This window comes from Vigna angularis, chromosome 8 (genome assembly GCF_016808095.1).
Source record: "Vigna angularis cultivar LongXiaoDou No.4 chromosome 8, ASM1680809v1, whole genome shotgun sequence".
NCBI lineage: Eukaryota > Viridiplantae > Streptophyta > Magnoliopsida > Fabales > Fabaceae > Vigna > Vigna angularis.
Window position 1 is genome coordinate 34,637,706 of NC_068977.1, and position 57,477 is coordinate 34,695,182.

General features: G+C 32.2%; 6 protein-coding genes across 20 annotated transcripts in view; all 6 read right to left on the reverse strand.

The window, feature by feature from the left end:
• Positions 1-12,702: 12,702 nt before the first annotated feature.
• LOC108346151 (fe-S cluster assembly factor HCF101, chloroplastic) lies at positions 12,703-19,361 on the reverse strand. Of its 5 annotated transcripts, none has more exons than XM_017585169.2 (15): positions 19,182-19,361; positions 18,971-19,102; positions 17,517-17,659; positions 17,383-17,433; positions 17,027-17,182; positions 16,502-16,645; positions 16,292-16,434; positions 16,027-16,096; positions 15,539-15,634; positions 15,231-15,320; positions 15,039-15,092; positions 14,650-14,773; positions 13,985-14,109; positions 13,438-13,560; positions 12,703-13,135 (listed from the first exon to the last, which is right to left on the reverse strand). In XM_017585169.2, exons 1-15 carry the CDS (start codon positions 19,252-19,254, stop codon positions 13,061-13,063), a joined length of 1,599 nt encoding a protein of 532 aa, XP_017440658.1. In that variant the 5' UTR covers positions 19,255-19,361; the 3' UTR covers positions 12,703-13,060. The 5 variants fall into 5 exon arrangements, with proteins under 5 accessions (XP_017440658.1, XP_017440659.1, XP_017440657.1 ...); XM_017585170.2 differs by having other exon boundaries at positions 16,532-16,645; positions 17,517-17,665; XM_017585168.2 differs by having other exon boundaries at positions 17,517-17,665.
• A 1,432-nt stretch (positions 19,362-20,793) lies between these two features.
• On the reverse strand, positions 20,794-23,194 carry LOC108345458 (FT-interacting protein 3). The gene is made up of 2 exons (XM_017584051.2): positions 21,270-23,194; positions 20,794-21,167 (listed from the first exon to the last, which is right to left on the reverse strand). The coding sequence occupies exons 1-2, from the start codon at positions 23,192-23,194 to the stop codon at positions 20,852-20,854; spliced, it is 2,241 nt and encodes a 746-aa protein (XP_017439540.1). The 3' UTR covers positions 20,794-20,851.
• A 2,309-nt stretch (positions 23,195-25,503) lies between these two features.
• Positions 25,504-34,383, reverse strand: LOC108345737 (VIN3-like protein 1). Of its 9 annotated transcripts, XM_052867228.1 has the most exons (8): positions 34,133-34,381; positions 33,641-33,718; positions 33,434-33,520; positions 33,115-33,183; positions 30,004-30,044; positions 27,915-28,542; positions 27,233-27,543; positions 25,504-27,099 (listed from the first exon to the last, which is right to left on the reverse strand). In XM_052867228.1, exons 6-8 carry the CDS (start codon positions 28,361-28,363, stop codon positions 25,913-25,915), a joined length of 1,947 nt encoding a protein of 648 aa, XP_052723188.1. In that variant the 5' UTR covers positions 28,364-28,542; positions 30,004-30,044; positions 33,115-33,183; positions 33,434-33,520; positions 33,641-33,718; positions 34,133-34,381; the 3' UTR covers positions 25,504-25,912. The 9 variants fall into 9 exon arrangements, with proteins under 9 accessions (XP_052723188.1, XP_052723187.1, XP_052723186.1 ...); XM_052867227.1 differs by lacking the exon at positions 30,004-30,044 and having other exon boundaries at positions 33,479-33,520; positions 33,641-33,698; positions 34,133-34,383; XM_052867226.1 differs by lacking the exon at positions 30,004-30,044 and having other exon boundaries at positions 33,479-33,520; positions 34,133-34,383.
• A 6,814-nt stretch (positions 34,384-41,197) lies between these two features.
• Positions 41,198-43,874, reverse strand: LOC108343905 (uncharacterized). Its single transcript, XM_017582345.2, has 2 exons — positions 43,299-43,874; positions 41,198-41,437 (listed from the first exon to the last, which is right to left on the reverse strand). Exon 1 carries the CDS (start codon positions 43,774-43,776, stop codon positions 43,303-43,305), a length of 474 nt encoding a protein of 157 aa, XP_017437834.1. The 5' UTR covers positions 43,777-43,874; the 3' UTR covers positions 41,198-41,437; positions 43,299-43,302.
• Positions 43,875-45,856: 1,982 nt separating this feature from the next.
• LOC108345402 (protein SODIUM POTASSIUM ROOT DEFECTIVE 2) lies at positions 45,857-47,375 on the reverse strand. Its single transcript, XM_017584003.2, has 3 exons — positions 47,034-47,375; positions 46,758-46,833; positions 45,857-46,332 (listed from the first exon to the last, which is right to left on the reverse strand). The coding sequence occupies exons 1-3, from the start codon at positions 47,226-47,228 to the stop codon at positions 46,196-46,198; spliced, it is 408 nt and encodes a 135-aa protein (XP_017439492.1). The 5' UTR covers positions 47,229-47,375; the 3' UTR covers positions 45,857-46,195.
• A 7,102-nt stretch (positions 47,376-54,477) lies between these two features.
• LOC108343935 (uncharacterized) overlaps positions 54,478-57,477 on the reverse strand; it is a 5,492-nt gene continuing 2,492 nt past the window's right edge. For all 3 annotated transcript variants that reach the window (XM_017582390.2, XM_052867231.1, XM_017582391.2), the window contains 11 exons: positions 57,275-57,348; positions 57,015-57,174; positions 56,890-56,914; positions 56,708-56,797; positions 56,412-56,583; positions 56,253-56,326; positions 55,936-56,005; positions 55,694-55,765; positions 55,482-55,615; positions 55,261-55,334; positions 54,478-54,982 (listed from right to left, as the gene is read on the reverse strand). In XM_017582390.2, the coding sequence (XP_017437879.1) occupies positions 54,927-54,982; positions 55,261-55,334; positions 55,482-55,615; positions 55,694-55,765; positions 55,936-56,005; positions 56,253-56,326; positions 56,412-56,583; positions 56,708-56,797; positions 56,890-56,914; positions 57,015-57,174; positions 57,275-57,348 (1,001 nt within the window). In that variant the 3' untranslated portion in view covers positions 54,478-54,926. The remainder of the gene's footprint in view (positions 54,983-55,260; positions 55,335-55,481; positions 55,616-55,693; positions 55,766-55,935; positions 56,006-56,252; positions 56,327-56,411; positions 56,584-56,707; positions 56,798-56,889; positions 56,915-57,014; positions 57,175-57,274; positions 57,349-57,477) is intronic.

A 57,477-nucleotide genomic window follows, 5' to 3' on the forward strand; every position in this document is an offset into this window, starting at 1 on the left:
ACCTTTTATTAAGCACTAATTATTTTTAATTACTTATTATAAAAAATATGGAAAAAATGATATCAAAGATTATTGTAATAAAAAAATATTTAGTATATAGTTATTAAAATGAAATTTTATAATGGATATAATATAATTTCCGTGTTTTGTATTTTATTTTTTTATTTTTTTCTTGAATAAATTTTCATGTGTAATTGACATGTCAAAATTTATACTAATATATAAGATAATTTTATTGTGAGTAAAATTTTGAATAACTCATGAACATTGAAGTGTGTCCTATTATTCAATGAACTTTGTCTTTGTGATGTGAAGATTACAAGATTGTGTATTTTGTGGAGTGGTGTTATGTAGTATCAAATTGGCTTAAACATGTAGCAATAATGATGTGACACAATAAAAATTATAAATTAGATTTTTAATTGTATGAAATAATTCATATAAGTTAGTCATACTAAAAGTGTCCTCCTCCCAATAAAAAAAAACTCTGTGAATATAAAATCTATATTAAATAAAATAAACAGGTTGAACAACATTATATATATATATATATATATATATATATATATATATATATATATATATATATATATATATTTATAAAACTTGTGAATTATAGACAAGAGATCTTTGAGGTATCTGTTTCTCTTAAATTCTAAAATAAAACCAAAGAGGATATGAAACAATATAACAATTACTTTTCTTGTGTCAAATATTGCTGCTGGCATCAAAATTTCTTCATCAATACATTTCCTATGGTTGAACATCAATTTCAATCACCCCAATCTGAATAAAAAAAATAGTGATACATGTAAGTAAATAAATAAATGACATAAAATTGTAGAGATTGCAAAATAAATAAGACAATAAAATATTAGACATGAAAAACTACATTTTCTTTTATAATGTGTTCTTAAAAAATATATTGGAGGTATGTATACTCGTTAATTGGAAAACAACTGAAATTAAGGTGAAATGTGAATTTAATTTAAATGCATTGATAATTAAAAAAAAATGTTATCAACTAGTCATAGAAATTATGTGTATTAATTCATGCGTTTATAATAAGTTAGGAAGTTATGAATTTATCTATGTTTACTTTTTAATTAATACTTATAATATATATTTTTCTGATAAAGAAAACTTATCAATGAAAGTAATATTAATTAATATAACTAAGCAAGGCAAATCCAATTAACTGTGTACCTAAGTATTAGTCAGCACTTAACTAAATGAGTTTTTTTTTCTTTTCATCAGAAAAAGAAAATCTAAAGAGTCACTATTTTATATTGACATGAGAAATAAGTTTTACAGAGGATATCTATCTTCTAATAAAGAATGTCAAGATTCTATTTTTTTTTTATATTTCTTATGCATTATAAATTATTCTTATAATTAAGATATCTCAAGTTTTCATAATGATGCTCAATTGATTTTCAGAAAATTTTAACTTTTATTTTGACCAGCTATAATAAAAGAAAGTAGATGAGAATTTGGTTTCCAAGAATTAAATTCTGACCCTAAAGTTTAAATAATAAGAAAATATTTTGAAAATTATTCTATTTATACAACTTTTTAATAATGTGTTTTAGAAAAAAAAATTAAAAATAGAAAAAGGGGTTGAACCCACATGCACTGTGATGGTGATTTTGGTGTGAGGAAAATCTGAAAATGGGTCCTCTTTTCATTAATTGGACGGTTCCTAATACTGCTACTTCAGATGTGACTGAATTCCTGTTTTAACTCTGTCACTCACATATAATTATAATAATAATAATAATAATAATAATAAGAAAATTTTCAATAAGATATATATTATAAAGTAAAATATAATTATATCCTAGAAATAACTTTTCTTCTAAAATTTGTTCAAAACTCTCTCATTAAAAAAAATAATAAAATTTTAAAATAATTTGATATGAGAAAATTCATAAAAAAGAAATTAAAATTTGATATCATAACTGTGGAGTGGAGATCACCCAAAAAATACTCTTCCTTCAATGCACACCATTCAATCAGATTCAGAGTCACGTGTGAAAGAGTATGACCCATAAATGCATGCTGCCCTAAAATAAAGTCTAATTTATGGGAAACAGGACCAAAATGTGTAGGGTAGTGACCCTTTTGAAAAACAAATGGTTAACTCATATATGATATTAATATTTTCAATGGATATGTAATTTTGATCTCAATATCATTTTAATTGTAAATATAATTTTTTGGTTTTCACAACTAAATAATTTTAATTATATGTTAATATATCATTTAATCATAACGTATATGTTAAAATAACATGTATGCAAATTAGTTAGTATATAAACATTAGTTATGTAAAAAATTTACGTATAATTCAATGACATATTTATTGTTTAAATTGGAAAACTTGGAGCTAGAACTACCATTCAAATATTATATTAACCACAATTACACATTCATACAACTATCCATTGTTAATGAATGTAGCTCAGTTATACTTGGTATAAAATTGAAGAAATTAGACGTGAAAAAATCTAAAAAGAAAATAGTTAGAAAAAGAATAACTAATAAAATAACTGAAATAAAAAAATTTAAATTAATTATAATTCCTTATTTTATAAGAGTAAGAGTATACTATCCTTTTATTTCCGTTATTGAAACTTTGATTGTTTCAATCAATTTATTTGATTTTTCTTCTTTAATAATTAATAAGGATAAGAATATGGATACTAACATACTTTCTTTAAAAATTATTAGAAGTTTTTCTTCTTCTAATATAAAATATGTGGATTGAAAGAATTTTATTTGGTTAAATATTATGCTACTAGTTAAAACTTTAGTTATTTAAAAATTGTTGTAGTTATTGATTTTGAAGTTTAAAAAAGGAGTGTAGTTTTATGTTTTATGTGTTCTACCTTTATCTCATTTGTTCTTTAATTGTTTTAATGTTTAGTGGATGAGAATGGATGAAGGGATTTTTTTTAAAATATGTAGTTTTCCTTTTTAAATTTTATTGTTTTCCCTTTCCAATCTTTTGTTAAAGTGATTAAAGTTATTTAATGATTTAAAAGGATATATAAGGTTGACTTAGTAAATTGAAAAGGAGCCTAGGAAGGGTACGAGAGATTATAGGTTCAATTTTCCTCATTAACAATTGATAACAACTATCATTGTCGAAAAATAAATATTCAAATTAAGGAATTTGTGCGTATGTTTGTGGGAATAAATTTAACAAACACATGAATAAGTTTTTTTATTTTTGTTTTTGCTATGAAACTAGGGTGATTTCAATGTTCATAAGCAGGGAAGAATGGTTTCATTTCCAGACGTTATTGATAATTTCAATTTGTTAATTAGGAGTTTTATATTCTAATTGTTTTTACTTTTGCTATTTTTCAAACTAAAAAAATTAGTATGTGCATGTCTGGTAATAAATCCAATAAACATATGAATAATATTGTCGTTTGATTTTTATTTTTTTTAAATATTTTAATATTAAAAATAGGGAAGGTTGGATGATTTCATTTAAGGACGTTATATGGTAATTTTTATATGTTAATTGACTTAACGTGAATATTATTGTAATAATGTTAGATTATTTTAAAAGAAAACGTTGGATTGCAACGTTCAAAACTTTAATTGCCAACAACGTTCAAATTCATTTTCTTAAGTGCTTCAACGGTAAAATATTTAATGGTTTTTATTTTCTTTTAATGATTTTATTCTCCCCTAGCTCTATAAATAGAGACATCTTCCTCCATTCCAAAACACACCAAAAAAGCAATCTTCTCTTATTTTCTTTTCCTCTTCTAAAATTATTCTGGATTATTTTATACTCTCCTTGCTAGTTCTGAGATCCTCAGAGATATTCTGGGAAGTTGTTGTTGTATCCTGGGGACTTGCGCAATATACCGCGAATAAGTACTTAAGGACAATGAATCTACACGCCTTAGGAAATATTGTTCGTGATTATGTCAGCTTTTATACAACAATCTTAAGGACTTATGGCTGACATCAACAACTCAATCCCGGAGGATCAAAACTTTGTTTTCAGAACTCAGACAGTATTTGCGAAACCCATAACTTCCGGAGGCTACCAAGGTGCTTGCAGCAACGATGACTTCTAATCGCATTTGTAAGGACCGCGGATGAGGACGAAGAAAATGAGGTACTTGAGTAAATTTTCGTATACTTTACCTACAAAGAGAAAAACACAACCAGATATTTTCTCGTTTACCAATCTTAAATATTTTAAAATTGTGGGGGTGTATGTAATTTTTACTTAATTACTCGAAAAAATAAATTTTGGCTTTTCACCTAATGATATTGATAGTATTCTAAATTTGAAAATGGTGATTGTGTCATTGTATGTCTCTATGTGGATGACATGTTAAATTTTGGTACACGGAATGAGATTGCCGCTAGAACTAAATTGTTTCTAGGATCAAACTTTGACATGAAAGACATGGGTGAAGCCAATGTGTTTTTAGGTATTAGAATCATAAGGAAGGGAGATAATATATTACTATCCTAAGAACAATAAATTGAGAAACTTCTTAAGAAGTTTAGGTTTTATGACCTCACCAGTGAGTACCCTTTATGATGCTAATTCTAAATTAATGAAAAATAAAGGAGAATCATAATTCTAAATTGAGAGCTTACTGCACTTGATGAGCTTTTTTAGACATGATATTGCTTATGCAGTAGGTAGACTGAGTAGGTACATTCAATGTCCAAATCAAGAACATTGGGATGCACATTTCAGGCTTATGAGATACTTAAGAGGTTCAATGGATTATGCCATTGAATATAGTGGATTTCTCGCTGTACTAGAAGGGTACAGTGATGTTAACTGGATCTCTGATTCAGATGTGACAAAATCTACCAGTGGTTATGTATTCACACTTGGGGGTGGTGCGATTACATGAAGATCAGCCAGACAAACAATTATTGTAAGATCAACAATGGAATCTGAGTTTATTGCTCTTGATATGGCTGGTAATGAGGCTGAGTGGTTGAAAAACTTCTTAGCGAACATTCCACTAGGAATGAAACCAACCCCATCAGTATCAGTCATTGTGATTGCCAATCGACCATAGCTAAAAAACAAGAATTATAATGGAAGAATAGAGACACAATTTGGTGAAGCAGCTGCTAAAGAACTATTTCCATTGACTATGTGAAGTCAGAACGGAATCTAGCATATCCTCTGACAAAACCCCTGGGAAGACAAATGATATTAGAAACATCGAGGGGAATGAGACTTAAGCCACTTGCAAACAAACAAGTGATGGTAACCCAACCTTTGTGATTGGAGATCCCATGAATAAGGTTCATATGGATAAAAACAAGTCACTTGTTAGTTCTGATAGCACTAAATTGATTTTAATCAATTATGTTCATTCCTATGGTGTGTGTGAAAGTGCTAGAGACTGCATTATTGAGAGGCTAAACTTTGTTATTAAAATTCTATGTGGTGAAAGAACTTTAGTTTAAACAAAGTTTTAATGATTTTCATATCCCTTATGGGTGGTGTATGATTTGTAGCATACATTTGATGAAATCACTTATATGAGTGTCGAGTGGGGTCGCTTGCATGAGATCTTGGCATGATCTCTAGAGCACTCATAAATACCGGGCACGTGCATGGCCTAGTAAGTGCAACACAGCGATAACAGCAAGGATTATGGGGGTGTATTGTGATTGATAAACCTCTAACACACGTCAAGTGTCTTTGGTTCATATAACTTGCTATACCAACTACATTGTGTGTTAAGTATCTCAATCTAAGACTGGTTCATATAGCTTGCTATACCAGCTCTGATGCATTACATCCTATGAGACCTAGAATAAAAGTTTCTTATCTTTTCTTTTAGTATTTGAACTATTTGAGTCAAAGACCTTTTATTTTAACTTTCTTTTGCAATAAGTGGGGGATTGTTGTAATAATGTTAGATTATTGCAAAAGAAAACGTTGGATTGCAACGTTCAAAACTTTAATTGCCAACAACATTCAAATTCATTTTCTTAAGTGCTCCAACGGTAAAATATTTAATGGTTTTTATTTTCTTTTAATGATTTTATTCTCCCGTAGCTCTATAAATAGAGAGCTCTTTCTCCATTCCAAAACACACCAAAAAAGCAATCTTCTCTTATTTTCCTTTCCTCTTTTCCTCTTCTAAAATTATTCTGGGTTATTTTATACTCTTTTTAGAGATCCTTGCTAGTTCTGAGATCCTTAGAGATTTTCTAGGAAGTTCCTGTTGTATCCTAGGGGACTTGCGCAATACACCGCGGATAAGTTCTTAAGGACAATGAATCTACACGCCTCAAGAAATATTGTTCATGATTATGTCAGCTTTTATACAACAAATATTGATGCTGCAACTAGAGATTGTCGTGATTTATCTACATGATATAATATTTTTAGAGGAAATCGAAGTGAATATATGTTAATAGTTTTTATCACATGAATATAGTATAAATAATAGGAGGTAAATTATTACATTCATTAATTATTGTATTTATTGTTTGTTGATGTACTTTACTGACTTAAACATAAAAGTGTTTTCTGGGCACAATCCCTATCTGGCTTGTACAGGACGATTACCCTTATGAAGGACGAATATCCTTGAAGTAGAAGACTTGAAGTGTTTGGAGTGTTTTTGGAGTCTTTACAGGATATACATTCAACTTTATAAAAACAATTGGCGCCCACCGTGGGACAAACTTATATTCTGTAAAGAGAAAAGTTTATGGTGTCTACGAGAAGTAAGATGACTCGAGCGAAAGAAGTAGGACCCTCTCGGCCGATATAGCGCTATCTTAGAAGTCTAGGCGAAAATGTAGTAAGAGTTTCCTGAGTTTAGGAAAATGAGGTTGAAGAGATATATATGCCTTGAGGTAGAAAAACACTAGGCTGAAGAGGAGGGTGGACGCTGAAAATAAGGAAAAGGAGAAAGAGACTCCTGAGAATGTTGTCTCAGTGCATAAAATCTTGTTGCATCAACGCACAGTCAATGAAAATGAGGAAAGAAACAATTATAAGACTTAGGGAGCAACTAACGCCTCCTTAGAGGCAAAACGAGCTTGTCGACACTACTTCATCAATAACATCACAAATACCCTACTCCTTAAGCAATGGAAAACTTGGCATAAATTCACAACCCTTCACCTTCACACCCCTTCTCCTTAACCATTAGATCTTTCCAAAATCCAAAGGTCAATAGGCGTGACTTTTCACTTTCTCAGCATCATGTCGTTTTTTGTCTTCCACGTCTAATCACATCTGAAATTTTATCATTACACTGTCGTTGTGCTTATCAAGGTTGGAGGTCTAGTATACCTCTTATATAGGACCCAAAGACTCAAATTTTCTTTACACTAGGCGAACAACTACATAGCGGCAACATGAAGACTTGACTATGGACATATTGAGCCTGGGGGCCTAGTGTGTCGTATATGTCCAAAGATATATCAACACTTGCCTAGACATCTTAAAAGCTCAAGGTGTACCACGAACTATAGTGATATGCCCAACTACATGTCAATCAGCGGATGCACTATGGGGACATGACCACTTATATATTGGCCAAGTAGATTCAACATATGAGAGAACTACTTTAGGTGACAATTAAAGCATGATTAAGCAAATGAATTAACAAAAGACTAATAAAGGTAATTAGTCACATGGCCAAATCCATCCTCGTAAAAAACTTATAAACATAATATAAATAGCATAAGAGGTAAATTTAAACGTTCATTAATTACTATATTATTATTCATTAACACATTTGGCCGCTTTGAGCCTCAAAGTGTATTTTGTATACATAATATTTATCTAGCTTGAAGAAGACGAGTACTCTCTAAAAAGAACAAATACTCCTGAAAGCTTAAAACATTTAAAATACTTTTAGAGTTTTTATCACCCATGGACATAACAAGGACAAATGTTGTCATTGTATAACAACATGATTGGACAAAGTCAAACATTATCTCTTTCGATTTCTCAGAAATCATCAAAATTGGAAACAAATGCTTCACCAACGGAGAACCTTTTCAACTTTGTTGCAGATGGTTTTCAATAAAAATTATTTCTTAACTCATTCTGCAAAAACCATAAAAGTTCTATGTTACAACCTCTATGGCTTTCTATTTTATTTTTGGTTTAATACATCATTTGGTCCCTACTTTTAGGGGTTTGGTTCAAAGTAACCCTAACTTTTAAAATAGTTCAGTAAGACCCCATATTTCGTTAAAAAATGTTTAATCCGGTCCTTTTCGCTCACACCATTAAAAACATAACGGTGCAAATGCCACTGTGGCATCTCATAAGCACATGGCACACATTAATAGGTGAACTTAAATGATTTTTTAATTTAAAAAAAAAAGTTCATGCCACGTCATCATCACCGTCTCCAGACAAACCCTAATTTCTCTCCAAGAAATCCTAGCCGCCGCACCATCCAGCGCCGTCACCGCCATCCTCGCCAGCAACCGTCCTCTTCAACGCATCACACGCCACCACCAAAGTTATGCGACGAGAACGCGAGAAACCCTAGGTCTCCACGGTTTGCTTGCAGGTGTGATTGTGGTTGCAGGTGGAGGCAAGCAGCGACGCGATTAGTGGTGGAGAAGAGTGGCGATTCGTGATCTGCAGCAGCTGGCGATTTGGCTGGTGGTTAGTGGTGGACGAATCTGTGGTGGAGATTGTACGACAGTGCTGCTGGCGCAACGACGATTTGGCTGGTGCGAGGGTGAAAATGGTGAAGATTGGTGATCGCGGCATAGCAAGGGATCGTGTTGGGTGGTGGCACGAGAACGAAGGTGAGATGCGAAGGTGATGGAGGTGCAACAGAAGGGAGAAGACGCTTTGGTGGTGACGCGTGATGTGTTGGAGAGGACGCCTGCCGACGAGGATGGCGGTGACGGTGCTGGATGGTGCGGCGACTAGGGTTTCTTGGAGAGAAATTAGGGTTTGCTGGAGATGGTGATGATGACGTGGCATTTGCACCGTTATGTTTTTAACGGCGTGAGCGGAAAGGACCAGATTGAACATTTTTTAACGAAATATGGGGTCTTACTGAACTTTTTTAAAAGATAGGATTATTTTGAACCAAACCCCTACAAGTAGAGAGCAAATGATGTATTAAACCTTTATTTTTCAATGGCAAGTGTATTTGTATGATGTTACATATTGTTTGGCTTGACGATGATGATGTCTTTGTCCTATTCATCGTATAATGATGGAGACTAAATTTTAAAGAACCAAAATAAAAATTTGTAAAAAATATAGTAAATAAATCGAGATAAAAACTTAAAAGGATAAGGCGAAAACAACAAAAATAAATTAAGTTGACTAAAAAGTCATGACAAAAAACGAATATAACTAGATGAATAATATGTCCATTAGATGTGATAAACAAAATATATAAACAACTACCATAATAAAAAAAATATCCAGTAGGAACAAAAATAAAACCAAAACACCGTATGGACACTGATGTTTTTAATACTTATTTAGTATACTATAGTCTATATACACCATCAGTTAAAATATATTAATACGATTAAAATAATATTAACAATAATATACAAAATAAATTATCCAAAAAAAATTATCAATAATATAACAAATATAGTTCAAATATTTTTTTATTAACAAAATCTCTTAAGCTTAATTAACAATTTTGTTATACATTTAGGTTTTTTATTCGTTTTGATATTTTTTTACTTAATTGAGTTCTTATTCGCTTGCTTTAATTTTGTTTGTAAGTTGATTTAAGGTTGTTTGTAACGTATCAAATGTTAATATTTGAGTCATCTTCTATTTTTTTTTTTAATTTCCCATGTTAAACTATGTTTTATGTTGAAAAGTTTCCTTCTTTATATTTACTGGAGTAAATTCTCACATTGGGTGGGAAATTTTGGATGAGAAATATTTAGAGCTTTGAATGAAAAAAGACACTCAAATCTAGGACCTTCCATTTTGGGCTTTTGATGCTAAACTTTCATTTAATAGGTGCTGAAATGTAGAGAGAGAGTTGAAGGAAGATAGTGAGAAGTGGAGAGAGAAAGGTGGAAAAAGAAAAAAACAACAAAAAAAAGTTAGGACTTATAAAAAAAAAATTAAAACATATCAAAAACCTAAATATAAATATTAAATTACTAAGTAAGCTTTTTGTTATAAGAAATGAAAACAATAAATGCAAACTATTAGACCTTATTAAAAATAAAAGAAAAATTAATGCATATGACTTTTTGGGTGGCCATTGAATAACTTAATATTTTGACCATATGTGAGAGCCCCTTTAAAACGCACTCTGGATTCGTTTTAGTGGAGTTCACGTGTCAAGAGGAGGGCTCGACACTCAGATGACGGACGCCAGGTGTCAAGCGAAGAGGATCCGAAAATCAGATAGTGGAAGGCAGGTGTCGGCAGATGAGCGGACGCTCGTTTTTTACGTTGGAAGGAAAACTTTGAGTTTTCATAAATCCACGCCATTCTCTGCATGCAACCTCTCTTCCAAACTCTGATACTTCATTTTCTCCTTCTTCTCACTACTTCTCCTTCATCTTCTCTCTAAGGAAGCTTCACCTTTTCTTCCTCCGATCATCACTCAGGCAACATTTCTACTCTGCCGGTGTCAAGAGCTTCAGTTTGAACCGATCGGTTTTGGGTTCTGAACTGGTAAGTTCTTCTTCTCCTTTAGTCGTTCGTTTTCTGGCACATGCAAACCAAGTTCTGGTTGCATGAGTTCATAATCTCGTTCTGAGCCCATTTCTGGCTTTTTGTTTGGTTTAGTTTCATAAAGAGTAAACCGTAAGATTCTGAGATTTCTGGTGGTGAGCTATTCTATATGAGCTGTGAGCATTCGGTCACATTAGAGGTAAGGGAAGCTTATTAATTTAATTTGTATGTTACTTGTATTGCATGAAAGTTCGTTGAATTGACTGAATTAATATGATATATGATGGTTGCTATGTTTGGATTGTATGAAGTATGGAAATTGACTATGATATGAATGTATGAAATTATGAAGATATATGTTGAGAAATGAGTTGAATATAAATGATTTCTAAGTATGAATTTCCCCTATGAAAGAGTACGTTCGTCACTGAACGGTCCTTGACCGTTCGGTTTTTCTAGTGAAATTGGTTGGAATTGGATTCTTTCATTTGGGAAGAATCCTAGTTGAGGACGAGCGTCTTCGTTTTGAAATACTGTGCATGAGCGTTCGGCCAAGCATAGTTGTTTCTTGGTATTCAGTTATAAAATTGAGTATATATATATATGTATTTGTATATTCTCGTTTGTTCTTAAACACTATTCCAAATCGTATATTATTATATTTATCAAGTCTTTTACTATAAGTTTAGTAGTGCTCGGTCTTACACCAAGCGCTCATTCTCTTTTCTTTTATGATCTATCTTGATGAAAATAGCGTTCGTCCAACTTTAATAGAGTTTTCTCTCTACCGTGCTCGGTCATTGACTGGCATTCGGTTTTCTTGATGGCTAAATTCAAATAAGCTAAGTATTTATAAGCGTTCGGTTTCTTCATGTGAATTCTTCTAAGTGTTATTTCTTGGATGTCTTGAAGAGTCTGGATCCATTGGTTTCGGCCTAGAGTATTAGCTCTTGGCATGGTCTTTTCAGTGTTCGGTTTGAGCTCACAAGGGTCAGTTCGTTTAATTGGCCCACTTTGTAATTAACGTTCGTTCCATTCGTTTCTTGCGATATCTATTGCACTCGGTTTCTTTCTCAACCTGATAGTAACCCTCCCGGCCTTAGTCTATTCTGGAACGGGAGACCTCTCGGTCACACTCCAAGTGTTCGGTTTAGTTAAAGGTTAAAGTTTAACGTTCGGTATTTGGTACCCTTAGTGATCTTTGAACGAATTGTTTAATTGAGATGATTATTAATGAAAGATGAAGAGAATATGATATGGATGAAATATTTTGGATTATGGACGAGCGTTCCGGGGAGGAATGACTCATGAATGTATATTGGAATTGGTAAAGTATGAATGTGGGCATGCTAAGTTGGCGGTTCATCAGGACTAACCTCGGGTGACAGCTGTTGAGGGTATCCCAGTTACTACATCACCCGGGTGCACGAACGTCGTAGCTACACAGATTTCATACAGTCCGGACAGTCAGTCTAGTATTAGGCTTTGTATGAACGAATGATGAATTTATCTTGTTTGGTTGATTGTGTGAAATATATGTTTATACATGAATTAAATTATATAAGCTTACCCTATTTCCTGTCTTGTCATGTATTCCCGTTCGTTTGTCCTTGTCATTGCGATGATCACCCTGTGGGTGGGAGCAGAAGGAGAAGAGTTGCTGGATGAGGCGCTGGAGGAAGATAACTTAGTAGAGGTAGAAGTTAAGACCGAGCAGTAGAACCGTTCGGTCAATAGTAGTTTTGATAGTAAGGTGATCGCTCGATCACCTTTTCCCTTTGCTTTTGGTATGACCGTTCGGTATAAGTATTTTGTAAACCGTTCGGTCAGGATTTACTCATGTAGTTCGGTTTTTAATTCTCAAGTTTTCTGTAAGGCCGTTCGGCCACGATCGTACGTTCTCTTTAATGTAAGACTGATCTGTAATATTATTAAATGTAATTATTCTATCATATAGTTTTAGACTGTATTTTTGGGATGTTACACCATCTATATAGAATTCTAGTTTCTTCATGGTACAAAAGTCTTTATCAGAATGCATGAAATTAAAAATATATCTCGTGAAGAAAAGTGTCATTTTGTCTTTGTGAAGAAAAGTTGAATTTTAGCATAATATATCTTGATATCTGCAAAATAAGACATCCTTAAAAGGTTTATGGTACAAGGCTAGCAGATGAAAATGGCATTCACCTCTGTTCACAGTTGAAAAAAGAATGCTTTATTCTTGAGGAGTGCTGTGAATTTCAATGCCAATCTATATCTCACAGAATGCTCTATCAAACTCTGTTAATATCACTATTTGCTGAAGGACTATTGATTGAGGCTATCATACATGTATAATGAATTTTTCCATTCCCAGTACCGTCAATGCAACTCAGATGATGTTTTTCTTCATCATGCTTGTACACTTGGTTCAAAAACATCATCAACCAGCCGCTCCATCATCTGTAATTGATCATAAGGAGCAATCTGCAACATGTGGCAGAAATGAAAGTTAACCATAGATTAAAAGTTGCTAGTACTCTCTATTTCTGGTTGCATTGCATATACTTATATGCTTCAGCTAAGATATTAGTACTCTTAGTAACTTACAATATATAATGATTGATGGATTTTGAAATATCAGTATAGCTGAGATGTGAAAGTTCATAATAATGCTTAACACGATCTTATTTGGATATAGTAAATATTCTTTATACTGTCAATGCATATACTATTTACTCAAATTTTCCTTTTTCCAGTGGATTATCATATCAGATGTATATATTTACCTGACTAAACCCATCAGGCCAAGTTATTGAAACTGCATAATTTCCCATTGGCCGAATTTCCACAGGTTCAATATCTTCAGGAACATCATTGTATTGCAGTTTCTGCTCTCCCGTCCATTCATCCTGTTTTAGATAAAATTAGCTCCTGATGAGACAGATACCTAAGTTGAATATGACATTTGAAAGATCCATGCAGGTATTAATTTAAATTATTTGATAAAATCAAACATGGATTACTAGTCAATATGCAATTTTTCTTCTTAGAAAGCAACAGCTTTTTTAAAGTATTGGGTATGGATTTTCTTTCACAACCAGAAACTTTGAATTCCTGGTTAACATGAATTTCAACTTCAATCCAATGTTTCCCTATACTTTCCATGGTCAGAAAAATAAATAGTCCTAATGTATTATTATACATGGTTATTCATATTCTATCATCCTCATGTATGTTGATCTAAGAACAATACAAGTTCAGAAATTTTAGTTTTAAACTACTTAACTTAAAAATATTTTGAAAATAAAATTTATCACTTAATTTTTCACATACCACACTTTGAGCAGAGCGATCATTTCGTCTCACTGTTGCAGGATGCAGAAAGAATTCTTCTTTTGAATCTGGTACCTTCACTTTGATTGCCTTGATTGATTTATCATAGGTGACAGCAGTCGAAACTGATATGAAGTAAAGTATTTTTCAATCAAAGAAAAAACATGGATGCTTAAAAAAACTGAATCTCTGTATTCAAATAAATAGAAATAACAATTTCTGAACATTATTTCCTTGTTACACTTTTACAGAGGTTATTTACATTACATAGACATATGCTTATAACTAATGTGTACTTCAAACTATATAGAACATGGTTTGTTTATAGATTTTTGCAAGTACCTTTTTCAATCACTGCCTATAATGTTGTTTAGTTGGCAAGCTTAATAAAGTAACTAGTTAATGCATAATTATAGGAAAAACTGCTTTCTGTTTCCCTAAGTAGCATCAAATACAACAGTGGGACAAAATATTATTAATAAATAACAATGTTTCACAAACCGAAAAGGGATTTAAGATCTCAATTACCCCAAATTGATCAGTGATTAACTAAAAATTTAATGTCAGTTACATACAGTTGAAAAATTAGCTTCAGTATCCTGTTATTATAATACATTTGGTAAAAGGCATTTCTTCTCAAACATCACCAAGAAGGAATAGATCACCTTGTTGGCGTATTTTTGCACACTGCTGAACAACACACACTCCTAGATTTTGGAATATCTTGGAAACTTCACTTTGAGGATCAGCCACCACTTCTGGTATTCCACTGTCTCCAGAGGCAGAGAGCTGTGACACTTATTCAAATAAACTTCACTTGTTCTCAAATCATAGTTTGCATTTAGCAATGCAGCAAGAACATTGAGCTTTTGAGACTAGTATTTACATAATATCCTTAAAGAACTAGACAGGCTCATTGCATACTGTGTAATTAACCGCTGTTTCAACTCCTATAAGTCTAAAATATGGAAGGTTAAGGATAACTTTTGCTGGTGGTACTACAAATTAGAGAAAAAGGTTTGAATTATAAAAGATAAAGTAAAATGAAACATACAGTTGGTCTAATAGGGAGATCAAATAGATGAGGTATTCCAAACTGCTGAACAACCTGCAAACATGATCAAACTATCAAACATGTGCGACAGACAGTACATAATTGTTTTATATTAAGTACCATAAGCTTGTCTACGTTTTTTCCTTGAAGAAGTAGCAGATAAAAGTTAAGAATCAAAAACATTATTCATGCCTGAGAACCTGAACCTCTGCCAAATGGGTAATATCGTTTTCCATCAGCATCAAAATGACACATGTTCTCCACAACAGCAACACAAGGCACCTTATGCATTAACAGAAAAAAATAGACGTAAGTATCAAACATAAACAACATCAAAGTAAGTATGACTCAAATTACGACTGGCAATTCACTTTCACAAACTTTTTCAAAAGAAGTATATATCAAACAGAGGGAAAGATAAAAAAAATGTAAAACAGTTCGAAACATGAAATTAAACAGTAAAATGGAATAGTTATGTCTTCATATCATAGAAGAACCACCTTAAGCTTTGAAAACATCCGAACTCCTTTTGCAACATCAATGAATGACAGCTTTTGAGGAGTGGTAACAATTACAGCGGCAGTTAATGGAACTATCTAAAGAAATATGAAACCAAATCAAATGAGACTAGGCAACTCAAAGATATACGCAAATTAATTAAAGGATATACACTATATAGGCTTCCAAAGCCCAATGCGACTGAGCATAGTCAGATTTCAGCACCAAGCAAGGAGATCAAGTAGCCAAAAACTACAAAAATAATTGGAAAGGACATATTTTAGGTAAAAAAACATGATTGAACTGAAAACATGTCAATCCAATTACTTTAAACTTCTCTAGGCTGAAATCTGATGCAGCTCAATGACATTTGGCTGTTGTGATTTCAGACATAAGACGGTTCCAGCCCCATGATGGAAGTCAATGTGTGATTTGAAACAAACCATAAAAAATTATGAAAGAGAACAATACTAGTCCACCAATTCAGAACCTGGCATAACGTGAGTTGAATATCTCCAGTTCCAGGAGGCATGTCTATAATAAGGTAATCCAGCTCACCCCTACATTGTATATAGAACAGGTATTACATACTTTTTGGACATGATTATAATAATAACATTGGACAAAATTGGGAAAAACAACAAAAGCCTTGTACACTAAATACAATGGAAAAACTAAAATACATGGTTTTGTAAGCCAATATAGCATGTAATATTTTCTCTATTCCCACTAACATTTTTTCTTTAAATGCTTACCACTCTGTAGTAGTAAGAAGCTGATTAATGACTCCCGAAACCATGGGGCCACGCATTATTGCACGTCCTTGTCCAGCAAATCCAAAAGAGACCAGCTTCACTCCCGAGTATTCAGTTGGAATAATGGTCTTCTTCTCTGGATTCTGCCGCAAGAATCATGTTTGCAGTACTCAATAAATATTTAAAACCAATTGGTTTATCAAATCTTACCATTAGTAACAATCGGTTTTCAGGAGAGACCATGGTTGGCAAGCTTGGACCATAAACATCAGCATCAAATATACCAACTCTAGCACCCATATCAGCCAATGTGTAAGCAAGGTTTACAGCTACAGTTGATTTTCCCACGCCCCCCTGCAAAGTTTGACATAAAAGGCTTCATAAATTCAAATTATGGAAAATGAACTGGCACACAATTCCATCTAGAAATTTTTTAGCTTCAACCAATTCTTGATTTTATAATGTAATCCTTTCAGTGTGGAAGAGCTGCATTTAGTTTTTGTTGCAATAAAAAATCAAGATACTTTTCAGGTGCTATATATGAAAAACTATCATTCACAATTAAAAGAAAATTTCTATTTAACTCATTTAGATACTGCAAAGTCTTTTTATCAGCAGGAATAAGGGGCAAACTGGATGAAAAACATATGGCAAGAAAGTAGTCCCAAATTACGGCAAATAATTCAGTATAACAGGACCGATATATGATGAAGGAAACCTCCCACAAAGATCAACCTTGCAACTGGACACAGCCACAATATTTGAAATTGTCTGTAGACCTGCTGGAAGTTGCTCAGCGTATATAGGTCTCGCTGGTTGTGCAGACATAGTAACTTGAACATTCTTGACCCAAGGGAGCATTGCCACCACTTCATTTGCCTTCTGCTCAAACTGTGTCATTCATATATATTCATTAGTCTCAATAACATAGTGATGGGGAGAATCAAGTATGAAACATTTCTTTCTCTAATGGAAGATGGATGAAATATTTCATTTTTTATCCCTGCTACGTACTGAGTTTACAAAAAGAAAGGTCCACCACTCTAACCTACATCAGATATAGCTCAAACAATGGCAAATGTGTCATTTACCATGTCCTTGATTGGACATGCTGGTGTAGTGAGCTCCAACCGAAACGATACCTGAGATTCAAAGGAAAAACTTTTGGTGAGAACATTATCATTTACAAGTGGTGCAGAAAGTATCAGGCCAGTGCTTTTAAGACCTCTCCGCATGCTTCATCAATCTGCAGATCTTTCACAAATCCACATGTAACAATATCCGTTCCAAAGTCTGGATCAATGATCTGAGACAAGGCTTTCAACACATCACCCTCAGCCGTTCCAGTTGATACTGAAGAATCACCAACTGCATCTATGAAAATCCACAAAATTAAAGCAAGAAGCAACAAGAAGTATTCCATTAATAAACCATTTACTTATTATCTGGTGACTGAAAAACATGAGGTGTAGTACTTTTTATGACAAGTTTTATGCATGGAAATCTTCAAACTTTTTCCAATATAAATCTGCCACCGTCATTTAACCAAATACGTGACTATTAGGCTGTGAAAAACTTCTTCCTTGTCAATTCTTTATAATCCTTTCACTGACTGCATGATCTCATGAAACGTCTTTTTATCATTTGATATACAACCGCACTGGTCTTAACCATCCTAGCATTCAAAATTCTAATGCAATTGTTGAATGTGAAAATAATCTGATTTAGTGCTCAACAAAAAATATTTCTTTGAAATTCGAGTCAAAACATTTTATGCATATCCCGGATTATAGCCATGATTTTTTGAATTTATCCAATTGAAAAATGTAAAGATTATTTACACACGCATAAAAAAAGTCTAATAAAACGTCAACCAATAAATCATGAATTCCTGGAAAGACAATTTGGAATGGCTTTTCATAAACACTTGACTTTTATTATTCATTCATTTTTTAGTGTATAAATTGTCTCACCAGCCAAATCTGCCATTGGAATGGACATATACATTAAACTTTCAACCTGATCCCCAACGACATAAGATTATCTGGTTGTAAATTCAGAAACAAAATTATAATCCACAACATGAGATACTAAAATTGGCATAGTTTAACTATTATGCCTAAAAATACCACCAGGGAGCAAACAATATATGAATACATTCTGTAGTCCCCACAGTAAAACAGTATACCTAAATCCCAAACTTCATCCTTTGACAAAATCCTATTTCAATTATCCACTATGTCAGCAAATTAGTTAGTTGATCTTGCTTTGTCAGCTTTCTCCAACCACTAATTAGTACAGGAAACAGCAGAAAAAGAAACCAGAACAATCTATAGCCATTTCACCCCTGTACAGAAGTGTGAAATTCTGCTCTTTCATTTATCATATTAATCCTGATAAGACTATACAACAAGTCAACCTACCTCTGGTGAGCTTAAGATTGATCAAGCATTGGGTTTGCACTACCCACCAAAACCAGAAACAGGGAAAGTGATTTTTTTTATTAAACAGTTCCATTATGCATACACTCTAAACCCACACCACACTGATATTCACAATGCCCACATCCCAGTTCACAAAACTTTGACTAAATTCCAAAACTTTAGCACACATTTGAGGCCAACGAGTAGAATGAAACATCTTCCATGTACAGAAAAGAAATCAAATTTAATAATTTACCTTCAACAGAAGCAGCTCTGGAGGTGAACCTTTTATGGGGGCTCCACAACAACCGCTGATCCTTTTGGGAGTGAAGAGAAAAATGAAGGGTGGAAAAAGGTGAAGAATTTACACTCACAGAAGGAAGCAAACCTGCAAGAAGAAAGAAAGTAAGAAAGAGAACTGTGATGAGCATAGCATGATGTGAAAAGGTTGTATGAGAGTGGCACACCCCATGTTAGCTGTGGAGGTTTTGAGGTTTGGATAGAAAGGTGAGGAGAAGATGGAGCTTGAAGAACTTGCATTGTGTGTTTGTGGGTGAGGTCAGTGACAGTTTGTTTCCAACCTCATGTTTCAGTTACTAGTTGCCACTACTATATCTTTTTTTTAATGATCATTTTGCAGATTACAATCTCAATGTTTCCTAGTAAAATTTGTTCGACCATTGCTTTATAGGGTATCTGGGCTAAACTCATGATTGGTCCGAATAACTTGTGGTTCATACAGTTTAAGATAAATAAAAGGATTTAAATTTAGAGCACCTGTTCCATTTTAATTCTCATGTGTGATAAAAAAAATTATTTTATAATAATTATTTTTGAAAGTCAAAATCATTTATAATCGAATGAGTGTAAACAAAATGATGTTGATAATGTATAAAAATAATAAAACATAGATTTTGGACTTTTTTTAGTTCATCTTCTAAAAGAATTTGATTGAAATACATTGATAATTTTTTTAATATTGTCATATAACCATGTATTATATCTTAAAGTTTATTGACTTTTGTAAAAATTACTTTGAATATCATACTCACTTCAAATTAATTAATAATGTAAAGATATTTATACTAACAATACATGTTGAACTCTGCATAAATTGTGGGTTAAAAGAGTTCTGGTGTGTTACTAGGTGAATCCAAGGATTAGTAATTTATATTTGTTCACAAAAACGATTTAAAGTTAATATTTTATCATTTTCTTTTATTTTAGATTATATAAGACTTTCTTTTTCTTGCCTTTAAAGATGATTTTTTTATTCAATGATTAATCAATACAAATGTGTTATATTTTTAGTAGATTTATTTTTCACATGACTTTTCTTTTTTATATTTTAAAGATTTTTTTTATACTTTTTCTAATCATACATTTCAACTCACTAACGTATTAAGTGTTTTATTATAAAAAACCTCACCTTACTCTTTAAATATTTTTTAATAAATTAAAATAATTATTTTATTTACCTTTTATTTAAATTTAATCGTTTTATTCAATTTGACTATTTTTTAAATTTAATCATTTTTTTAATTATAAAACTACCCATAAAATAAATAAAAATATTTACAATAGATGTATAAAAATTATTTATATTTAATTTATAATTATAATAATAATAATAATTTTATTTTTATTATCATAAAAAAAATTAACACATATTTATAATGTATAAAAAAATAAAGCATAGATTTTGGGCTATTTTTAGTTCATCTTCTAAAAGAATTTGATTGAAATACATCATTTTTTTAATATTGTCATATAACCACATATTATATCTTAGTTTATTGGCTTTTATAAAAATTCCGTTGAATAGCATACTTAATAAGGCTTCAAATTGATTAACAATAAAGATATTTATACTAACAATACATAAATGTAAAGTAAAAAATATAAAGATGATATTGAGTAAAAAGTAGATAGAAAAAATCATTAAATCATTAATAAAAAAATACTATTAAAAAAACACATATCTAAAGTGTGAAAGAAACTTAACAGAGGGCCAATTAAAAAAAATGATATTATTGGTCAAGTGTGACAGTTATAGTGAAAAAATAAACAAAACATAAGGTAGAGAAAAGTTGAGTTCTGAGAGTAAGAATGTTCCATCTTCATCTTCATCTCCAAGTCACAGCATGGCATCTGATTTTGCAGGCATTCTCCTGAGGAAGTTTTGTGGAACTGCAGGAATATCAAAGCTGCGAAACCTCGGAGGTCTCAACACATAAGTGAGCCAAATGAACATCAAAACGCGAAAAGGGACAAAATATGTCACAATAACAGCCACAAAGCAGAAAATAACGAACAAAACGGTTGCTCTTGGATCCCTCCAACTCAGTAGAGATTGAACCCTTTCTCCTTGAGTTGCCAAATCAGCCATCACTTCCACCACCCTCCCTGCAACTGCCCTTAACCGATCATACCTTTTCTTTAAGTTCTCACCACTTACTTTAGATGGAAAAGGGTCAAATTCTTCTTCTAGTTCTTCAACAGTGGCTGTGTCAGCCTGTGACAGACTCATATCCATGTGGGAAGGATACCTTGGCCTTGTTCTATAGCGCCAAATTCCAACCATAAGGAGGAAGGAAAATGCTGACGGCAAAATCATTTTAGGAAGGAAAATGATCAACAGAAACATCAAGTAACTAACCACTGTGGTCATTGAACTCTTCCAAGAATGTATATCATGAAACTGTTTACCAGCAAAAACAAGAACATTCAGAAGACCAGCAATTCTGTAGAACTGAGCTTTTCCCCTCCTCATGCTCCACACATTTGCTCCCATGTCTACCATGTACTCCACAACCTCTTTACTGAGTGGTGGTTCAGCCCTTCTGAACCTCAGTGTGGTGATCACAGCAGCTTGGTTCCTCAAACTATCCAACTGAAATCTAGACAAAGGGCTTGTATAATGCATTCTTGGGAGCAATGGTTGTGCATAAGTTTGCAAAACATTCAACATAGATGGACAAGAAAACCTCACAGCCAACTGAATTTCTCCCATCTTCTTTGCTCCTTGAGTTTGCAAGTTTATAAGTGGATAAGAGTGAGTGTAAATCTTGTCACTTTCAAGAGTGGACAAACGAATCCTTACCTTGCCAATTCTCTTATCAACTGCTTCTTCTGGTTTTTTTCCTCCAGCACTCTTTGCTACACTCAAGTTTCCATTATCAAACACAGCAATAGTGATTACAGTGCAAGGATCATAAACTTCCCATGTGTATTGCTCATTCCACTTTGGAGAAAGACTATCCACTACAGTTCTTGTCCTCACCCACTTTGGACCATACTTGGCTACACAAAAGGCATCAGTGCGGTTATCCTTTTTCATCGGAGAGAGCCCCACAGCATTCAGGATTCCCAATTCAAGAACTCCAATGCTTGGTTTGCATAAGCTCCTTGATGATGGCCTGAGATCACTGGTGTAGTGAGTGGCCTCATCAAGAACATGGTACCCTCCATCCAAAGAGATCCTCATGTTGAGTTTGCTTGAAAACTTGAGCTTCTCTTCACCCTTATTTTCCTTCTGCATGTGAAGGTTGTACCACACACTATCTGGTGGAGTGGCATCAGTTCTCTGCTGCACATTCTTCAAAGGAACAACACAACTTCCCACCCTTTCATGCTTGATATAACTCCCTTGCTCAATCGTCACTAACAAGCAATCATCAAAGGGTTCTTCCACAACAAACATCAAGTCCTCATTCCACATGGGGTTTGCATTACTCTTCCTAAAACGGCTCCTCAAAGCCAAGTTCCCCACAACACCTTGGATGAAAATATCAGAACTATTACCACTCTTAGCTTTGAGCAACAAATCCTGAGCTTGAATCACATTAACTCTAAGATACCAAAGCCTAGGAGAAATATATACCTTCGAACGAGTATGAGCAATGTTTTCACCACTAGTCTCTGCTGCATCTGAATGCCAAGCCTCAGGAAAAGCTTCATCTGCCTGAGTTCCCATCCAAACAGACAACATCAACTCTACTTCAATCTTCACCCCATTCTGATCCTCAAGCTTGTACCACTGTGGTGCCAAGGGGCTATCAGGAGGAACCCTCATGGGAACATCAGAAATTGTGAATGCAACACTTCCCAATAACTCATCAGGGTCTCCACATTTCTTGTTCCAAACCACAACTTCCAGAACAGGCACTTGAATCCTGTCCCTGGAAAAAGCAAAGACATGGTTCCATTCCGGAGTTGTGGTTTTCTCCAAGCATCTGGTTGTTCCTGTAAAGCTTCCAAGGTTCACTTTCACATAAGGGTTGCCAGGTTCACATGCACATAAACGTTTGGCCTTCACCACCCTAGCAAACAGAAACTGCATTTTCTCAACCAGGTCAAATGCAGTGGGGAGCCTGTCACCACTGATCACTCTTCCGGCATTGATGTTTGGAGTAGTCACCTTCAGAGAGAAATCCTCTTTCTGCTTCTTCTGTTGTTGGTTTTCATTTTGGTTTGCCATCATTTACTCTACAAAATGAAGACAGAATACAATTAAATCAACACAAACACTTACATAAAATGAACAAACACCACATAGAATCAAAGATGAAACTTACAATCACAAACTGTTGAACAATGAAGAACTCAAATAATATGTTCCTTCAATATTTCAAAAGAGAACAGCATGTGAGAACATATAAAGGAAAGTGAAGGTTTGCAGAAGAAGGCCAACATAAAAAAAAAGAAGCAGTTGTCAGTTATGAAACATGATACATAATTGTATGGTGATTTCGGTTTGCAACAGCTACATGAAATTGATTGAAATTTAAATTCAATTTGAAAATATGTAACTATATATTGTATTACTTATGATACTTTTTATGTAACTATATAATACAAATCAAAAACATTATCAGATTCAATTCACTGTCGCTCATTCTTATAACTGATAAATAGTTAAAAACTCACACAGAGGAATGAGAAAAGTTGCAAGAGAAACAAGAAAGAATAACCACCTTTAACCTCCTTCTTCACTTATTCCTTATAATAATTTAATTAAAATTAATAATAAGAGCAGTTACTAAATTTCATAGATAACGGCTGTTACACAATTTCACAGTAGAATGTTGTTCAAAGAGAATTTTCAATCTATATATTTCTTTTACCATGGTATTCCAGTCTATATGGACAATGAATATACATTTAATTTTATTAAATTATTATTATTATGTGAGAAGATATATATGTCATGGTTTAATTTGTATGTTTTGCTTGATTCTTTGTATAAATCGATTTCATTATTTTTTTAAGAATACTGGTGGTGGTAATGTATCAGTTTCTTATTTGAATTTTTAAAGACTATTCAATTCAAAACAATGAATGTTGTCTAATTATTCAGTAACATTTTAGTTTGAAAGGAAAATCATTTTCCCTGCTGCCTAGTCAAATATAATTGTTTTGTGCATATTAAATTATTTCTGTTTTTGTTGTTGTTTTCTTTATAAAACTGAATAGGGAAATCGTGTTTTCATGTCAAAACCAATTTAATCTAAAACACAAATTTTTAGATTTTATATTCTGAAATAATTTAAGTTCTTGGCAATAATAATAATTTCACAAAGTGCTAGTTTTTATTTAAAATAAAAGGTAAATACAATACTTAAATCAATTGTCAATTTTTAATAGTTTTAGGTTTGAAATATTAATCAAAAAATTAAGAAATTTAGTCTATCATATAAGTTAAACAAGGTTTGTTAATTATCATATAAGTTCCTCCACCAATCCTTGTGGATTATAGATCGAAATTCTAGTTTTAGATTATAATTCTTTAAGTAAACTTTATAATTTAACTGGAATTTGAAATGTATATGAATATGATATGACACTAGATGAAGAATAAATTATTAAAAAATCACTTAAAATTAATAGAATCATTAAATACTTTTAATTATCAAGATCTTTAAAATATTATAATCATTTCCACTTTTCAAAGCAACAAACACTCGTGTAATTGTAACATCTTTTTCAAGTCTTTTGTAAGACATGTCTTATAAAAACGTGATTCTATAGTTTGGCAGAGCATAAATTTTATTTTTAAAGTGAATTTCAAAAGAACAAACTTATTTATTAAATATTAAACTTGAGAACATCAAGGAAAGTTTTTCACAACAAAAAGATATAGTTTAAATTTGGAAAACTGTGTTTCTTGTTTGATTTAGTTTTAAGAAAATGACATTCTCAAAAATCAATCTTGATTAAATTTTCACAAAATCATTTTCATTTCATGGAAGGGGTTCAAAAATTCCTTACAAGACAATTACTGGCAAGCATTCTCTCAATGCAGTGTTTGAATCAAGTAACTAGCAAAACCATGAAATAAAATAAAATAAAAAATATTTAACAGTCAACCAAAATAGTGGACCATTGTAATAACATTAATGGGATCATAAATTTGAACAATTATTGTAGACAAATTTTAAATGTTAAAAAATGCATTTCATGGTGCATTTCAGAAAAATCAGTTGAAGGAAAACTAAGATTCATTTTCTTCAAAAAACAAATGATATTCTTTAAGCTTACTTCATTTTTATCCTCAAGTTTCAATCAAGAGAAGAAATTGCAACATTAGAAGCATTTCCTTAATTTTAACACTGTCAAGCAGGATACAACTAGAATGTTATCTACTGTGTCAACAGCTTAGTTTAATTGACTATTCATGGTGGCTTCAGACCTACAACACGCTACGATAATAACTAAGAAAGAGAGTGCATGAGCACTTGGGTTACATAATACAGACCCACATGAAGATGATCATGGAAACACCAAAGATAAGATAACAAAAGAATGACGGGATGAATAAATCAGCCATCACAGTGTTGTTTGTCAAATGAAGTAATGAGAAGAGAGTTCAACACTAATAATGATCAACTGTGACTAAATTCAAATTGATAAATAATTGCAGTAATAAATAATTGCAGTAATTTAGTAAATAGCAAATAGCCTTTCAACTTCCTGAGACTTGATGTCCAAAGATCCTTCTTCACTTCAAGGATGAATCAGTTACTGTCTGCGCAAATCATCAATGCAAATCCTTTTAGCAGGACAAAAGCTTGTCCCAATAAAATGAATTACGGTGAGTAATAAAAAATGCATGTACAAGGCAGAAACAATCAGGGTGATTTGAAATGGTGATAGTCTTGAAGCATTTAGGGATCTCGTGTAACAGGATTCCAAAGGCTTAATTTGATGTCACGGTCTTGTTGCAGAACCCATTTCTTGGCCTCTTGTTGGATATAATATCAGAAAATGAGTCAACTAGCTGCCCTGCCAAACTACTAGGATCATCAATCAGAGTTTGAATGAAAGTATTTACCACCCTTCGTTCTTGCTCTGTCGACCTCAAACTAAACCATGTCAGCAATTTCAACCTAAATTCCTGCTTGATATGACCCTGGCATTCTAGCCAGCGAATTACTTTCACACAATACTCAAAGTTTTCATCCAAAGAGAATGGACCATCAGAAGGGCGTAAAGGAGAGCCATTTATCAAAGTGCTGTCACAATCATGTGTCTCTTCATTTGTGCTAGCTTTCCTTTTCCTACTTGCGTCTCCACGTGAGTCAACAGCAGGAACTTCTCCGGTTTGTCCATGGTTCCATGTTTGTGAACCACCACTACCATGTGATCTTGCTAAATTTTTGTCTAAATCATGAGAAGCAGCATCATCATCAGCCTCAACAGCCTGCTGCAAGGTACAACCGTTATCTTCATCCCTGGAAGACTCAAACGGAGGTGTCAGCTCTTCGTTTAAATCAGGCACTGAAACTACATTTAGATCGAGGTCACGTGAAACTGAAGGCAACTGCTCTTGTGGTTTGCTAGGCTTGATAGTTTCACTCTGCCCACAGCAGTTTCTCTTGTCAGCACAGCAAAACCCCTCAAAGCTACCTTGTTCTTGAGCCCAAGTAAGATGCAAGATTTTCCCAAGGTCTCGAACCTTAAATCCAGAGTCAGCTGATGTGGGATTGGGCTCCAATTTGGAACCAGAAGAATTGCACTCAGCTTGAAGGTTCTTTTTTTGATTCACGGCCACTGATGAAGATGAATTCTTTTCCAATATCTCAACGCTCTTGGTGAAACACTTGGTCTCAGAGTGACCCAGGTCACCTGTATCAGTAAAAGATACAATCCGAAATGTATATTCCGTGCAAGGTTGGAGGTTGGATAACAAAATCCTTCTCTGAGATTTGGGAAAAACACAAACAGGATCTTTAGTGTGTGATTCCTCCCTGCTCTTGTAATACCATAGCTTGTATCCCTTAACGTCCCCAGAAGATGCATTTGACATTTCAATTAAAATTATTTTGACTGAGGAAGACGTCACCTCTTCAAACACAACCTTGCAGGCAGCAGGAAGTGAACCCTCTGCAAGATGAAGAACTTCATCATACACCATGTATAAATCAAATTGATAAGCAAACAAAAAGAATATATATATATATATATATATATATATATATATATATATATATATATATATATAAATTATAGTTCCAACCTCTGGATTCTGGATTTACATTGGGAACAGTGGCCAACCACTCGTCAGCTTTCTCAATAGCAAGAGAGCAGAGTTTTTGGACATCACTAGCAATAGGGAGTCTGCTGACAATCCCACGTGCCATTTTGGCAGAAACCCCATTAACTGGACCAACTTCAGTTTCCAGTTTAGCCTTTGCTTCTTTTACCATTTCATGCAATTCTTTAAATCTTGAAGTACCATCCAAAAGCCTGTAGCTCAAATATATCCTGAAACATAGTACATCTACTCGTCGAGCATCTTTTGCTATGCTTAGCTGCTTCTTCCAACATCTGCCAGTATTTAACATGAGTCACCAATTTCACCAACGTAGGCTAAAAGTTTAGTCACAAACGCAAGTAGAAAATAGTTTAAATGTTTTATACACTACAATATTCTATTTCACAACCAAATTAGAAAGCGTATTTGATAACATCAACTGTAGTAGTTAAAGTTTGCGTCATTGTTGCAAGTATGTCTGTGTGAATGATGGACAAAGAGACACAAGAAACATGGAATATATAGTTATAAAACAATACAGGCTGATGCATGTTTGATATTTCACAGCATAAATAAGAAATTTGAAAAGATTAATCAAAGCTTCATTTAATATTGATAAAAAGAACTGAGTAAAATACAAATGAAAGTAAAGAAGATTACTCACCCAAGTATCCCAGTAACTTTACCGCAGGATGCACAACAATAACCACCATCTAATTGCATCAGTTGTCCATGATCAACAACTCCAAGTTTTTCATGTTGAAGAGCACACTCAATATGGCAAGACAATCCACAGGAGTCCCCTTGAGCAGATTCACATGTGCATACCAACCAAAGGCTGGGATCCTTGTTATCATCAAAAAGGTGGCAAATACAGCAAGAGCACCTTCTACAAAATGTGTCATCTTTAGAGAGAACTGCTCGACAAGCAGAATTCTTACAGATCCAGGAGTTTGAATGTCCAAAATCACTAGGTGGGTCAGGAACTGGTACAAACCGCACAGGGTTTTCTCCTTTGCGATGTTGCTTCCTAGAAGACTGATTGCTGACACCAGAAACTTTTTTTGAGTCCTGCTTCTTGACAATCTTACTGGTTGACTTAGTTTCAGTCATCCTGCTTTTTGAAGAAATGTTCTTTTTGTCCTTATCAACGCAAGTTCGTAGAAGTTCCTTCTTAAGAGCAGGTTTTAGGAACTCCTGAAGAAGTTCTGAACTTCTTGAAGCATCATCCGAATGACCATTTTTTTCAGGAGTACTTTGAGCACTAGATGAAAGACTTTGAATACCAGAAACTGGACCAAAAAAAAAACAAATACAAAATAAGTCTAGTGGAAATAGAAGGAAAATCTGACTAGAGGAAACAGCAAAACCTACACTCCAGTATAGGTGTTGATTAACTGAAGAGAAATAACAGCAATAACAGATTAATCCAGAGCAATAACAAATACAATAGATAGTAATCTATTCACAGGTTCCACTTCCACCAAAGACATGAATAAAAGGGTAATCACGGAGCATTTCAACCTTGAACAGAAGATCTTCAACCATTAAATGATTGACTATATCGTTCAGATCAAGGTAGTCAATCAGGATTTTATGCACTCAGAAAGGGGAAACAAAATAGCATATCATGCAATTGTAACACAACATAAGATTCTACAAGATTCAGAAAATTCATATTCATATATATGCACATTACAAAGTGAGAGAAAAAAATGATAATAACACTTAAATTCATAATCATAAACATAAGAAAGCAGTGTTGTTAAAGCCACCATAGCAGCTGTATGGAACTCTTTGGCCAACTGCCATAAGCAATTTGTGAAGGAAAGACTGCTGCGGTAGTACCATAGGCTGGAATGGCATGTTAATATAGAGGAATTTTGGCCTTCCACCATATTCCTCCATCTGCCATCAGTACCATTGTGAAAAAAGAAATAAAGCAACACAGAATTCACAACTTAAGCTAGTAGTGTCTATTGCCTTAAACAAAAAACATGGACGCTAGACCTCTCTAATACAGATTGTCCAAACTAAAATCATAATCACTCAAGTGATCTTCATTTCCTCCATCTCATTCATCACTCATATTATCTAGATGATGCTCACCTAGAAGTGGCACAGAAAAAACATCATCATCCACCATTTGATTTGGAGATGGTTGCAAGAGTTGAAGATGAAGACAACTAAGTTGTGCTTCTCAGTTCACTTAGTTGCTGCTTCTTGATTCTCTAATAGTTAGGGTTAGTGAGCACTTGATTTATGTGTTTGGGTTTGCAGAAGTCCAAAATGGAAAAAAACAGTTTGGAACCCAACTCACCAAACAGAACAAAAAAGCTCTACAATTCTGTCCAGTCTACAATTCTATGCAATGATATGCAGGTTTGTTCTGAGATCAGAAACTCACCCACATATGCAGAAGCCTAAAATAAAGAAATTCTACAAGTCAGCATGCAATTTTGACTACCATGATTTGGATTAGTGTAACTACAGAAATCAACTTCAACAGATCCTATTTGATTTTCTTTGCAAATAAAATCATGCCCCAATCGTTTATATTTAACATAATATCCGAGCATATGTTGCTACCCTTGGTATATATAGTATCATTCTCAGTCTAAGATTTGTATCATTATTGGTACACCAATACCTACTTTAGCTCCCCACTCCTAAGCTTCATTTCAACATCATACATAAGCTTAAGAGTTAGAAATCCAGCAACTAGAGCTAAACACATCAAGTTATGTTTCTACCTAGTTGTCATGCATGCATCAATCAGCAGTACCGAGAGAACCTGCAACAGAACCATCTCTACTTTAATTCAACAGAAGAAACTAAATAAATTGTTCAAAAAGGTACATCACATATGCAAACCAAGAAAGAAGACAAAAATGTACAAACAGATCAACTCCAACCCACATGAACTCAACTAGAAAAAATGAAAAACTAATTGTGTAAACAATATAAAAACAAAAACCCAAGAAGAGTTGATGCAGGAGAAATTCATTAATTCACATGCCAAACCCAAGGAAATTCAAAAGCATTAGATCAATTTTCCAAATAATGCCACATAAATCTGTTTTGACTCTTGCATTTTAAACTAAATCATTTATCATGAGATCAAGAAGGATCGTCCAAATTAGAAAACAATAATTGTTTTCAAAGCATTTTCTCTTTGTATGGATAGAACTAATTCAAATTCATTACCACTTTCCACTTCCAAAAAGCAATAAAAATATGTAAACATCAATGTCAAAATTATGAGCAGATACTAATACAGTACTAAATCAGGTATATGAATTAAGCATTCAAGAGAAATAGACAAACACCATAAAAAGTTATTTCAGTTCAAGATCATCAACAACTTGGAATCAATTTCCGCTGGCTGAAATGCGCAACTTATCTTTAAATAAATAGGAGGGACATAAGTGAGCAACCCTGAATAAGTTAATAGTATAAAACAATCTCCAACCTATATTCCAAATAATAAGGATATTCACATCAAAAGTTTGACAATACACAACAAGGACACGATGACACATAATTGTATGTACACATCAGGCATTCTCGTCCTTAAAATACCTAAGACTAAATTATAGGAAATACAAAAGGATCAATTGAAAATGAGAAAGTAAATACCTCATAAGCACCAGATCCTCCCTACCATGGAAAACAGAAAAAGAAAAGAGATATACTGACAGAGTTGACACTACAGGAGCATCTACAAACAGTGTAGCAAATCCTGGAAGGGAGTCCAAGTGTATTGCACGACAGCTATAGTTTGGAATAACCCTTTATATAGACTAGATAGTGTAGGCAAAGAAGAAAGACCTAAAGCTTTAATTTCTAATTTATTATGCACATCTCAATTAATACAAGTGCAAATCTTGATTCATGGGCACCATTCAAAATACTTTTAAGGAATGTATTCTTCTTCAATCCAACCATTTAAGTGTACTTAATCATCTTGATCTTTCTTGGCTGATATTAGAAATTTTGGTCCTTAAAACATACATAACTAATATCACTCCTTCATTCCTATTTATAAACAATTACCTAATTCATCAAGATTAAGAAAGTGGTTATTTAGTATATAGTAATAAATTTGTCCAAAATTTATAATTTATCTACAAAACTACCCTTCTCATCAATATTTCTGTCTCTCCTAATAGTTTCCTGGTACAACCACTTCATGTTTTTTAATTGGGTCTTATAGAAAGAAACCACTTCTAATTTATCTTAAGACTAGGGACAAAAGAGGTAATATTATATTAACTTAAAAGGTATATTGTATGCTCATCTTTAATATTTTCCTGTGAATATTTACAAATCAAACCAATATCAGATTAACGTGAGATATTATGGCCATGATCTAAATTAAAAAAATCGATTATCCCATGGAAGTTTTCGGCAAAATGTGCTATAAAAAGTCTTGTCAGTATAGATATGAGTAGATATAAATAATATTGGAGTATAGTCATATACAGACACACTGCCAGTTCTACTTAATTGTAATCTTATTTAAAATGCCAAGTGCACGTTTGGATGATTGGTAAAGTATTACTTGAGTGGAATGCATTTTAAAGAAGCAACTCTGGAGAGAATGATTGGTATGTTTAGGAAGGTTCTTCCTAACGGTAATTGGCACAGAAATCTATATCAAGAGTACTTTCAGCCAAACTTTTAATTCCCAAATAAATTAAGTTTAGTAACTGACAAGACAATTTGGAAAACAGAATCGTCTTTTGAGGTATTTACACAAGAAGAACTAAATCCAATAATCTCACCAATTCTTAGCATTTATAATACCATTAAATTCTGCAGTTTGTGTTTTAATTAGGAGGATTACATGTACTTCAATCCTATCTAATTATACTCTATCTATAGCAGAAACTGACATTAAAGCATATTAATATTCATAATTTCATTTCATATCACAAAAACAGAACATGATCGGTACATCAAAATTCATATCCCCAAGATTAAAGGAGAAAAATAATAGATATTCATATTGTGAATATACATAACAGGAAAATTCAGAATAAACATTCAGTTAAAAAGAAATCCCAGATTGATTTTGTAGACAATTTGCATAGCCTTACCATTGCTGAAAATTTTAGTACATGTTATGCCACATGATTTTCCATTATTAATATCCTTAATAAGTTATCTCAACATTTAACATTTCCTCATAACAAAGGACACACAGTATTGTTTATTTAGCATAATATAATTACAATTAAAAAATAAGAGGAAGAATAGGAATTAGATTAACTTTATGCAGCGTTGCGGCCCATAGCCACAATCACTTTCCAAAACTATGCCGTACAGAGGAAATATAGAAAAAATACTAGATTTTAACCATATGAGTCCAGCATTAACAGATAAGACCTCAAATATATATATATATATATATATATATATATATATATATATATATATATATATATATATATATATAATGCCAAGTTAGGGATTAGCCAACAAAGAAGGAAAAAAGATGTTGATGAAGCAGTTAGGCACTAACACAGTAATGAGGCAACAAACCATTGGGCTAGAAAATGATCAAGTAACAAAACGCCTTCCAAAATAAACCATTTTCAACATTTAACCCTAACAGTGGACTGAAACTGTACATAAACATTAGTAGATGTGTTGAAACATGTAGCAGTGTGTTTGTCAGTGGTAAAACACATAAAATAACAGAGTCATTAGATAAATCACACAGCATGCATCCTTCACTTTCTAAATCGTGTAAATGGATGAGAAAAACACACCCAGCAAGACAATATTAAAAGCACAACAGAGTGTTGCATCTTGTAACTACTGAGAGAACAAACTCAAAAAGAAGCTCAAAAACACACCTTTAGCAAGGAACTTGTCTTCTAGATCCATTCTGTAACCGTCCAACACTATAATAGAATGGCCCTTCTCTGACAAACAGAGAAAAAATGCATTAAAAGGTTGCTTACGTTATTGTGAAGAGCAAATGAGTGCCGTCGCTCCATTAAACATGAACAAAAAAATGAAACATTTTAGTAATGTCTAAACTCCATCACACTAAAGAAAGCTAACAAACACTAGTTAAAGCACAAATTCAAACTTTCTTAAAAAAATATATAAATTATCAAACACTTATAAAGAAAAACTTATTCTTGATAGCTCATCTTATTTATCATTTACCTTAATGAAATAAAATAATAACAATTTCCGACGGAAGAGAGTGACCTTGTTTCAAATACACCATTTTCAGAACACAGCCTCTCCTGACTTGAACATAATAAACAGACACATTCAGAACGAAAAACTATAAGACATTATTGACACCAACCATTAAAGTTAAAAAGTATATATCTCTCAAATTAAAAAAAAAAATCAAACTCCAAATACAGCTGTATTATCTTGCTCATTTGACTCCAATCCACGTTCCCTCATGGAAATGATTCAACTGCAATCAACATTCAACAGCTAAAAAATACGAAACATTAATATCATTACTATTATTATCATTGACTTAAATACATTTCAAAAGAAATTAAATAATATAAAGAAAAAGTAAATGAGAAAGAGAAGCTGGAGAGAAAGCGCAACAACAAATCACGATTTAACCATTTTCCCAATAGGCATTGCTCACGGTGCATTAACGAAAGGAGAGAAAAAAACAACGAGAGCATCCGTATTATTATTTCGTTTAATTTTAAAAAATGAAATAAGGAAAATTAGAAAGAATAAAAGCGGAAATTAACGCGAGAATCACGAGGCGAACGTGAAGGTAGGAAAAGGAAGCGAGGAAGGGGGAAAACGAGAACGAATCTGCGTAGAAAAACGAATCGAAAGAAAGAAAGAGAAAAAAAAGGAAGGAAAAGAGGTTTAGTCACTGACCTCTGCAGAGAATGGGGAGAGGAATCAAGGGTTTGTTGCCATGAAGAATCCCCAACAACACAACAAAACCAGACACAAACGTTGTTGATGGTGGTGGTTGTTGTTGTTGTTAGTTTGCGTTGCGATATAGAGAGAAGGAGGAGAAGAGGTTGGTTTTGTACGAGCCTTTCACGTTTTGAGGAGAGCGAAGTGACGCGCGAGTAGGGCGCGTGGGATGGCGGTAGTTTGAACGGTTCGGTTTTGGGGTATGCATGCGTACGGATAGTGTAGTCAGGTCAGCTGCTGCTGCTGCTGTTTTTCCCAATCTCTTTTTCTTCTTATTTTGTTTTGGAGAAATATTATTATTTTAGAGAAAATTATCATTCATCGTATTTTTTAATTCGAATTTACCAAATTATCAATGCTGACAAATGTAAAAAGATACATCATTGGATGAAAGTTGTGTTAAATGTAAATATATTCGTTAATAGATTGGAAAATGCGTTTTTTAATTTTATAATAATTTCAAAATAGTATCTATCATGACGTTCAGTTAGGTGGGTAAAAAAAAGTATTTTATGATAAATTTAATCATTATATGTCAACAGCCTATTATTTAGCTACAAAATAATTTTAAAATTTGAAGCACTTAAAGTTTATAGAATATTGAGAAATAAGGCCTGAAATCTTTTTAGTTATAGAGTAATAATTTGTATGTATTATATTTTGTTATATATAAAAATGATTTTTTTTATTATTTTAAAATTAATTATTTAAATTTAAGTAAGTTTAAACTCGGTTTAATGTAAATTAATGTTTTCAATCTGACACATGATTAATGAATTAGGTCGGATAGACCTATTTACAAAATGAGTCAATCGCGCTTTAAAGGTAATATTAAATTTTTAAATTTATTATGTGTTATATGAAAATTTAAACAGATTATAATTGATAGAAACAATAACGTCAAAATCATTAAAGTATTTTAAATTAAATTAATATGATTTTTTAAATTACTTAATTCACGCTAAGAATATGAAATATCTAATTATGAATTATATAGTATTAATGTTATATATTATGATTTGTTAAATATTAAAAAAATATTGTTTATTTTTTGTTTTAAAATTTAGGCAAACCATTTCCTGATAATGAGTTAGGTCAAATAAATATTTTCAGTATACCCTAATAAATAAGTCAAATGAGTTAAAATGGATCAAATTTAAAAAACAATGATCCATTTTTACAAATATAATATGTATTTTTAATTTAGTGAGTGTAACGTTAACATACATATGATTTTCAAGAACAACAAAAGTCGTATATAAAATATATTTAATTTAATCATTAAAAATGTGACGTGTTTAGTAAAAAGAATTAAAAATAATAAAAACATGAAACTTTTAACCCCTATGCTTTGCTGGGAAAATAGGTGTATGGACAATAATGTCCCTATGTTTTTGCTTGAAAGATATAAAAGTTATGTGTATTGCAACTGTTTTAGCTTCAGTTTTACGTAATCTCCATCAACAGCTGTACTTTTCATCAAAAAGATTTGAACACAGTAGCAATAACCTACTCAACCTAGCACAAATTATTTTCAATTAAATTAATTTTGAATTGATGCAAATTATATTTAAAGTTCTTCCTTGAAAAAATAAATGTTTAATAAACTCAATAGGTTGAAATAATAAATAGGACATTTTACATTTGTATCCCTGCGAAATTATTTTAGATGAACTGTATAAGCTTTGTAGTATTTTTTTATATACAAAAAAAGTGAGTTGTAATATCGATGGTGAATAATAGATTTTTTTTTCATCAATTATAAAGTAAACGTGTTAGGTCAAACTTGCTTTAAATTTCCGTGATTGTTCCACCTTAATTAAGAATCTTAGTTTGACTATATGAAAATACATTTACTTTAAAGACTTGAAAAGGAATAGCAAGAGGTTTTCTATGCATGGCAAAACAATAATTCAATTCCATAGAAAAATGTTCAAGAAAAAAATTATGTTACCAAAAATAATCATGAAGGGAAATTTATTTGTAAAAAATTTTGGATGTTTAAATTAGTAAAAAAGAATAAGTAAATATATGAGAATAATTATTATCCGATCTATTATCCTTAATTAGAGATGTCAAACAAATTTATTTTATGTGTATTATCTAAATCTATTTTTATTTTGAAGAATTTATGTATTGATTGGATATAAATATAGATAATACTCAATGTATTCAATTAGGTATGGAAATGGAGATCAAGATGGAGATGAGTATGTTAGGAGTAACAAATAAACTCGTTTGTATAATATTATCTGAATTTATTCTTATTTTGACGAAAAATCTTCGTATTAACGGTGTATGAGTTGTTCATTATGTTTTCAATTAGATAAAAGAAAGAATATGTGCATGTTTATCTTATTTCGTTCTCATACTCCTAATATCCTTTATTCCTAAATATTTAATATTCAAAAAACAAGAATAGTTCTTTTAAAGTTTTTTGCAATAATTTTTTATAATTTTATAAATGCATTAATTGATATTAAAACATTAAAAAGACAAGTATAAATATATAACACATGTAGAAGGTATCATAATGACAAAAACTTTCATGTATATTAGATTTAGATATAAAAATGAGGATAAATTGTTTTTAGAAATATGTACGGGATAACTCCTCGTCTTAACTTATCATAAGTTTTCATCCATCCATATATATATGATAAGTGAAGAAGGTGGATTAGGGTTAGATGAGTGTTTTTGATTTTTTCCGTTGGGGTTACAATAGGGATAATAGAGAAAAGGTTGAAGTGAGAGAGATGAAAGAGAAAAAGTTGAGAGAAATGAGGGAGGTGAGTAAGAATTTTGGGATTTTTTATTTTTTTTTAGTTTTAAAAATGAAAATTATTCAAATACCTTTGAACTTACAACTTAAAATTCATAATATATGATGATATTTTTATCTACTAAAATTCAGTACACAGTGGATGGATGAAAATAATATGTATTTATGGATGATGTAGTGAATTGAGATTTTGTTTTGAATTGTTGTAAAAAATAAAAAGAAAACATAAGTTTAGTAAATGTGAGTTGGAATATAAATTTTTTAATATTATATATATATATATATATATATATATATATATATAGTACATGAAAATCAGGCTAAAAATGAAAAGGATAAAAAGCACTAACAGGGTAAAAAGTTGATTAATTAAATGTAATCTTTCTTTATCCAATTTATTTCCGATTCACTTGATCAATCGTGCTCCTACAAAATATCAAAGAGATTTTTCTCGAAGTTAATACGTTAACATTTAATATTAACATATAAAAGCGATGAACTAAATATAAAAAAAAAATATAAGTAATGAAAAAATAGTAGTGAATAGGTGAATAGTGGGGCCTTAGGGCAGCTGCAGAAGCAGAGAAAAAGCTACATTAAGCAGTGTTTTCTGACGTGATTGGTAGGTGAATTCTTCATCCTATCAACTGCGCGTGAGAATAACATTATCCATTTTTTATTAATTATTGTTAGCTATTTATTTTTTTCACTTTATTATTTCCAATATTTTATTTTACTTTATTATCGACGCACACTATTGCCGGAGACAAAAAGTGATGTTTGGTGCCTCACACAACTCGATATCATCTTTCATTTATGATCTTCAAAATAAATAAATAAAAGGATTTTTTTCGAAAAAAACAACATTTAAGAGATATAGGATATGATTATTTAAATGTTTTTAGAAAGAAATTAATGGTATGATGATTAGTTATAAATTAAAGTTTGTAAATTAAAAGCGTGATTATAGCCAAAGCATTGCCAATGTGAAGCTAAGAATGCAGCTGTATAAAGCACAGAAGAAACTACGGTTGTCTTTTGAGTCTCATGTTATTATTAATCTCGTTGTACTAAATAAATAATTTCAGAGACAATCATTGACACAGTGTAATTGATTTATTATTACAATAGGATTCAAAGTCAATCAAATTATCTTTATTTTTATGGAAGAGTTATGCTTGAGGTGTTAGATTAAGAAAGAAATACATAATTAATGAGTAATGATTATTTTAATAGAATAATATCAACTTTAACCGTATTTGAATTAGTTAATGAGAAATTCTTTATTCATGGTGGATGAAGCCGTAAAGGTTTGCTTAATAGTATACTAAGAAATTGCATTACTAATTAACATGAAAATGTTTCCTGAAATAGTCCTTAAATTGTTTGTATTCTACAAAATCTGAATTAGAATACCTAGTAATCTCTAATTGGTTTGATTCCTTGTATGTGAGTATATAACCCTTCATTTTTTTAAATACCTCATAACTCTTTTTATGCTGCTTTCCAATGATTTATTTATGGATTATAAAATATCTACCTAAAACCCCAATTATGTAGGTTAGATCTGCGTACATGGACATACATCAATCTCCCAACAATGAATTTTCAAATTTTCTTTTGGGCATTGATTGAGATTGAACTTGTCTCCTTTAGTAATTGGAGTACCATGTGCTTTAGAATTCTACATGCCAAACCTTTTAAGCACTTTTTTGACATAATTTCTTTGTGATAATCCTATAATATCTCGAGATCGATCTTGTTGTATCTGAATTCCTAATACAAATGAGGTGTTACCAAGATCTTTCATTTTTTATTGGTTTTGTGTAGTATGTCATATTGTTGGTATTAAACAATATGTCATCTACATATAAGACTAGGGAGATATACATGTATCGAATGAATTTGTGACACACAATCATCAACAACATTCACCTCAAAACCAAATGAGATAATTACTTGATAAAATTTGTGGTACCATCAACAAGATGTCTATTTTAGCCTATCAATGGATTTCGTTAGTTTACAAACCATATTCTTTGGGTCTCCTGACATAGAGTTTTATGATTGCACCATATAAATTATCTTGTCAATATTGTCATTGAGAAACATCATCTTGACATCCATTTGATGAATTTTCAAATCACAGTGTGCAATAAGAGCCATTGATCTAAAAAAGTCTGTCGATGAAACTAGAGAGAATATATCTTTAAAACCAATCTCTTCCTTTTGAGTATAACCCTTCACCACAAGACAAACCTTATACCTTTTTCACATTATCTTTGAAATCCCTTTTGGTCATAAATATTCACTTACAACCAATGAGTTTCACATCTTCGATAATGGGACAAGTTCTCAAACCTTATTGTCTTGCATGGACTTATACTTCTCATTCATTGTTTCAATCAATTTTTCTGAATTAGGATCTTGCATGGCTTAACAGACGGTGACAGGGTCATCTTCCATCATACCATTATTCTTCTCATTTTCTTGGAGAAATATCACACAATCATTTGGAATGGCACTTCACCTTTTTCTCATGGATCTACACAAATATTCTGACTCATGAAACACATGTTCTCAAGGATCTTGAGTTTATTCTTATAAAGGTTCAAAACTTAGAAGTGTTGATCTTGTTTCATCAAAAACAACTATATGAATCAGATATAGAATCATCGCTAATTCTTCTTCAAAAACAAAGTCTCTAACCTTATTATTCATCTGAAACTCAATATCCTATCTAGTAATATTTGTTTCAAAAATATTATTTAATTTGGATCATAGATCTTATAATTTGGATCTTTCAAAATAACCAATATAATAATTGTTCACTATTCCAATGTCTAATCAATATATATATATATAAATATTAGTTAAAAAAATGTTAATTATATTAATTTTTAATTGGATTGTATTACAGTTGATCATACACATAATAAGGTAAAATTCTAATTATGTTAAAATTTTATTTGAATTGAATTTATTAATAAAATAAATAAATGATGTAATGATCAGTTTAGAAAAAAGATGATCCAAACTACTTTACGATTTCATTGAATCAAAGATGCTGAATAAAATTTATGATTTTAAGATTTAAATATCAATTTTATTATGACACAATTAGTCTTTTGTTTTAACTCTATGAAAAAAAAATGACCAATTATATCATTTTCAAGATTAATTTCTCAACTATCACTACTGTTGTAATTTGGTTTTTGAGGATAAGCAACGAAGTGATCTCAGAAAATAAAATAAAATTATAATACCACCTTCTCTAAATTCAACCAACAATACCAAACCTACTTGCATTTAAATATAAAAGAAAACTAATCATGTCTTTTATATTTTGTATCATCAACTAATTTATCAGACATTTATTAAGATAACATGTTGTCATCAGAGTTGACAATTCTTTTAAACTTGTCATACTAATTTTTTTAGAACTTGAAAGCGGAACTTTCATTAGCTTATATTGTAGTTATTTAAAATTTTAATATTATTTTTTTAATTAAAGTACTCAGATATGTGTAGTTATGAAACACCAAACTACTTCCTGCCTAGGACCCAAAACAATTGTTGCATGATGGAATTGGACAATTGATATGGTCTATTTTTTGTAATAACATTTCTAAAGTTATTTTATTAAAACAACATTTAAATTTGAAGCTTTTATCTGTTGTAACTTTTTTTTTTAAAAAATACTAGAAATTTCTAATAAATAATATTTTTTTGTTCTAACTTGCCAAGAAGCCATACACCAGACACAAATAAACATCATTAACTTGTAATAAAGATTAAATATGTTTTTTTATTCTTAATTTATTGATTGTCTATTCTAAAATATGTATCTATTTCCTTCATATATTTTGTTAAAAGAAGTTAAAATATTAATGATAACAAATAATAATTAACAACGTTAGAGTCTCCTCTTTGCAACATTTTCTCTCCCTTGTGTATTTCTTCTCATATTTCGCTTTTTCTTCTTATTCATAAAGTTTTAGAACATATCCAAAAGAAAAATCGAAAAAATCACGAGAGGCATCTAATTGTTAGGAGCCTGGACATTGTGAGGGGATAGTAAGAATAGGGTTTTGCTGTGCACCATCATATCATTCAATCATGTATACTCACTCATACACAAAACCTTTATCAACTTCATAAGCTTTTTATAGGATTGTATATAAATTAAGTTTAAACTAATTTACAGTGCAAGAAAAGAGATTGGATAGCAGAGAATATTGAACATGAAGCGTAGAAAGTGGCCTTATTCAGGAGTCCAAGGAGTATTGTGACCATCAAGTGAAATTAAAGTAGATTCGTGGCAGCATAAATACGACTATGTAAAAAGTATTACAAGCCTTGTAAAATATTACACATAACAGGAGTGACTTTAAATTATCTGCACTTAGTGGACACATATGGATGCTATGCTATCTCATGACATAACACACCAAGACTCAGAATAAGCAGCGAATACCCTGCATGCATAAAGGAAGATAAGATATACAAAATAAAGAAGATATAACAAAGTAACTATAGCATATTAAATAGTATCATTCATAAGTCAACTTAAGAACAACCTATTTCATCAATGCACCTAAAAAGAAGATATAACAACGAGATTTCGTGACACGAAAACCTGACATCTCACAAACCAAAATAAAAAGAAACAAATCATATTTAGAAGTCACATCAAAGCTAATACTTAGAAGTTCAATAGTCAAAACATGAACAAGAACCAGAGACTCAAAGCAAGACATTGAGAAACACAACAACGGATCTATGAAAATCAAGCAAATGCAAAGAATACTTCAGAGCTTATACAAAGCTCCAAACTCATACAGCCAAACAAAATCCGAAGTTATAGTCGCTAACTAAGTAAACAAGTCAGTTTCTAAATGAAGTAATAGCAGAATAATCTGCAACCAAACAAAAATATCCTAACCGTCTGTAAATGTTAAAACCAAGGCAAACTGTTCAATGGGAGAATTAATGGTACCAATGCCTGAAGGCAGCTTGTAGAGATGGAACGATGGAAACAGTATCTCAAAACATATTGTGGGCTAGCAATGAAACAAAACCAAAACAGTATGGTGGTCAACAAACAGATGCTGTTGACATATTCAGTAACCATTTGCCACAGCCAATAGAAAGCTAGGAGATATCAGGCTCAACCAACCACCAAATTGCTAGAATCTCTTTTGCAAGTTGCCTAATTAGAATAGAATATAAACAATTATAAAAAAGAAGTGAATAAAATGAATTAACCCTAAATTCTACTAATGTACACGAATTAGTTTTCACAAATAGGATTATATAAGATCAAACATGAAACAAATAGACAATATACCAAAATTTTATAAAAAAATTCAAATTCAAATTTTCTACATTAATACAGTACCAGACATGTTCAAGCAGGATATTTTGTAATTTTGAGGGTGACAACAGTGTTGTGAAAAGTAAAAACAGTCAAAAGGTGGAATTGTTTCAAAATCTGATATGAACTAATTCAAAAAAGAATTGAGGGCATAATTAATACATCACAATAGCTTTCGCCAGCCTTAGCAAAACCTTACCATGGATCTTCGTGTGGAAGAAAAGATAAAACATGGTTGGCAGGAGGACACAGTCCATAAAAAAATAGTCAATTCTTACACACCAAGTAAAATCATTAACAATAACTGTTATGCTTATAATCATATTAACAAAAACCCAATTACATTACCAATATTCTCCAAAACTTAATGATGACATTTGAAATACTATATCCCATAAACTACACTTAAACCCAGAAAAAAGGGCAACGTCGGCTTGCAATTCCACCACAAGCAACTAATCAGACTCATGATATAACAGACCAACAAAGTAAATTTTAAATTTTTTTTCATGGCCACGTGTCACCATTATTCTTTTGTAAAATAAAAAGACAATCGTGGAATATTTCAAGACATGAAAATGAAAGAACCATATAACAGTGGAGCTTTCTGTCATTCTATCCCCATCCAAAACTTTATTCAAATTCACAGTACATTACAACAACAAAAACCACCGAATAAAAGGAGTAACCAAATCATCAAAAAAGATAAAAAGAAGCAGAATTATAAATCCAGAAACTAAAAATTAGTGAAGCCACGAACTCCGATTATGAACGACCGAGATTATATAATAATTTCTCCTCAATAGTCAGGTCAGACTTTATTTTTAGCAACTAAAAAAGAAGTTAAAAGCTTATCGATAAAATTAGCATATTCTAACATAAAAGCAAATTACATATGTGTGCAACTAATAATCAAGGTAAATATTAAGATGGATGAAACTGAGGAGAAAAAAGAAACTAACCTTTTCATGAAGAAGAGTGTTGACCCTCGCACGCGGGGCTATCATCGAAATTCTTCGATGGATACTTCGCCGTGACCATGCCGACCTCGAAGACGATATCGTCGCCGGAGGAGCGGATTCCGGTGATCGACCACCACTTGAAGAACGCTCGAACCCTAATTCCGTCAAGTTCCGCGATTTTCCCCTGCACGATTTTTCCGGAGATGGTGTCGGAGTAGGTGGCAACGTAGTTGTCCGGCGGGAGCGTGATTTTGCACGCGCCACCGAGCTTGACGGTAAACTCCCCGGTGGTCCGGTTCACGGCGTATCCCAGGACGGTGGTGGCGGGAAGAAGACCGGAGGGTAAACCGTAGCTGACGAGCTCCACGTGAGCCCGCGAAAGCGTTGATTTTGGCGTTTTAGGGTTAGGTTTTTGGAACGAATTGGCCACGAGATTAAGAAGCAGAGCAAGCACGAACAGGACCTTGGGATTCATCATCGCGTTTCCGTTTCGTTTCAAAAAAATTTCAAAATTTTATTTTCCTCTAGTCTTCTATATGTAAAAATGAAACAGATATTTTTATTTTTATATTTTTTTATTTGTCAATTTTGATATCTGTCACGATAATGACGAGACTCTGGATATGAGGATTTTTATCGCGAGAATCAATGCAAGGATCTTTCAACACGTAACGGAAAAAACGACTTCCACTTTTGACTTTTCGGTTAACACAATTGGGCCTAGACTGAATTTGATATCGAGGCCCAGCTTATGAAATGAGCCCGGCCCAAACATGTGCTAATATCAATTTCTAATTTCGAACACGCATTAATCCTCCTATTATGTTTACAAAATACATTAATTTTGATGTTTTAAGATATATTTTTTTAATAAATCAACATCAATGTATTTTGAAGGTTTAACATATGACAACACACAAAAAATCAACAAAAAAAACTTGAACTCGATGAGTGAAAAGGATAATAATTCACCAAAACCCAAAAGTATTTCTTCTATATATGTACTTTTTAAAAATTGTATATTTTTAAACATTTTTAATTCTATTTTATATTTTTGGTAGATTAAAAGCCTGTAAATAATAGTATGAACATTTTTCAACGCTAAGAGACTTCATTTTGACCTAATTTTACTACTTGTAATTTCATCAAACCTAATTTAGAATGTAAAGATATGAACAAATCTAATGAAGGTGACAAAGCCAAAAGGTTAAGCAGGACATCTCAAACATCATCAAACATGTATGTCCCTTGTGTTCTTAACAACATGCACATGTCTTAGATTAGGCTACAAACAAATTTAGACCTCTAACTAAGAGAGGCATTATATATCTTTTCCTCCATCTGTTTTGCTGTCTCTTTTATTTTTGATGATTGATGACAGAGGGAACTGTGATGCTTGTGCAAGAAAGAAAAACACCAAATCATGCATTTATTTTGCTTGTGACTCAATTAAGCTTCTTTTAGTCTGTGGCCATGACACCATTATTTTGTTTGCTACCTGGGACACTTTTTGTTTAGTAATTCCAACTTTCAAAATAGGATAAAACTCGTGCATATAATGGACCTTCTTTTTAATTATTCTGGAAGCAATAACCATAGATTTTTGTTGCTTTAATAATGTAAAGTATGAACATACTGGCCAGTGTCCACCCAGAAGAGTTTGAAGTCAAACTTTGAATACTCTACTGCTACAACTATCTATCTTGTTATCATGTCAGTGACCCCGAAGTTATGGTCACTGCTACGTGACTGCTAGTTTTCAGTTTCAGCAAGCATATATCTGTTATTTGTGATGGAAGCTTTTAAACACAAGAAATTGTTGTTTGGTTTGAGATAATAGTGTGGTAGTTTGCTACATTTTAACAGAGAACTAATGCAAAGTATGACATTTGTGGAACAACCTGGTCAAACACAAGTGAAAATTTTAATCAGTGTACACTATGTTCATCATAATCTTTGTATGAAAATTGTAGAAAGTATCGTAAATTTTAAGTCTAACTCAATCATATAAAACCAGTTTGTAAGGTGAGATTTGCATCCATTTATATATTATAAATTGATTTTATTTCTAGTCAATATGAAACTTCGAACACATCCCCTCAAGGTATATACATTTCGATCATGAAATTAGACATTGATAGGTAATCCGATAATGGATAGAGCTATATGTCTATACAAATCTTGCTAAAATAAATTTTATCCTTGATAGCATCTTAAAAGAGTGAATTTTAAACTTAACTCAACCCCATACCTCACCTGAGATCTACTTTGCAAAATATTGGGTGCAAACCACACAATATCGTATGAAGTATTATCTACTTTGAAATTATTACTCAATCACATGTTTGTTTTAAAAAAACACATAGTAAAATAGAAAAACTATTGAAAGCATTTTAGATCTCGATTTCTAAATAATATAAGACTATTTAACGTGATACTTGCATAAATATAATTAAAAAACAATTATGAGTAATATAAATAAAAGTTAATTGTTAACGTTACTATATATTTATCGCAGTCTGAATTCGAACACAATAATTTCAACATTTTTATGCAGATAGAATCCGAACGATTTGAAAAATCAAGAAAACCTAAAGACTATGAGAACCAGGTGACACCAGGCCTTGTAGGAACAATCACCAATGATAATTGGCTTACATTTGGATCTTCACAAATGTGCTAATATCAAGACAAACCGAAAGAGACATTAATGCACTTCCGTGTTCTTACTTTCCTTCTGTGCACAAAAGTTACTGGAGATTGGATATAGGTCTTAACAGCATACACTATATTATATATACAACACCAAAAAGACACACAGAAAATTAGAGCTGCTTAATTCTATTTCAATATCTTCTTTTGGTTGAATCTGATGAAGATGGTTCTTGTATCCAAAATTATTGCTTGCTACCTTGAGAATACCAAAGCTCAGCATTTTTCACCTTAGACACACTCTGCAAAACTTCAGAGGGAAGAATATCGCCCATAACCACTACTATTTTTGTTTCCAGATCCACCTTATACGAGCTCACTCCTGTTTTAAAGATGAATGTGGATTCAGATATCATGATTATAAATAGAGGCAAAGCAAGCAAAAACACAAACACACCACACACATATACTGAAAATAAACGTTAATAATGTTGACTTTATGGCAGATGTTGTCAAAAGGAGTGGTTAGCATATTCTCTATCCTAGAATCCTGTGGTGGACATTTGAGCAACCCACTGTGTTTGTTCATCAATATCTGACAGAATTTGCTTTAGCTTGTGATGAAATTTAGGAAATAAAGATAAACTGATAAAGCAAAAGCTGGCATCACCAGTTCCAGTATAATGTCACATACTTATATAGTTACATTGATGGTTAATCTTGCTTTTTCTTCATTTTGTTTGTGACAGTTAAATTACTCTAGAAAGCTGCTTTATGATGTGGGGATTAAAAAGGTACCATACTCACCTTCCAACTTCGAGATATGTTTCTCAACTTTTTTTGCACATCCATAGCAATGCATGGACACCCTCAATGTAACTATCTGCATATTTTGTGAATAAGAACATACATAGAAGAAGGACTTATGATGTTACAATAGGAATTTGACTAAAAACAAAGAGCTGGAACAACATCATCAACAACAAATTCTTATCACATTAGGTGAGATTATTACACATTTATCAGTTCAGTTAAAGATTAAAGTTTCAGAATAAGAGTTGGAACAAAGAAAAAAGGCTTTACCTGGGGTTTCAGCTGAAAAGCCAATGTCTGCTTTCCATCTACTACATCCTTCAATCTCAGTTTATGATCAGTAGCACTTACAATCAAAGGCTTTTGCTCAAACTCATCTTCAAACTCCATGGAGTTCATGCAGAAACAGGTGTTTGAGCCAAAAGAAGGACAGAAGGTATCCAACATTCTCCCTAGTTTTCCCATTTCAAGGATCTGTTCTAAGTCTAAGGCTAGTCTGAGTTTAAAGAAAACTAACAACTAAACCAACCTCTCACACAAGTCTCGAGTTTCATCTCAACCAAAGCATGGTTATAGGAATATCTTATATTAGGGAGGAGAGAGAGTATAAGGGAGTGGAGGTAGCAAATAAGATTAAAGTCAAATTTTATTGGGGAAGCCAAAAGCAGCACATAACCCAATAAATTTTAAGAGGGATAACAATAGAAAATAGATTCAGTTTGGTTACATATAAAAAATGAACATAAGACAAACAAGATGATTTAACTCAATTTCACAAAACTAATTCGTATTGGTTTTATTTTTAGTAGACGTAAACATATGTTATATGTATGTAGTCTGGTTTTTTATTTAATTGATTTTTAAAAGTATTGTATTTCATGTATTAGTATTTCTTAGGTAAACCTGCTAGAAACTTAGACTTTAAAAAGTATTATAAAAAGAGAAGCATAGCTTGTGAGTTGTCTCTGTGACTATTTTGGTCATGGAAGAAACAAGTCGTATTAAAAGAGGTGAAAATTGGATCACATGTTGAAGGAGGACAGAAGTAAAGGAGGAAAACACAGATCACAAAATCAGAAATAGAAATGACAAGCTTTATTAGTGAATGTGATGAGGATTAGCCCAAGTTGGAGGAAAAGAATATGTATATAGATCCATGTGGGTGATTTATCATGAGTCATATAATAGGGTTGTTGATGCCACTAAAAATTAATGACAAGCAGACTTCTTTATACCATGCTCAAATCATATAAATTTACTTATCTTATTTGAGTTTATACGACTCAAGTAACAATCTCGAATTTAACGAATTAAAGTCTTGAATATTGTTAGGAATTGAAGCTTTGTTGTAAAAATGAAAAAGTTACACATAAAAAAAACTTATAATTTTTTTTAAGGTTTTTGATAAAAAAAAAAGTGAATTAAACTTATGTCTAATTAATATTGTATTTTCATAATTTTTTCTCATTATCCTCTCTCTCGTGGAGTTTGATTTGTTTTCATGGTCAAGTATAATTTAGTCTAGAAAATCTTCTGGTAGTAAAAGATTATCAAAAGAAAAATTTCATAAATTCAAATTGAAATCAAATGATCGAAAGATTGAGATCGAATAACTGAGTTATCAAGACTAAAAAGTTAAAAGGTTGAAATCGAGAACAACCAGATTAGATCGAGTTGTTAAGATTAAGAAATCAACATATTGAAGTTAATATTAATCGAAAAAATAAGGTCAAACACCCAAAATGTTCAGATGGATGACTGACTAAAAAGTCGAAAGATTAAAACCGAAAGAGATGAAAGTATGAAAAGACTAATATTTTGGTGAACAACCAGCTTAAATCGAGTTGTTAAGATTAAGAACTCGACATGTTAAAGTTAATATTAATCGAAAAAATGAGGTCAAACATCCAAAATATTTAAATGGATGACTGACTAAAAAGTCGAAAGATTAAAATCGAAAGAAATAAAAGTATGAAAAGAATAATATTTTGGTGGATTGCAATGAATGAATATAAAAAGAATAAATTGTAGCTGTTTATTGCTTATATATTACTCTTTTACTCCAAAATTGAATTTCTTAAAATTTTGTGAGATGTACATAAATTTTGAAGTGATTTTAGATTCTAAAAAGAAAAGGGACAAATAATAAATAAGTAATTGAGACCTATTAAGCCAGAATGAGAAGCTGTGGACATGTGTGTTGTCCTGAGCTTGAATATATGATGGGACAGCAGGTCACGTATGGCATTGCATTATTGAACTCCAAGAGATAAGAAGCGTTTAGGAATTATTGAATCATTGAAAAACTGTGATAGATAAAAGCTCTTTTCTACAGCTTGGTCCATGTGACAGTGGAAGCTTTCAATGGAAGCAGAAGGAGAATTTTGAAAAATTGATGCTAAGGGTTAAGTGATGTGTCAGGTATATGTTAATCACGTCACCTTTTGTTTCTGCATGGATGAAAAATGCACAGTGAGTAGTCACTGCAATATATTGTTTTAATTTCATTAATCATATTGAAGATAAACTTAGATATATATATATATATATATATATATATATATATATATATATATATATATATCGTGATTAAGACAATGCTTCAGTTCATATAGATTTTTTCACTTTAATGAGTAGTTTGAGTTTAAATATTGATCATATATACAAGAATCTTAAAAAATTAAAGATTTTTTTTGTTTATTTCTAATAACTTAATGATCATTACATTTTTTTCTCTCTTGTAAAATCTGCAAATATGATAAAGAAAAGGAAATTAAAAAAAAAAGCATGATGAAGACAATTAACAACTACATTGTGAGAGGCCACTTGTGTCTGCTTTAGCTTGGAAAGACAAAACATGTTGGTCTGTATTGACAGCATTTTGCATGAATTCATGAAACATCTTTAATCTTATCATTACATAATTCTTTTTATTAACACTTTAAATGAATTATAACTTAATATTTTTTACGAAGTCAATGATGCAATATAATAATTTATTAATACATATTATGTTTACTTTTAGGTTTAATTACTTTTTTTATTTTAATTTTTGTCTAAATATGTCAAGCTCGTTCTCTATATTTTTAGTCTTAATTTGGTTTTTATTTGTGAAAATTAGTTTTTCTTTTTAATTGTGATTTTTTAAATTGTCTTAATTTTTTTTAATTTTGCTATAGGTTATTTTAAAGTTGTATCATGTGTATTATTAATAGAAAATTAGAATTAAATTGAATGAAAAAAATCAAATATATAAATTAAATTGAGACTTTTTCACGCAACTCTACCACGTCACATTTATATATCACATGACACAATGATCTAAAAATAATTAAAAAAATTAAAAAAAAATTACAAATTATACATGTCTACATAGTACCAATAAAAAGAAACTAATTAGATCAATTTTTAACTAATCAAAACTGAATTAAGACTAAAAGAACTAAAAAATCAACTCAATATTTTTAGAGAAAAATTGACAAAAAAATAATTAAACTTAATTTTATAAGAGAATGTATGTCTTTGCAGGAATGGAAGTGCTTGACGTGACATCGGTAGTAAGACATTTTTGTCTAATTGAAAATCTATCAAAGCTTTTATTTAATCACATGTAAAAGTTAGATAAAAAATCGTTTTTAGTTAATGAAATAATTTAACTTTAAACTTAATAAATTAATTATTCGTTACTGTTTTTAAGTTAAAATATTTTTTTTATCACATAAGATTTAAGAATGATCGCAATTAAGTCCAAGTTCTTAACTTGTTTTTATTTACACGATAACTCTATTTTAATTTAAAAATTTCTTTTAATAATTATGTAACCTTAATAATTAAAATATATTTTTAAATTAAAATAATAGTTACTTATATAAATAACTTTCATAAAACGTTTATAAACATTAGTTCTTATTAATGATATTCTAAAGTTTCTCAACAGTAAAAATCAATTTAAGCCTAATAAGAAGAGTGTTAGACGAGACTGATAAACAGCAGTTCATGTTAGAGAACTTTTTTGCCACATGTTTGTTAGAAAATAAGATCATGAAATTTTTATCACGTATTCAGAGTAATAATGTATCTCTATGAAATTCAAATAACTGTCACAGTAATAATGTACCATGTTTCTGGACTTCGAGAAACTCAAAATCATGATTTGTACAAAATTCATGCATTCAAAAGCTTTCAAAGTATGATTTTTAGTTTTAAAAAATTAAACCAAATATACTCATATTAATAATAAAACTTGACGTATGAAACTCATTTCATAACAAAAAGTAACATATAGTAACCCCTAATACTTGTCAAAGAAAAAAAAAATCATCCATTATAATTATGCCTAATGTCTCGTGTTAATAATACAATGTATGTTACTTTTTATCATCTTGTTTCCTGTTTGAAGGTTGAGTCATATTAATTTGGGTCGAAGGTTGAATCATGTTGGTTAGGATCAAAGGTCGATTCAAATCAAATTTAGGTCTAATAACAAATGTTAAAGGATAATCGACCTAAACTGAAGATCAAGGCCCATTGAACTGGGTTAAAAGTTGACTAGATTAAGCATATGGTTATAAGTCAACTTAAGTTAACCTTCAATCCGGATTAATTCATAGTCCAGACTTACTTATCTCAACCTTCAGCAGAAGTTAACTCAATTTGGTCTTTGGCTTGAATATATTCGATTTGATCTTTGACATAGATCGACTCAGTTCAACCTTCTGTCCGGACTAAATGTCTTATATTTAAAAATTAATTAAAGTCTTTTAGTGTGACTAAATCCATTTTAACTCTAATCCTAACCATTTTAAAAGAATACCCTATAAATTGGGGCTCTTTAAGAACTTTCGTTTAGTGGATTATTTATTTTCTTTTACTATCTCTTTTCAAATTTCATTTGAAATTTCTAATACAATCATATTCAATAAATTTAATTATTGGTAATTAAAAATGACTTTATTGTCATCTTAACGAGTAAATTTATAATTAACATAAAAAATTTATATGCTTACATTCAATATATATATCACGATTAAGTCATATTCAATATAAGATTGAATGTCTTGTATTAATTTTGTAACATTAATTCATTGGTTATTTCTAACTTAAGCATATTTCCTTTCTTTTAATTTTTGTTAAATAAAAAAGTTTTATGATTTCTTTTTTGGTTTTCCTTTTGAATACAATTTCTTTATGTCATTATTGCAAGGTGTCCAAACTAGTGTACCACATGCTAGAAGAGTACACTCTTCAAAACTCCATCATCATCATCATCATTTCTTTTGAGTTTCATTAGCTTAATCATGAAATAAAAGTCTTGTGAGCTAGGACAAACCCATGAATTTATTTTTAAACATGAAAAAAAGTAATAAATTTTTTAATTATCTTAGGGTCTTTAGCTCAAACTAGCTAACATTGACCTTCTATCTAGAGTAGAAAATCTCGATCTTTGACCCGGGCTAGCCTTTCTCAACTTTCGACCCAAGGTGGCTCATCTCGACCATTGGACCGAGGTAGGCCATCTTGATCTTCAGTCAAACACAAGACATCTTGAGCTTCAACTTGGAATAGGCCATCTCGACCTTCAACTTAAGACAGGCCATCTAGATCAACGATTTAGGCTGATCTGTCTCAACCTTCAGTCAAATTTGTCTCATCTTGATCTTCATCTCATGCCAACTCGTATTGAACTTCGATCTAGTCAGCCCATCTCAACCTTCGACCTAGACCTAGACTGGCCTGTCTCGACCTTCGATCCGCGTTGGGTCATCTCAACATTTGACCTGAGTTAACCCATCTTAACCTTTGGCATAGGTTGACCCGTCTTGACCTTCGACCTGTCTCGACCTTTCATTCGGTTCAGTTTGCACGACCTTTGACTTAGATTTAGCTCCCTTGACCTACAGTCTTGACTTTGATTTGGTTGCCTATCTAAATTTCGGCCAATTCTGACCCGTCTTGATGTTTGCCTTGGGTCGACGCATCTAGTCTTTCAGCCCGACCTGACTAGGGATGACAAAGATACTCATGCTTATAGGTATTCGCAGATAAAATTCACTACAAATAATAAATGGATACTTTAAACGAGTATTCGCGAGTAATGAATAATGAATAATTTAGTACCTGCATATACGTAGATCGAGTGTAAATATCATACTACCCATACCCGTAGGTATCCATTACCCATAGAAAATTAAAATTAAAATTTAATTTATATTTTTTATGTTAAATTTAGTTAAACTTAAATAGCAGATATGCACTATTCGTGTTCTATCCAATCCGTTGTCATTCCTAAACCTGACCTAATCTCGGCCGTCGACCTGACTCAAATTGTGTCAACTTTCAACATGGCACGACCTGTCACGAACTTTGGCCAATCATGACCTGTCTTAATCTTTGACCCGACTTGACTTAGGTTGACCCGTCTCAAACTGGTCTGTCTCTAGCTTGTTTTGACCCCACTTTGGACCAAGTCGTCTTGGTTTTCTACTCGAGACGACTCAGTTCAACATTTGACCTCAGTTAAAGTTGTTATTTTAAAGAGTTAATTAAACCCACTTTGACCCTTACTCTAACCCAACCTCTTTTAGAGGAGCTTTAGGAGTTAGGACTATTTTTGGATCCCATGATATGGGGCTTCTTAAAAGGGAGATGGCAGTTGCTCCCTCCACCACCACCAAATCCTTCCTACACCTTTCCAAACCTTCCCAATTTTTTTTAAATTCAAAAGTACCCTTTTTTTTACTTTAACTATATTTATTTACTTTTTTACCCAAGATCAAACACCATGCCCTGCAAAACAAGTAACAAAAAATTAATGTTATGATGAGATCCTCACATTCAGAGCATGCATTGTCATGATTGTTGACTGCTGACTGGTGAACACAATAAAAGCAAAAGGCTGCCAAGACACGAAAACCACATCAGTGAAACGATTCACATAAATTCATAAATAAAGATACCCAAGAAATTAAAATTGCAATCAACCTGAGACGAATTGTTGAGACTCCAGAGATGTGAAGACTCGTAGCAGGGAAATTCGCGAAAAAGATTGTAGATTTTGCAGGGCTTTACATCTTCTGGAAGGCCAGCGACGAAGAGGGTGCAAACCTCTTTTGTGGAGGGTTGAGGAGCGCCGTAAGAACCGAACACCACTTGTTGTTGATGCTGAGCCACGTATGGCGGATGCCCGTGGTGCACCGGCGGGACAACCGCGCTAGGTGGTGGTGGTATCACCGCCAACAACGGAGGAGGTTGCGGAGGCGACAGTTGATAGTACTGGTGGTAAGTGAGAAGGCCCGCCTGTTGGGGCTATGAGTTCACACGTGACAAGCCCTGGAATTTTGGTTTATATTTTTCTCAATTGTTTCATTCGGTTTGGGGGCTTAAACAGATGTCAACATCCGTTTGTCCTTCAATCGGATGTCCGTTTGTCCTTCAATCGGAAGTCAACATTCGTTTGTCCTTCAATCGGATGTCAACATCCGTTTGTCCTTCAACGCATATTTATATCCGTTTAAATATTACTCAAGGGTAAAAAAGGAATGGAGAGGTGCAGGGAGCACTGTGTGTGGTGGTGGAGGGAGTAACTCTCAAGGGAGATTTATTCAATGTTGGATCAAGACCGTCCCATAGGCCATGGGTCAATTGACAGCTCTATTAAAAACCACAACACAAAGCATATTATATCTATATCTATCTATTTATCTATATTTATATATAATATAAAAAAACGATGAACAGTATTTCATTGATAGTATTGGACATTATTTGTTACAGACAAATGGTGATACTGTGTGTGTATCGAACATACAATGATTCACTCACGTAAAAAATGTAATAGTTGAAACTGGGAAACTGAAAAATGATGAATGCAATTTCTGATTAGCATACTCTAATTGTTGAGTTATTTAGATTCCCTCAGTGGCAAATGAACACAACAGGTACTGTGTAGCCTCAAGTAACAAATCCAAAAGCTTATGTGACTTTGTGCCACCACCATTACTTCTGACTTCAAATTTCTAGGATGCTGCATGCAGCTGGAAATTCTTTTTCCTACCAGACACGGGTACTTGGAGGAATCAACTACATGTGCAGCAGATATATAGGGCAATTTTAGATCTTAATCCTCACAATTTCAAACCACAATGGGGGATAGCAGCGAAGTCCTTATGTAGAATCACCATGTCTGTTCTTCCACACGATTGGAGCCACCAGCATCCATACTGTCAAAAAAGGCAAAAGCATATTGGCTCAAGAAATTACACTATTAAGAGTCTCTCTCAGTTTAAAATTGTTCAAACTTGAACTCAGTTTTGAAACTTCTTCATACATTCTTTGTTATGGGCTGAAATTCATAAACTGTGAGTTCCATTTCAATTTAATAGGTTCCATTCTCTATTCATATTCATTTCACCCCATGAGAAAAAATGTTGGAAATTTATTTGTAGAATTCCTCCTTTCTGATTATGGTTAGACAAAATTGAGATGGGATCATACTTACGATAAACACAAACTGCCAACCATTCATTTACTATTCTGACCCAGGCGCTGGTCCAGCCTATATCAATAGTCCATCTGCAGTAGAATATAGGTATTAAAGTTTATAACTTCTATTAAAGTTTTCTCTAAGAGGAAACAACTTCACATAAACTTTCTACTAGCACCAATAGGCTAGCAACCAGGTAAAAAAAGGTTATGTTGTGAGTGACAAAATTTTCATACTTTTTCATAGAATGGTGACTGTTCCACCCAATCAATAGCATTGCAAAGTACATTGCTCCTGTGGCAAAAACAAAATGGAAGAAGCCATAACCGTATGGAACATCATCTTCTGCTGGAGGATCACTCTTCCTGAACTGTAAGAATATCAGTTAGATGTGCTTTGGAGAGAATCTGCTGTTAAAATAAAGTTCAATTTAGATCCTGTAACTAACTTGAAAGCATTTGGAATCTATGCCTGTGGAAAATGTTGCAACAACAAGCGCTAGTATTGCAACCACAAAGCTCTGCCAACAGTCAGTGTCAAATGTCAGACAATAAGAAGGTAAAGTGATATCATGTTTAAAAAATGAAATACTAGCAATTGTAACAATAAATATAAATCGTTTTTTTCATAAAAATGTGTTGATGTTACTCATTAATGTGAGAATATTTCAAATGAAATAGTAAATATTACAATGATGCTTTGCCAATCTGTTTTGGATTTAGACTCTGACTTTCTGATGCAATCAGCTCCTGCAGGTTCACTGCACACACAAATATGTTCTAAAGCTCAGATTCAACAGAAATGAATACAACAGAAAGTTAGAGGGATCACAAAGGCAATGGATGGAGAGAAATTAGGAGAACAAAAAGTAAGACATGGTTTGATTTTACATCTATGTTTCCTTTGGTTGACAAAAATCTAGACATTTGAAGCTTCACATGCATTACACAGCTGTATCAAATTATCTGTACAAATCCAAAAGTACAGAAAAAGATTGTAGTCCCTACCTTCTGATTGCACACCAGCAAAGAAAAACCACATAAAGCCCCATCAACCCTGGACTTAGAATGCCAGTATTCACCTAGTGAGAAACATAAATTTCACATAAAGTTATGATGGGAGATAAAGAAAGCTGAGCAAACAAAAGACCTGCAAACAGTGCTTACTTTGGGGTGAAGAGATACACTTGTCATGAGTTGAAGAAGCACTAGGGTCCAAGTGATAAAGAAAATATTGAGGAGGCAAGATGGTAGTGGTGCATACCAAAGGTACATCAAAATGATCCCCACCAAGCAGATAAAATACGAAACAGTTGCAAATAACATCACCTGGATTTGGCTGCAAGGAAATTGAAGATAAGTGTAAACGTTTTAGGAAGTATTTTGAGCACTGCACAAGAATTCTGCAAACTGAATTATGAAAGAAGAATAGCATATAGCTAATGTAATTACAATTTTCATACCATCTTTCTGCATATTTTTCAGAGCCAAAACAATCAGTCAACCACGTAATGAAGCTGATTATGCTTATTAGTTGAATTAGGAGGAAAACCCTGAAAAATATAGAGAAAATTAAAACTTTCATAGATCAGTTCAAGACAAAAATATACTGCAATCATTTAGTTGAGGTAAAAAATAGACATACCCGGCACCAAAATGTGCAATCTCACCTGCCCCAAAAGAAATAACAGAATGAATATAAGCAGCATTTTTTTATATCAAATAGGAAGCATTAACTTGAAGGTTTTTTCAGAGACACAATTTACCAACCATAGAGCTCAATCAACTCAGAAGGGAGTAAAAATGGGAATATTGTCACAAGGATCAACAGAACAGTCTTGACTAACCACCATCCTGAGTGCCATTCATCTCTGCCTTCCTTCAATTTAGAAGTACCAGCAGTTGACCAGAACATTATCATATAAAACAACTGATCAAGAATTAAGGTTCAAAAACTGAGCATAAATTTTGATTAATGATTGACCAGACCAGATTTCTTGCATATAAGCATTGAAACTTGAAAAGGATACAAAGCAACCCATGCTCACACGTAGAACACCATCTGCACCCAAACAGTCTTTTCCAACCTTGCATCCCTTTACACCTGAAGGTTCAATATATGTTAGAATTCAAGCTGCTGGTGCCATAACAACATAATGCTAATAATTCATTTAATGTGGTGTTGTTGTTAAGCACAGTGACATTTATTGAAAGTCTCTAACTAAAAACTAAT

Bases quoted from the DNA above. Each gene is read 5' to 3' on its own strand.
- LOC108346151 (XM_017585168.2), bottom strand. From the start codon at position 19,254: ATGCAAGTTCTTCAAGCTCCATCTTCTCCTCACCTTTCTATCCAAACC. The intron at 16,097-16,291 runs GTAAGCATTTAA...TATACAATGTAG, and splicing joins CTTCTTACTACTACAGAGTG to GGGTGAGCTGGATTACCTTA. The intron at 13,136-13,437 runs GTAAATATATAC...CACATGTTGCAG, and splicing joins GGCCTGATGGGTTTAGTCAG to ATTGCTCCTTATGATCAATT.
- LOC108345458 (XM_017584051.2), bottom strand. From the start codon at position 23,194: ATGGCAAACCAAAATGAAAACCAACAACAGAAGAAGCAGAAAGAGGAT. The intron at 21,168-21,269 runs GCCAAGGTATCC...ATCTAAAGTAAG, and splicing joins ATTTGGCGCTATAGAACAAG to TGGTGAGAACTTAAAGAAAA.
- LOC108345737 (XM_052867227.1), bottom strand. The intron at 27,544-27,914 runs GTGAGTAATCTT...AAATACTGGCAG, and splicing joins AAAGTTACTGGGATACTTGG to ATGTTGGAAGAAGCAGCTAA. The intron at 27,100-27,232 runs GTTGGAACTATA...TTCATCTTGCAG, and splicing joins TGTAAATCCAGAATCCAGAG to AGGGTTCACTTCCTGCTGCC.
- LOC108343905 (XM_017582345.2), bottom strand. From the start codon at position 43,776: ATGATGAATCCCAAGGTCCTGTTCGTGCTTGCTCTGCTTCTTAATCTC.
- LOC108345402 (XM_017584003.2), bottom strand. From the start codon at position 47,228: ATGGGAAAACTAGGGAGAATGTTGGATACCTTCTGTCCTTCTTTTGGC. The intron at 46,834-47,033 runs GTAAAGCCTTTT...CAAAATATGCAG, and splicing joins CTTTTCAGCTGAAACCCCAG to ATAGTTACATTGAGGGTGTC. The intron at 46,333-46,757 runs GTGAGTATGGTA...TCTTTAAAACAG, and splicing joins ACATATCTCGAAGTTGGAAG to GAGTGAGCTCGTATAAGGTG.